Raw genomic sequence first — 60,948 nt, 5'->3', positions numbered from 1 at the left:
GTGGATTTCTTTGTTCTTTCCTCTCAGGTTTAGGCTTTCATTGTAGCATTTCCTTGCCAACTTCTGATCTCCCCTCACCGTTGCTATCCCCGCTGAGGTCGGGAATTTCATGCAGAGGTGGGGCGTCGATACCACCGCTCCGAGTCGATTAAGGGTAGCTCTGCCAATTAAAGCATTATAGGCTGACCCCACGTCGATGACTATGAAGTCTATACTCAGAGTCTTTGATTTTCCCCCTTTCCAAAGGTGGTGTGGAGGGGCAAAAATCCTAGTGGCTTTATTGGCGTGTCGCCTAATCCGTACAAGGTGTCGGGGTAGGCTCTTAACTCTTTCTCATCTAATCCCAGTTTGTCGAAAGCGGGCTTAAAGAGGATGTCCGCTGAACTTCCTTGGTCTACTAGTGTTCTGTGGAGATGGGCATTTGCCAGGATCATGGTAATTACCACTGGGTCATCGTGCCCCGGGATTATTCCTTGCCCATCCTCCTTTGTGAATGAAATGGTAGGGAGGTCGGATGACTCCTCTCCGACCTGGTAAACTCTCTTGAGATGTCTTTTACGAGAAGATTTTGTGAGTCCCCCTCTCGCAAACCCTCCTGAGATCATATGGATATGTCTCTCCGGAGTTTGTGGTGGTGGGTCTCTTCTATCCATATCATCTCGCTTTCTTTTTCCATGAATGTCCGACCTTTCTATGAGATATCTGTCAAGCCGACCTTCTCTGGCCAGCTTTTCTATCACATTTTTAAGGTCGTAACAGTCGTTTGTGGAGTGCCCATATATCTTATGGTACTCACAGTAATCACCGCAGCTCCCCCCTCTTTTATTTTTAATGGGCCTGGGGGGAGGCAGCCTTTCAGTATTGCAAATTTCTCTGTATACATCCACTACAGGAACTTTTAGAGGAGTATAAGAGTGATATTTTCTTGGCCTATCGAGGCCGAGTTCTTCCTTCTTCTTGGCTTCCCTCTCCCTCTCTTTTGTTGAGGGAGAGTGACCAGGTCGCCAACTCAGGTCTCTTAGCTTAGCATTTTCTTCCATATTGATGTACTTTTCAGCTCTTTCCTGTACATAACTTAAAGAGGCGGGGTGTCTTTTTGATATGGACTGTGAGAAGGGACCTTCTCTAAGACCATTGACTAGCCCCATGATGACTGCCTCGGTGGGCAGGTCTTGAATCTCCAAACATGCTTTGTTGAACCTTTCCATATAGGCTCGTAAGGACTCCCCGACCTCCTGTTTTATTCCCAGGAGACTCGGTGCATGTTTTACTTTGTCTTTCTGGATGGAGAACCTCATCAAGAACTTCCTTGAGAGGTCTTCAAAACTAGTAATCGACCTCGGAGGGAGGCTGTCGAACCATTTCATCGCTGCTTTTGACAAGGTTGTCGAAAAAGCTTTGCATCGCGTAGCATCAGAAGCGTCAGCCAGATACATCCGACTTTTAAAGTTGCTCAGATGATGCTTTGGATCAGTGGTTCCGTCGTAGAGGTCCATATCGGGGCTTCTAAAGTTTCTCGGAACTTTTGCCCTCATTATGTCCTCACTAAAAGGATCTTCCCCCCCTAAGGGCGAATCTTCTCTACCGTCGTGGGAGTTCTGACCTTTGAGGGAGGATTCTAACTTTAAGAGTTTTCTTTCTAACTCTTTTCGTCGCTCCATCTCCTCTTTTAGGTTCTTTTCGGTTTCCTTTTGTCGCTCCCGTTCCTGTTCTAGCTGCTCGAGGCGACTGTGGACTAATCCCATGAGCTCAATTGCGTGGGATGGTCCTTCTTTTTCTGATTCGCGCCCCTCCGAAGAATTTACCTTCGGGTTTTTGATTCCGGAGGTGCCTTCCCTGTGTTGATCATTGGCTTCCTGGTGAAGGGTCTGGTCTGCCTCATTGTTTCCAGTGTTCAGATTCTCTTGTTCAGAATCTGTCTCCACATGACCCTCTTCAGGGGATCTATCCGCCATCACTGGTTGATCTCTCGGGTCCCCGGCAACGGCGCCAATGTTACGGTGGGTAACCGGAGATTAATGGGCTGGATGGTGTTGGTTGGCCCAAACGTATGAAGGAGGTGGCTTTCGAGTGGATCTGTTACTCGGTGTTCCTCCGTCCGACTTGTATGTGTGAAAGAATGGGGGGTGGTACCTGCAAAGACACTCCGATGCCTAAGTTAGCAAGAGTGTGAGCAGGTTAGAGAGTATTGGAACTTAGAGATACCTGAATGGTGTCAGTGTATTTATAGTGGTGAACCAATAACCACCGCTGAAGTAGTGCCACCTTTTTAGGTGGATAATCGTTCCCATATCTTAGGGAGGTTAAGATATGGCTCTATGAAGTGGTTAGAGAGTTTCTAGGGGCAGTTACTCATTCGAATGAGTGTTATCTGCCAGCTAACCCTCGTATCCGACTTCTTTGGAGCAGGTCGTGTTCAGTACCGACTTCTTGGGATGAAGGCTGGTACTGGGTGAGGGCCAACCCTTTGGGTTGGGCTTCTTTGCCTGGATCCTGGACCTTTATCATTGGGTCAGGGTATGAACAGATCCGATCTGATCCGGCCCACAAATATGCAGATCGGATATATCCACAAGACACAAAAACACTTTTAAAAGTTTATTTTTATTAAAAAAATATCAATAAAATTTATTTTTCTATTCTTTTAAATATGTTTACTCTTAAAATAATATTAAACATACTTTTTTAAATAATAAATTAAAATAATATAACATATATAATAATTATTAGTTGAAATAAAACATAAAAAGAATATTTACTTATTTATTTCTTTATTTTTGCGGATACGCGGATATGCGAATATCTACAAAAAATCCGTAATCCGATAGTCTTGCGGATCGGATCCATATCCGCAATTTTCAAATCGGATTTGAATAAACACCGCAGATATGCGAATCGGATCCGATCCATGAGCATCGCTAGATCTGACAGATTTTTTATTCGTACAAGCTAAAGTGACCCACAGGTCACACCACCTCCTGGAAAAGAACTAGACAACTGATAGAAATTTTTAGGCGAATGGGTTTGAGCGAAAAGATCCACACTAGTATAAAGTATAAAAAGGGAGAGACCTACCCCTCTCCTAAGGTACATCATTCTTTTATCCTAATTAGCCGCCTCATCATACGGACACTAATTTTAGCATCGAAGTGTCCTTGCAAGTAGCTTATACCGCCGACTTACCGATAATCGTGGCCCCACTCCCCCTCGCCAAGCTCGCATCCAGGTCCTGATTCTCAACATCTCACCGTTGCTCACACTTAACCATACAACCGATCATCGGTCTCAACGAGCAAACGAACATTGGTGCCGTATGTGGGGGACCTGACGCGAGCGGAACATGGATCTTATCCCTCGTCCCGAGAAGGTACGAGAGGAGGGAGGTGCTACCGGGCGTCCAGGGGGCCGCCTTAGGAGTAGAGTGAGCTCGGAAACTTTTCAAAAATGCTGAAAAACTCCCTCTCGCCAAGACGACTCCCATACCTGATCTCCAAAAAAGCGTTCCTTTGGTGGTATCGATAGCGACAACTCTCGAATCATGTAGAAACTCAAATTAGACACAGAGTCCAGAATCTGGAAAAGGAATTGGCGACAAGAAATCGCTACCATCCTGAGTACAGCCAAAATTCTCGCTCACGTTCAGGAGTTCATTCGAGCTTTTCACGTACCCAATTTCCATTAAAGAGATCGGAAGGTACCTCAATGTTTGTACACATTTTGATTGGACATTTTAACTTTGATTAGATATCATTATTATTCTACATAGTAAAAAAGTACCAGCTCATCATTCTATTTACTAAAGTAATGTTAAAGAAAATAAAAAATTACTATAATATCTAAAATTCAATATGAAAAATTATAATATTGTAACTAAAAATTTAAAAATCAAATCGATCTATGTTGTGAATTTTATAGATGAATATATAAAATTTTTAAAATATTATTTATATATAAAAATTAATTATTAATATATTTATATATAAATATATATAATTTAATTTATTTTTAATATATATTTATATTTTAATATGTATTTTATATTAATAAATAAATTTTGTAACTGATTTTAATATATTTGTAAGATAGGTGATAAAATTTAGTCACACAGGTAGTATAGGTAGACAATAAAAATATTAAATAATGTGAATAATAAATATATCGGATATTCATTTCACTAGGTGTGTATAGATTTTTATTTTAACATTAAAATTTAGATAGTTAATTTAGATCTTTAAAAGTGTAATTTATTTTTATTTGATTGGTAGATATTCATATTGTTTAAAATAGTCATTATTTACTAATACTCCTAAAAAATAAAAAATGAAATGATAGAATAATGATTTGAAGACGCCAATATGAAGAAACGAAGATTAAACACACAACACAATAAGGGGAAAAGGGGATTAGGGTTTTAGCAGCCGATAATGGATTTCACAGCGGAGAAGAAGGAATTGGAGAGCAACAACAACAACACTAACTCTGACACTGCTCAGCGAACCCTAGATTCTTCTTCCGAAGTCGAGGAGCGCCATGCTCGTGATCTTAAAGCTGGTCTTCACCCTCTAAAGGTTCATCTCTCCATCCTCTTTCAGAGAAAAAAGAAGGATTTTTCTCCTCCATTTTAGTTTAATTTATCTTGTTTTAGGTGAATCTCAACTTTGAATCCAATCTTTGTACTTTCTGTATTTTCGAACGATTACTTGCGACAATAGCATGGTACAGTTCATTGAAAATTAAATGCTAGTTTCATTTTTCTTCTCTGTTTTCATTCCTAAAGAAGGGGTTCTTCTGGCTTGTTTTCGTTCTAATTAGATTAAGCTCTTATCAGCTTGACATTATGTTCTACTATGTTTGGTGTTTATACGAATTTATCTCCATTTTCGCTTCCATAGAAGCTCTTGGTGTCGGTTGACATTTCAGTTGATTTCTGTTGGGTTATTTCCTTGAGCAGCACAAATTTGTATTTTGGTACACACGGCGAACACCAGGAGTTCGAAATCAAACATCATATGAGGATAACATTAAGAAGATTGTTGATTTCAGTACTGTAAGTAGAATACTATACTGAGGTTTGTTGTTGAATATAAATCCATTGTCATGTATTCTTAATTTGACAATTGTTTGTTTATATAAATAGGTTGAAGGATTTTGGGTTTGCTATTGCCATCTTGCTCGACCTTCTTCTTTGCCTAGTCCAACAGATTTGCATCTTTTTAAGGAAGGAATCCGACCCCTTTGGGAGGTAGGTACTTAAAGACTTGGCTGAAGTTGCATTCTCTTGTTGATTGATAATGTATAAGCTGTAAAACTTCAAATAACACACTATAAGTTTTTTTATTTCCTTTTTGAAAATAGGACTCTGCTAACTGCAATGGTGGTAAATGGATTATACGGTTCAAAAAAGCTGTCTCGGGTCGTTTTTGGGAGAACCTGGTGAGTCAAATATTTTCTCTGAGTCTTCTTTCTTTTTTATTCCCTGATAAATGTCTGCTAATAATTTCTGTACTAGTAATATTAAAGCTTCAAAAGAAGTTTTCCAGTGATTATTTAAATCTATACTACAGAAAAGCGGAAAACTTCTTTTTTTTTGAAAAAAAAAATATTTTACTTATTTTTAGGGATTGTAATGTTATGTATTGATACATGTAGGCTAATCTTGTTGCTATCTGAATATACCCTTACAATTGAAGAATAATTAATAATTGAGTGGCATATGAACTGTATATGTTTCTGCCTTGATTTAAATTACTGAAACTGAAGACAAAAATGAATCTTTAAACATCGTAGTTAATCTCAGCGATCCCAGTGAGGTTCCCATCCCATCTCAGTGACAACCTGGGATGAGATCATATGCGATCTTGGTTTTTGGTCTTAGCCATCCCTGGCAAGATCGCTGCCAGAATCTCGGCCTATTGTGGCAAATCTCACAAAGATCACATGTGGAGCGCCAAATCCCCAAATTTCCCTGCCTGATGGATTTTAGAGTGGGTTATGTGGGTATTTTCCGTCCAATTTCCAGTTTGTTCACTTACTACACCCCGCGTGAGTAACCGCTATACATTCATTAGTAAATATTTATAACTTAATAATTTGACTATAGACACGCTTTACAATAGAATGCAAAAGTGTCGAACAATCCATGTAGCTAGCTAGTAGCTACCCCCCAAGTGGAAGACTTGGTCATTGCTTGAATCTGTGCAATTTGAAAATAAAATTGTTTCAAAAGCAAATTATGAATTTTGAACACCATATAGAACTAGTCCTAGAATAAATTCCTTGACTACAGTTGAATTTGAATTTGTATTTGTAGTTGCAAAACCTCGAGTTCCTCTTTATGATGTAATTAATTAGTGAGGAATCCTATTAAAGAAAATTTGTTTGCTTCGGATAAATTAAAGAGGAAATATTTGCTAGTGACTAATTGAAAAAGTAATCCTATTCATCAGTTTCCTTGCATATGATTTTTGACTGAACTAGTTTCATCATTTTGGAAAAAAATGCAAATGGATTAGCTGATTTTCTTCTGTTTGCAATTCCTATTGGTTTTATTTTTACCGACAATTTTGCATATGGTGACAATTTAATGACTTTTCTAATTATATCGACCTGATTTTGTTGATTAAAGTCTTTCCTATGCTTTTGTCCCCAACCAAATACATATTCCTTCCCCTTCAGAATAAATCTATGATGGCAACAAAATATCTTGTTATCCATGCTGTCAATTACTGTTGTATTTCTATCTTTTATTATTGGACTCGGAAATGGTGAAAGTAGTAATAGCATTACATTGTTGAGTGCAGGTTCTTGCCTTAGTAGGTGACCAATTGGATTATGGAGATCAGATATGTGGTGCAGTACTTAGCATTCGTTTTAATGAAGATATACTTAGCGTCTGGAATCGCAACGCTTCTGACAATCAGGTTGGCATTATTATGGATTCTGGACATATGTGTGTAAATGCATATTCATGCTTGTCTCTAATTATATCTTGCTTCGCTTTCCAGGCTGTAATGGCTCTCAGAGATTCCATTAAGCGCCATTTAAAGCTTCCTCATGGCTATATTATGGAGTACAAGCCCCATGATGCCTCCCTAAAGGACAATTCATCTTACAGGAACACTTGGTTGAGAGGCTAGCCGTACACATTCTTTGTCAACATTGTGAGACAGTTAACATTGTTACTGATTTACCTAGTTTCATTATATTTAGTTAACTCAGCTTTGCAGTCAACATGTTCATGTCCACCCAGTGTTTAGTTGTAAATAATTTTTATCTCTCTTATCCTATCCTTTTTGAAGGAGAAGCATTTTCATTCAGATGATAGATTGATTAACTCTTAACGCTTAATATGAATATTACATTTTATGCAAGCGATGCTGTTAACAACGAAATTTTAACAGTGTGTAACAGAATGTGTTGGCGCATTTGATTCAAGAATTGGGATTATTTGTTTCTTAATTTGTAATGTGCGGATGCACTATCCGGGATGATGTTGAAGACCGTTCTTGCCAAATCAATCTCAAGATCAAGATAACTCCACCTTATATATTGTGAACCAAGATTGTCATGGAGTTGATATGAAACTTTTAACATGTCACACTATAGTTGCTATAAAAGTAGTTACATCATGCTTCTAATCTTATATTGAAACCATAGACCTGCGAATATATCAAGTATCTGCAGCAAACCATCTTAAACAGATGACTGAAGGCCAATGATACCTGATACACAATTAACAATTGTCACTCTTCAACGTATAAGATACCAAAGACCCATTTTCATGAACTAATATTCAAAATATATTCTTTTCAAATTACCACTGTAGCGCAAAAACGTTGGCGTAAATAGTTTCAAAATAGTGACATTTTTGTAAAAGTCCTAGAAAGGATGGCGCTGTGATATTTTAGGTGCATATAAAGCAAGAAGCAGCAGGCTGTACACCTGAACTGAACTGCAGGATATGTGACATTCTTCCTTGCCTATTATGCTGAGCAAACCTAATTTAATGGCTATGATGATGATGTGTAATTGTGTACATGAATAATTAAGTTTTCAAGCATTTAAACCAAAGAAAAGGTAAGAATAAATTACATGAATAATTTAAGGGCTATGATGATGATGTACTATTGTCTAACTTCAGCATATATGAGTGTAATTTACCCAAAACATAATAACTTATCATGATAAGTGTCTAGGGAAGGTTCTTTTGTCCTTACTCAAACATGTTTGACAAGAAAAATACATATGCTGTGGCCATTCAATAACTATGAGCATGTGGTTTTGCAGACTGTTTTCAAATTTCTCATGTTCTGATTCCTAGGAATCTAAAAAATGTTCCACAAACCACACACCCAGAATAGCTCATAGCTTAGTAATGGGGAATCACTATACTAAACAGTAGACAATCTAAAGTTCAGAAGTATTACCGCATCCTACTCTTGCACCTGCATTCCCAGTAGTTTTGCTGAGTTCATGACCACCTGTTTCATGATAAACAAATGCTCAAAAGCTCAAAAATGGTGAATAGGTACAAAGCAGTATCAATTTTATAGATAAATGGTAACACTTTATCGTGGACTATGTCTGAGATATGAATACAAAGACAAGACAAAGAAACATGCAGGCATTTCTATCTCCAGTGTCTCAGAGACAGTATTCAAAGCAACCAAAATGTTAGGTTTTACACTATATGCATCTATAAAGCAAGCAATAAACATAAACCTTTAAACAAACAAATAAGGCACTTCAGCATAAGACTCATACATGGTGCAAAAAATACAAGATATCAATCAGATTGAAAGAGCTGGAGTAAATAATATGAAGCATAATGCTTATTGTCATTAAGCAAGTGAACAAAATCCTTTGTACTTCCCATAATAACAGATTTTATTCGCAGTAAATAACATCCAACCAAGCACCCAGATACAGAATGTGAAGGTGCACTTTCAACAGAACAGAATCAACCAGGACTAAATCATAATTCTCTCTTTCAACATCTCAATATTAAGGAAAAATAATCCAAGAGTAGTAACGGTTATGGAGTAAAAAAAAGAGTAAATCACATTGACATGTTCAACTACTTGGCCTATCTTACCCCTTCCAAGGTCATCAGGATCAGCATGCACAACAACCGCCCTGCCGAGTATAGAATGCACTCCACTTAACGGAATCTACATCGAAAACGGAAAGGCATCAGAAAGAAGAACTAAAGCATTCTAGATCCAATTGAACTACATTTAAAGTTGAAAGAGATAAGTACAAATAAAGGTTCATTTGTCAAATTGAAATGTGAATTATACAACAAAAAAGATGTCAAATTTGAATTCTACAAACACAGCAATAACCAAAGTTTAGTTGTGTAATTTACCTGTGAATCTGTGATAGAAATCTCAGCAACCCCTGAATGAGAAAAGAACAAAATGTGTTGTTAGGAAATCAATTGATAGAAAGAATTGAGAAAATAAAAAGAATTGATAAAAAATCATACCATCAGGGCCTGCAAGAATGTTACCCAAATCACCAGCATGACGGTGATGATCGGCAGGAGCTCCATGGTGTTTGTTAAGAGGATTGAAGTGAGGACCGGTGGAATTGCAGCCATTGGTAGTGTCACCAAGAGCATGGATATGGAAGCCGTGAAGCCCCGGTGAGAGTCCTGTTATCCTTCCTGAAACATGAGTAGTACCTGCAAGCATCCATCGACATACACAGTGAAGTGAAATTGAGAAGAAGAAGAAGAAGAAGAAGAAGAAGAAGAAGAAGAAACCATTGGATTGGTGAAGGAAGTGAATAGAACCCTTGACGTTGTTATCTCCGACGATGAGAGCCACAGCTTTGACGGTTCCCTTTCCAGTTTCCATCTCTCTCTCTCTCTCACTGCCACTGATGTTTTCTTGTTTCAATCTCTGGATATATAAACTCATCCAAATGAAATTAAACAATAACAAAATATAATAGCAACAAGAAAGAAGGATTTATCAAAGAGCTATATAGTTCAAATTGTATAATTTTTTCATCAGCATTTTAGATTTGAGTCTTATTCATAATTTTAGAAAAAAAAGAAATTTATTATTTATGCACCTATTTATTAAGATTCATCCTAAATTTATACCCTTGGTAATAACATGGGTTTAGTTAACATATAAATCTATTCTTGGTAAAAGATTTTAAATTTTTATCTTAATAAATGAGTACAAATTTATTAAAAATTTAAATATTATATTTTTTATATCAATTTTTTAATTAACAATATTCATATATATTCTCAAGACACATAAAATTAGGATAAGTTGTGAATAACTCTCTTTGCACAAATGACAAAATCAATCAACAAAAGTTATTTGAGTGATGTTTCTAACTTTCAAAAGCAACTCACTTTGGCTCTCATTGGTATATTTTGTTCGAACTAATCTCAATAATTTTGATTAATACTTAATCAACAATAATTTACATTTATATTTATAAAAATTTTATATACAAAAAATATATAATTTATATTTATATTTATCAGAATTTTGTATACATAAATTAATATATATATATATATATATATATATATATATATATATAAAATTTGCACACATAAATTTAAAAAATTTGTTTATTAAAAATAATTTAATATTTAATCTGATTAAATAATAACAAAAAATACTAAAAATTATTAAATTCCAAAAATTTTATTTTTTTTCTTATAGAAATATTTTTACAATTGTTATAAGTTTTTCTTATTGAAAATTACCTTTATTTCGATTTATCAAATTTGATGTTTTTTTTGTGACTGATCATAACACAGAAAAAATACCTAAGAAAAAGAGTAGTACTCCTCTCTAATAATAATGTTTAAATTATTAGGAGACAGTAACCACTATAGATACACCTGCTTGTTGAAAACAGCAGTCTTAGCCATTAAATCAGCTGCTCTGTTTGCTGTTCGCTGGATGAGCACTAAAGTAGTTGTCCAATTGCACTGGAGCATCTCTTTGATTTTGTCAAGCAGATCAGAGTCATTCCTAATCATTCTGGTTGCGCCTCGCGAAACAAGAAGAAACACATCAAGATTATCAGTTTCACATATGACCTCTTTACACTCGCAATCCCAAGCCATAACAAGCCCTCTCCAAATAGCATGAAGCTCACAACAGAGAATACTAAAAAGAGGTATACTGACAGAACAACCTTGTATCCAAATTCCCATGCTGTCTCTAATAATACATCCAAAGCCAGCTAATTGCTCATTTTCAAAAACGCTTGCATCGCAGTTCACTTTACAGACATTCATTGGAGGTGATTCCCAGTTATATTTCAAAGAAGAAGGAATAATATGTTTTTGGTTGATAACAAGATTAGAGAAATCTCGAGCAGCATGTTTAACTAAGTGAACAATTTTCTCCTTACTCCATGGATCATCTTGGTGGAAGATGTCATTGTTCCTATCCCTCCAAATCCACCAAAAGGCCGCTGCAAAGAGAAACTCATTTTTGTTGAGATTAGAACGAATCCATGACACAAAATCCAAATTAGAGTCCTCAACGATCAATTTTAGTAAGTTGTTTTCAAAAAATGAAAGTCTTACTAAGTTGTACCTTTGTATTTGGTATTAAAAAATTATATATTTATCTTTTTCATTTTAAAAAATTAGAAATATTTATAAAAATACCTAATAAAAAATTAAATTTATTTTCACTTTTTATGACATTTATATCTATTAAAAGTATTTTAAAATTTAAAAACAATTTTATCGAATATAACTTTTATAACTTCTACAATTACTTTGATGTTAATTTATCAAATACACTTAGTATACTTTTAAAAAGCATAAATCTTACGAAATTCGTCCTAAAAAAAAGACGCATTCTGCTTGAAGTAAAGAAAATCCATCAAATAAACTCAATTAATATTTCAAGCAAAAAAAAAAAAAAAAACTCTTCAATCCCCGTAAATTTGGCAACAAATGACAGCTGCTAGTCAATATTATTAAAAAAAAGAAAAAAGAAAAAACAGAAATTCGTCCATTAACTTAAACATGGAATCAACGGCTAAAACTTAGTTTTTTGGGCTTTCGAGTTTAACGTAATGATTTAGTTTGTGTTAGATGTTAATTGCAAAGTTAGGGAGAAAAGGGATAAAATAAGATTTTCTTCTTCTCCTTCTCCATTTCTTACTTTTTGCATTTTCCTTCTCATTTTGGTTGTATTTCTTCGAAAGTCAATAATTATTGTCATTAGCGTTCTTCGTTCATATAGAAAATAAAAATAAAGAGAAAGAAAGATGAGAGAAATAATAAGCATTCATATTGGACAAGCTGGAATTCAGGTTGGGAATTCATGTTGGGAGCTATATTGCCTTGAACATGGCATTCAACCTGATGGGGTCATGGCCAGGTTTATATTTTCTCATCTTTAACGAAATTATTTAGCTTTTTTTTCCTTTTTCAAAAAATATAATCATATTTGGTTTGTGCTTTCGATTTTTTATTTTCATTGTTGCATTTACTGTAATTCTTAGTTTTATTCATAAGTTCTTTCTGATTGACTTGCTGGAAAATTCTTTGAATGCCAAGGATTTTCTTATTATTTTGGGTGCATTTTTTTTTATCAGTGTTATCAATTTTGGTATTTTGTATGAATTTTTCATTATTGGATCATTATAGCAAATGTGTATCTTTTTACCGAGGAAAAAAAAAAGGAAGAGAAAACCAACAAACATGGGAAAGGTTCATTTAACCAATTTGGAACTTCTGCTACCTTTTTTTTTTCATTTGAAGAAAGTTAATGCCTTTGAAACATTGCATGCATTCTAAGGATTCTTCTTGTTATGGTCGGTTGTAGGCCGTGGATTGAATTGACATTTCAGCTTTGCTAATTTCAATGTTATTTATTGATTATTCATCTTGCTCGATTTAATTATAGTGTATTCAATTATTCTTTGGTTGTGTGATGAAAATTTGTTAAATGATGAATAAACATGCATCTTATTAGAGAAAAATCCAAAACAACCCCGATAATTATGTTAAGACAACGAGACCCTTGACAAAAAAAATCCAACCCGCTCCTGACAATTACTTCGAAAGGACAACGAGGTCAGATTTTTTTGGCAATGGAGCTATTAGGGGTCAGATTTGGTGTTTTTTTTTTACCTCGTTATTCTTTCGAGATAATTGTCAGGGCCGGATAGAGTATTTACTCTTATTATGCTTTAGTAACCAACATCACCAATAAATTTGATAATTCATTTCGGATATTTGAGAATTGAGTAATTGATTTAATAAATTTTGGATATTTGTATTCTAACATGTATTTTATACCGCTGGTTAATTTTGGTAGTGTACACGTAGCATAATTGTAACAAATAATTAACAGAAGAAAAAAAAAGTTTATTCCTATAAAATATAGAATGATAAATACCAATTTGTACCTACTTGTGTATTGTAGTGATTCGGCAGAAGTTTCAGAACACGATGCATTCAGCACATTCTTTAGTGAAAGTGGATCTGGTCACTTTGTTCCAAGGGCTTTATTTGTTGATCTTGAACCCACTGTAGTTGATGAAGTAAGATCTGGTGCTTACAGACAACTCTTTCATCCTGAAAAGTTAATTTCTGGCAAAGAAGATGCTGCTAATAATTTTTCAAGAGGACGTTATACAGGTCAGTCAGTGTTTTCAAGTGAATTTAGTTGAATCGAATATAATAAAATAATATATATGTTGTAGTTGGAAGAGAAGTTGAAGAGGTATGCTTGAACCGTATTCGGAAGTTGGCTGAAAATTGCAGTGGCTTGCAAGGATTCATGTTTTTCAATGCTGCTGCTGGTGGCACTGGTTCTGGTTTAGGCTCATTGCTTTTGGAACGCTTGTCTGCTGAATATGGCAAGAAGTCAAGACTTGGCTTCATCATTTATCCTTCTCCCCAGGTATTAATTAATTAATTACAGTCTAGGAGTGTTCATGGATCGGGTCGATTTTGATTAGGTACAGGTACGGCCCTAAAAAGATATTAGATCTATTTTAATTTGGTGCGAAAGTAACTCGAAATAAACCGAGTTAAACCAGATTGGTTTGATGCAAAATTAATATATATAAATTTGTAAATTTTATATACTAAAATAATAAAATTTTAATTTTAAAAATTAAATTTAATAAATATTACATTATATTTATACTATATTTTAAAACAAAAGTAATATTGTATAATATAAAAAATATAAATTAAAATATAAAAATATAATTTACTCTACTCATTTTATTCTAAAATATATATTTTTACTAGGTTTAATTACTCTGTTGGTTCCTATAGTTTTGCAAAATTTTTAATTAGGTCCCTATACTTTTTTTTCCTTTTAATTGGGTCCCTGCACCAAATTTTTTTTTCAATTAGGTCCCTCTTAACAGTAATTGGTTTAATTATATAGGGACCCAATTAAAAAAAAATTGGTACAGGAACCCAAATAAAAAGAAAAAAAGTATAGGGATCTAATTAAAAATAAAATTTGGTGCAAGGACTCAATTAAAAGGAAAAAAAAGTATATGAACCTAATTGAAAATTTTGTAAAACTATAGGGACCAACAGAATAATTAAACCTTTCTACTATAAAAAAACCAATTCTAGATAAGATGATTCGAAGCAAAATTCGAATCCGGCCCTAAAATGGCACTAAAAAAAAAAAATCTAAACCCAACAAAATATATATTGGGTCTGGAGTTAATTTTGGGCCAAATTATATCTTGAACACTCCTAAATTACACTAAATCATTACAAAATAAGCTAAGATTAGAATAAATTGAATTGAAAGATGTTATTATATCATCTAAGATTGATATATTACTTTATGTGCTTTTAATTTGGATGATACTCTTTTACATTTCTTACCTCCCTGTACTTTTGACTATATTTTTTACAACAAAAGTTATGTACACAAAAAATCAATCACTGAAATATAAAATATTTCAATAAGTGTGTCAATATGTGATGTACTAATGATAAAGGCATGCCTGATGATATCTTATGGTATATATATATATATTCTATGTTTGATCAAATTCATGCTTAAATATTAGTGCTTTATTGAATAATGTTGTTGTTGAAGGTATCTACCGCTGTGGTTGAACCTTACAACACAGTTCTTGCGAACCATGCTCTAATTGAGCACAGCGATGTGGTTGTGCTTTTGGACAACGAAGCAATATACGATATCTGCAGAAGATCATTGGACATTGAAAGACCAACTTACTCCAACTTGAACCGCTTGATATCTCAGTGCATCTCTTCATTAACAACTTCATTGAGATTTCAGGGAGCCATAAACGTTGACATAACAGAGTTCCAAACAAACCTTGTGCCGTATCCAAGAATTCACTTCATGCTCTCCTCCTATGCGCCCCTGATATCGTCCGCCAAGGCGTATCACGAGCAGCTGGCGGTGGCCGAGATCACCAGAGCAGTGTTTGAGCCGGCAAATATGATGGCAAAGTGTGATCCAAGAAATGGAAAGTACATGGCTTGCTGCCTAATGTATCGTGGAGATGTTGTCCCAAAAGATGTTAATGTTGCTGTTTCAAATATTAAGACAAAGCGAACCGTTCAATTTGTTGATTGGTAACTACACTTTTTCCCTCTCTAAATAATCTCCATCTTAAGCCTTTTATAATACACATTATTATTTTTTTTTATGATTAATAGAAATAGATATTATCGCTCTTATTTTTTTTTACCAAAGATAAGAGACTGGAACCCGCAACCTCTTAATTGAGTATGGAGAGACTATGTCATTTGAGTTATAATTCATTGGCTATTATTGCTCTTATTTTAATGATGCTATTTTTTTTTTTAAATTTATGTATACATACAATGTTAAAAAATCATATATAGAGTAACATTATAAATAATAAGAGTGACATTATTATTTTTTAAATAATATGTATTTTGTTTCTTTTGTTAATTAAAAAAAATATTATATATTATATACACACTAAAATTTAATTATTAAATTAATTATTATAATATTGTAGTATAATAAAAAAATATGAGATGTCAAATTTGTATTTTTATTCGCTTGATTGATTGATGGTTTGATTTTTTTTTTTTGTATATCAGTGGATTTTAATATAACTATGTCATGGTAATTGCAGTGATTATGCGAATATTATTAAAATTAAAGTAATTTTTTTTTATATTTTAGTAATATTTTTTTTAAACAATACTTTTTAGAAAGAGTTATTTTAATTTTAACAATATTTTTTAAAATACTATAATTACTCTAACATAATTATATTAGAATAATTGTTATTAAAAAATAATTTAAATATCCAATTAGTTAACAAAAATATTATGTATACATAAAAATAATCAATAACTTCAACTATTATATATTTTTAATATATATTTTATATAAATAATTAATTTTATAACTATTTTTTTGTGTTTATAGCTAGTTTGATCAATTAATAATAATAGTATTTTTATAATTATTAAGAGTGTTTGATGTAGGAATAATATTAGAAGAGTGTTAGGTAAATAATGACTCTCTTGAACAATATGAATAACTATCAATCAAATAAAAATATACTACATTTCTAAATTAACCATCTAAATCTTAATATTAAAATAACCATCCATACAGCTAGTGAAATGAACATCTAATATATTTATTGTTCATATTGTTTAATATTTTTATTGTCTACTGGTACTTTTTCATAATATTACGATGAAATTGCAGGTGTCCAACTGGATTCAAGTGCGGAATCAACTACCAGCCACCAACGGCGGTGCCGGGAGGAGATCTGGCAAAGGTGAAGAGAGCAGTGTGTATGATAAGCAACAACACGGCAGTGGCAGAGGTTTTCTCTCGCATTGACCACAAATTCGATCTCATGTTCGCAAAGAGAGCCTTTGTTCATTGGTATGTCAGTGAAGGCATGGAAGAAGGTGAGTTCTCTGAGGCTCGTGAGGATCTTGCTGCTCTCCAGAAGGACTACGAAGAAGTTGGTGCAGAAGGTGCAGATCAAGAAGTTGAAGAAGATTACTAAACATTTTTCTTTTTTCTTTTTTATCTTCTACCACACATTATTATATTCTATTTGTTTTCTATGCTATATCACATCTTTTCTATAATCAATCATCATTCATCTATAATTTATATAAAACTTTTATTTTTTTTAATACCTTTTTGAATACATATCATTATAGTTATGTTAGCTTTTTTTTTTTTTAAATAAAATTTATTCTTTGCTACACGATGAGTTTGATTTTGACAGGTAATTTCACAGGACTTGCGATTTCTTGCTTCAAATTAAGGTTTAGCCATTGTTAGTATGCAACTATGCATGTAAGATACAGTGCTTGATTCAAGTTTCATGGTCCGAAATCCAAATTTCGAGTGTATTTTTTCAGTTTCTCATTATTTATAAAAAAATTAAAATAAATTTTTATAATTTAAAATTTTTATTCGATCTCTAATCATTTAAATAATTAATTTAAGCATGAAGTCTTTAACACGTCAACAAGTCAATATTTACAGAAATCGTTTAAATTAATTACTTAAATGGTTGAAAATTGGTTGGACTAATTATTTGAATAATTTGAGAAATTATAAAAAAAAAATATTTTTTGGACAAATAATAAAAAAATAGTATTTATTTTTTATATTTTTTCTAGTCAACATTCACTTGTTTAATTACCTTTATTTCTTACTACAAGAAGGGGGTGAAAACTGAAGATGTTGTCTTTGGAATGATAAGCAAGATGTAAGCATATCATCTTTGGATGTCATGAATCATTCACCCACTAAAGTCTGATCTCACATTTTAGATAACTTATATCCACCAATAATTCATTGCTTTCACGGGCCGAGTTAGGTTAAATTTTAGGGAGGGACTAAAAATTAATTTTATAATAAAAAAAAGTAAAATAATTTTTTTAAAAAAGTTAAACTAAAATTTATATATAATTTATAAAATAAATTTAAAGTTTGGAAGGGACCATTATTTCCCTTTTCCTACATGAGGCTCCGTTCCGGATTGTCTTAGCCAGTAATGTGCTTTGCTGTGATTAAATTATGTAAATTAATATCAATATCATTTTGCAATTTAGCATGATGTGGTTGCGGATCTTAATTCAAAGTTTTGAACTCCTAAGTTGAGTCATGTAGATTTGTTTCCATTTTATGGCTAACTGAACATATTCTCGTTATAAAACTCTAGCTTTCGGAAAAAAGACAAGGTATTAAAATTCAAACTACGTACAATTACTTCTAATCTCATCATAATCTTTTAATCTCTGATTTTTTTTTTGCCGCCACAGCTTCACTTGCGCCATTGCAATCCCCTCCTCCTCCTCTCCCGATTGTGCCGACACCGACGTGGACTCCCGACGACACCGCCCAATACAAAATCAGATGGTTATTGTTGGTGCAGATGGTTGTTTTAATGAATAATTGGATGGTTATCTTATTAGATTCGCTTTAAGTATAAACAGTTAACAAATGTGGGATGTTCAATTTTCTAGAAAGTTGAATAGTTATTTTAAGTGTTACGTAGATGGTTGTTTTATGCACAGGAGAAGCAAAATTCATTCACTCAACCAAATGCATTTCATGAACACCCTTTTAAAAATTAAAACCCACTAGTGATGGTGTTTGTGTGCCAACCAGCGACGAATACAAGGAGTCCAACAACAAGTATGAGTGGGTGAGCATCGCGCGGTAATGGTGGATGGTGAGCCAAGCAGCGCGGCAAGGGAGAGTACAGAGCTGACCTTCTTTCTCGCGGTGGTTGAAATCGACGCTGAGGTTGGCTTTCGACAAGGGAAAAAGAGACGCACGGAGCACGACAAACGCGCAACGAGGAGGAGGAGTCCGTCAGCAACGTTAGCTGCCAGCGCGGGAGAGAGAGACGTGCAGGGGAGGGGTGTGATTGACGCAGGTGATGGTGCGATTGACGCCCGTAAAGTGGAATGATTGATGAAGGTGGGGTGGCAGAAAGTTTGAGGAGAATAAGCTGTTTGGATAAATTAGTGTGGTAAATTAAGGTTTGACACGGTTAAATTTTTTGCATAATTGAGTAATTTTTTTATTTAAGTAATTTGGGTAGGGTTGTTTATTTTTTACTTGTATTGGGCCAAATTTTCAGTGGGCCAAGAAATCAGTCCGTTGTTCACATTATTCAGATTTTCTATTGTCTACCTAGCAGAGTTGACAATTCTGCTAGGTAGACAATAGAAAATCTGAATAATGTGAACAACGGACTGATTTCTTGGCCCATTAAAAATTAAAAATAAGGATCAAACTCTTGACTTTTCGGATCTAAATCTCTGATACCATGTCATGATATCACTCATCCCAAAAGCTTACGCTGATGGGAAAAAGTAACACTAATCATTATATCTCTAATACTTCCTAAAACTCCATTGTACACATTGTACAAATATTCCATTAGCTCTATGTACTTCCTCTAAAAATAAAATACCCCAACTCAAGTAACAAAAAAAAAAAAAGTTTATCCCCCCACCAATTTAAAATTTTAACCATATGCTCCCTCTCCCAAAACACTACCAACATGGTCCCTACCCCAAGCAGCCCCCACATCATTGCTCTCTTTTCATCATTGGCCGCTATCGTCACCAGCCCAAGTGCGGCATCGCTTTCTTTCCATACTGAAATCCTCCTCGTCGCTGGGCTCGTGGGCGCGGTCGCTGCTTCGCTAACTATTCCCAACCGGCATCGCTCTCTACCCCGTCCGACACCAACCTCGCGGCCAAGCTTCCTCATCCGTCGCTGGTTTGGCCAGAACTCCCAACGGCGTCGCGTCTCCTCCTCACGGCATTATCATAGGCCCGTCGCCGCCGGATCCTCCTCACCGCCGATGGTTCGTCAACAAGGACCCGATTGGCGTCCCTCTCCTCCAGACCGAAACGAACGGCGCCGACAGACTCCTCCTCGCCTTCGCTGTTTGGCTTGTCCTACACCGTTATTGGGGTCGCTCATCCCCTAGTGAAAATAACCATCCACTAAAGAATAAAAATAATCATTCTAGAGGTGTAGTGGTGCAAGGTGAAGATCGAAGAATGATGACGACCAGTTTTGTGTATCAAAAGTTACGGTAAGATTAGGAATAATTGTACGTAATATGAATACCTTTAAATGCTAATCATAATTTTTAATTTTAATTTTATCTTTTCTTTTAATTTATTATTCACATTACTCCACAATTATCATTGTTTTCTTGTTCTTTCTCTTTTGCAATTTATAAATTAGGGATGAAAACAAGGACAATCAATGCTTAACCTTTCTTCATCACAACGACGACTTCAATTAAAAGATTTTGATTTTGAAGAGTTTCATAGAATTCGAAATCGCAGCGAATCTAATAACTATGGCAATAAAATCCTAGCAAGATTAAACTTATACACACCTAAAAAAAGAAACTGGGAAAAATGATTAAGGGAAAAACGAGCTCATCAAAGGTGGAAGATCCCAGAGAGATTCGTTAGAGTCCTTAACTTGAAAAGCATCCATGAATCCATGAACCCCATGAATTGCATAAGGTGAACCTGAACCTGAACCTGATACTTGTCTTTCAAAACTACTCAAATCTGGTCTATAAGCATTATCATCACATAGTATTGTTGGTGTGCTTTCTGTAACAATTGTCTCACTCGAACCCGAAAGCGATGATGATGATGATGAGTTCTCAATGATCTCATCACTGCTGCTGATTCCCTTTTTGCTGTTCAAAAGATTCCGAATCCGGGAAGCGACAGGAGGATCCAAGGACGACGAGAAATGATGAGTGATGAAGTTGGTCCGAGCACCGGAGCCGCGAAGAAGACGCGCGGCTTCGTCGTAGGCTCTGGCCGCTTCCTCTGCAGTCTGATAAGTGCCAAGCCACATTCTGATGTTGTGCGTTGTGTCTTTAATCTCAGCTACCCATCTCCCTGATGCTCTCTGTCTCACTCCAACAAACTTACTACTCTTCTTGTTTCTTTTTCTTGCTTTTTGCTCGCTGGAATCTTTCACTGAGTACTGCTTTGCTTGCTGGAATTCAATTTCCATTCGCTAAAAGATGGTTGACACAGTCGATAAAAGAATAACAGAACAATCTGAAAGTAATATGGGTTGATGCAGAAAGTCCTGAATTTGAAGGATGCAGAATACACCTAAAGTTTTATATTAATTCCTCAAGTAGTTGCTTGTGACCTGAAAAAAATTATATATATATTTTGGTTTCAGGAAACATCTTCCAACTCATCAGGTGAATGACTAATTCGTCGTAAATCAAAACTTCATTTAAGGGTTTGCTACTGTCAAATGGATTACTACATGAATAAGGCAGGATTCGAATTCCAACACTTGTTTAAACGGATTTGTGAGCTAATCACTAAATTAACCCAACTTAATTGAAAAATTATATATATAATGATGACGAAAGTTGATAAGGTTTTTAAGAAGTACAAGTGGGCTCTTAATGTATTGCACATGAACTAGCATTTTTTTTTAAATTGAAATTTGTCATTTGATAGTATTTTTTTCTTTAATTTGAAGTATTAAAAACTTCAGCATGATATGGACATGTTAACTTACTTTATCTTCAATGTCATAAGAATGGCCGCCGTATGTACCTGTCTCGTTTGTTGGCATTGCATTCAAAGTTCAAACGGCGTTTAGATTTTTTTTTTCTTGATAGATTGCAATTCAAATGATGTGCTTTACTAGAAATTTTTAGTCTTCCCCAATAAATAAATAACAAATTGGTAACACATATAATTTTTAATATCACTAATTCTCGAGACCTGTAGGATAAGACTTAAATTTGGACGTAGGACACCACATAATTAAATTAATGTAATTTTAATTGTAACTACAAATTTTTCTAGAAGGCATAATTGCACTACATACATTTCGTTCTAGCAATTTGGTAAAAGAACCTTATACTATCATTACCTTAAACTGATGTTTAGTTGTTTACATCTGTATGAACCTTATTCTTGGGTACAAAATTTGGGGGTTGTTCTTTTTCATTTTTTTTAAGTTCTTAATACAAAAAAAAAAAAAAAAAAAAAAATCCACACACGTATTATTGATTGATACATAGTTCACAATCTTATTCTATTGTTGTTTAAGTTTTCCACTCTTAAGATACATATATAATTATTTTTCCTACATTTTTGTTTAAAAAAATCACACTGCACGTATTAAATAAGAAATGTTCAATAATTTCAAGTAATAATAATAGTAAAGGGAAAGTATTGAACTGTCTCAGATTATACTTACACCCTACATGTTTGCAAAGTGCAACTGTCGGTATTTTTGTAAATATTTTCTCTTCTGGTGAAAAGACAAAAAGAAAAAAGAAAAAGAATCTAAGGCAAAGATCACAACTTAGTAAGACAAAACCAAAGCAAGAAGCTAGTGTCTGTCCTTCTCCGCAGTTGAAACTTGAAAGGATTATGACAAATGCCTGAATGACTTCCACTTGGAGGCTGCACAATGATCCTTAACATGCATCTATGATCTATCTGTATCTCAGGTACAATTGCTTCTTTTTTTCTTTTTTCTTTTTTTTGGGGGGAGGAGGAGGGGGATTAAAAGTGAGTTTTTTAACTAAAAATATCATTCTTCTCATGTACTTGGATATTTGTAAAAAATTTATAAGAACAATTAATTTTCAACTTTTGTTTTCAATTATATAAAATATTCTTATACACTTATTCTTTTAATAGAAAGTAAACGCACTCTTAACCTTAATAACCTGATTTTTTCACCATTATTATCTACAATAGTAACTTGTAATCGAATTTGTACTGCAATTAATATTACAACTTGTAAATAAATTATGTATAATTTAAAAATTTTTCTTTTGGAAATTATTATAGTTATGTATTTTGTATTTATAATGATTTTTTAAACCTTTTAATCAGTGTAACTATATCATTAAAATATAAAATATGAGCAAACCTGTTTCAACGAATCAACTTTCACTTTAATTATGATCACACTCACTAGCTTTTGTCGGAGATAGTTTAGTAGAAAATTAAATGTACACCAATTATTATTAAGCAATGTGTTTTCTTCAAGTAGAAACTCGTATACACTTTTTGAGCTTTTTTAGCCCAATTTGTCCACCAAAATCAGAAATTAGTACACAACTCAACTGAATTTTCTGTATATTGATGCAGGATTCATTGAAGTCAATTCAACACTGAGAAAGGTATAAAAACAAACAAAAGCTGAACAAGGAAGTGACAAAGGAGAAAGATGGGATACGAATTGGTTCATTTCCTAGGACAAAAGGAACAGAGCACAAAGACATTAGAGTCACAAACACAAAGACAATGGAGATAGGAACAGACACAATAGAAACAGAGACACATATATATACACTGTGTTTGGTTAAATTGATGCTTCAAATTTCACTCGTTAGTTAAATTAATCTCCAAATTTCCACTAAATCGTATTGATCCTCCAAATTAATTAATGTTAATTATGTTTATCCTCCGAATTACTCTAAGCAAAGACAAACATAGCTTATGTTTGATAAATTTGGGAGACTAATTTGACTAATGAGTGAAATTTGAAGAACTAGTTTGACTATTTACTCTAAAATGTGTGCATATTTTAAACGAAAAGAAAAAGGAAAAGAATGAAAGAATATGAAAAAGCAGCGGGACACAGACCAAACACAGGCATATGGATCAAGAATCAGTAATTAAACACCCTGCTTTTTGGCAAGCCATGGTTTGATGACACTGGTAAGGAGGATTATAAGAATGACAAGAAATATTATGAGTGCAATGCACATCCATTTTCTAGATTTCCTTTGAATTTTCTTTGCCTTATGGAGGGCTGTATTGCCCTGTTGCACGTGATCTACTGCATTTAAAACCTGATTCAACAGAAAATACAAACAAACATTCATTGGAAAATATAGAAAATATAGAAATTTTCTGTCTCTAGGAAAGAAAATAGTGTCTCTATTTCTGTCTCCATATTTCTCTTCGGAGACAGAATCCAAACACAATCCAACAGCTTTGTATTATGGAATGATCCAAATACCTGTGTTTCTATGTTGTTAAGCATGTCACCTTGTGCATCGACTAATACTGCCATATCCATAAAAATCTGCCAAGACATGTAAATACATTTCAGAGACAAAAGAAAATAAATTACAATAATTTTCGCAAGGTTTCTAACTGCATCTTTAACTTCCTAGTCCTACAGATGTAGCAATGCAACGTATATCTTATCTTTCTTTTGTATGGATCAGTTTTATTTACACTATTATATAAAAGCTCCATACTAGTTTATTATTTATACACATTAAATATCTTCATTGCACACATTTTTTAACTCCATACTAGTCTGTACTTTGTAATGGTCACTGATGTGCCCTAGTGAAAGAGTGTAGGGTGATGAAGTGTTAAAAATCTGTACCTATATTTAAACAGAATAGATTTAGAAACCAAAAGGTAATTACTACCACAACATCATGGTGAAAAAAGTAACCACTAGTCTATCTTGGGAGGAAAAAAAAGTAACTACTATTAATTCCTCGCCACTGTGTACAGGATATCATCCTTTGATACATGTAGCTAATCTGACCTAGTAGGATACTATCACATTGTAGTTGATGCAGATTATTTGAAACAAATTACCTGTTGTAATTCAACAAGCTTCTTCTCAACGTCTCTAGCTGCTTCATGCCGCTCATGAATTTCTGCTAGTGTGTCCATTATCTACATAGAGAACATAGAAGTTTGAGAGGCACAAACTAAAAGAAGGTAAATTCTTAAGATTCATTGTCCTCAGCCTATTTACCAATGACCAAGAAGCAAGGAACATCAACAATGCTCCTTACTCATTCCAGAAACAGGATTTGAAAAAGTGCATATGATGAAAGTTATGGGAGAGTATAAGATATTCACGTTAGAAAGTTGGCTTAAATAAATTTTTGGACTCTAAAATATGCTCTTTTTGGTTTCTGTCCCCGTGGTTCTAATTCAGTAAAATTTAGAAGTAAAATATTTTTGTACTTGCCATCATAGGACTTCAATAAATGATGACATACAACTTAAATTTTTGGTGAAAACTCAGGTGCAGTGGTCTTTTATGTGAAGTTGATAGTTAAGAATCGTTAACATTTAACGGAGCAAACAAACGGCCAAGACAACAATAGATAACTTTTAAATTTTACTGGACCAAAACCAAAACAAAAATAACATATATCTTACTGAGTTAAAAGACTTAAATTAAGACTTAAAAAAGCTAGAAAATTAAATAGGAAAATGAAGAGGAAGAGATGGAGAAAGTATCAGAATGAGACAAACCTGCCCTCTTCCTTGTTCCTGAATTGCCTTCTGGAAGATTTGCTCACTGTCTCCAGTCTCAATTAATCTGTCAATTGTCTGTACATTGTTAAATGATTAGAAGAAAAACTTCTCAAAGGCATACAGTTTCCTATCAAAAAAAAAAAAAAAAAAAGTTTCAGGGAAAAATGAAAATACCTCCTCATCAGCTCTTGTGCCCGTTACTAACAACCATGAAAAACAGGGAATACCAAAAATTTAACTCCACGGCAAAGAAAATCAATGGAATCAAATTGCATGGATTTATATATAAAAAACTAACCTGTAAACACACGTCTCTCAACAACTTCACGGTATTCTTGATGAATGGCTTCTCTAAGGGTCTGCAAAGATTTAAAAAAATTAGATATAACCCAGATTTCATTATATAGAAAAATAAAATTGAGAAAATAAATTCCATATGTTCAAAAATCATAAAACTTGTGGTTTAACTTCTATAATTCCCTGATAACTTACATAACAATTAAACAAAATCTCACGAAGAATTATGACATAATATTTTCTTATATGTATTTTACATATAGTATACATCTGCACGAGTTAAACACACTATATGAAAGAACTAAACACAACTCTAAAACAAAAGAGACAAGTTTAGACAAACCAACCTGAAATTCAGCCATCTTGTCCTTCAGTTTCTTTTTCAAGTTACTGCAAAAAAATTTAATACAAAAAATCAGGTGCATATAACATTGGTCAAACATCAAGCAAATAACAATTACAATATAATACTTCTGTGTAATCCTTGTTTGTGATCCAATGTTATAGGTAGATTTCACTGTCTGCAAAGAGAAAATCAGGCAAAGAGAAGCAAGGCTTTTCAATTTTTCCTCATTTCTTTTGGGCCCTCAAATATACTGTTACAAATTGGATTTCTGGAATATAATAGCAACAATGTCAACATCCTTGGAGATTGAAGAATATGATATGCAAGGTTCTTTGTAGATTTGTATACTGAGACATTTTTCACCTTTCAGAATCTAAACAAATTCTACTTATGCAGTGGCAGAACTTGTGACTTCAATATTTGAAAACTTGAGAAAGAAAAGAGAAATAATTGCACTATACTATAATTTGAAATTCAAACCAGTAAGGCATTTATATCACACAATAATAATAATAACTAGAGAGTTGGAAAAGCACTAACATAGTTGTTGCTGTTCGTGATCGGTCAACACCTGATCCTTTTCCACATCCAGGTTTCTGCCTATTTGCCAAATTCTGCAACAGAAAATGGACTAAGTGGTGTTAAGGGAGGAGAAAAGGGACTGTATAACAAGAATCTACGTCTTTATTCAAACTTTAGTGGCTACATTTGGATACTGTCACTGAGATAGAAATACAAAGACAGTGGACACAGAAACTCATCAGGCTGCTGTGACAGACAAAAAAATTGTCCCAGAAAGAAAATTCTTGCATTTTCTTTACTTCTTGAAAAATAGGATCAGGAAATATCCATATCTGTCTCTGTATTTTAGTCTTGGAGACAAAATCCAAATGCAACCTGACAAACATGTATTAGAGATCTCACCTCTTTGTCCAGTTCTTCAATTTTTGTCTTTATGTAATATCCAGTTTTTTTAACTTCATCAACATCTTTCTCCATTCTCTCTTTAATAGCTGCAAAGGATGTGTGGATCGAACAGAATTAATTAGTCTAGTACTTGTGAAGTCAATCTTAAACTTCCAAACACCAATATTCAAATGTATCCTCTGGCTGAAGTTAAAGTGGTATCAAACATCTGCAATCATTGCTTCCATAGCACATCATTTTCTCAACTTATCCAACTTTGATCCCACTGCCTTTAGCAGTTTCATTTTTTTCAACACTTTCTTATGCAGTTCCAACTTTGCGACTGTCCCATTCAACATAGTTGTCCCTTTGCAGTTTCAATGAACTTCATATACACATCCCAACAAATCTAATAAAAAGGTGAAAAGACCACCCTCACTTTACATCATTTTTTAACTGTGTTCCAAAGACTTATCAATCAAACACGCCATTTTAGACATTCCACTACAAGATATATAATTAGTTTTGATAATAAAAGAGTTTCATAATTTTAAATGATAACTTTTTATAATTTATTAGTCTCAAACTATAATATAAATAAAAAGAAAAGTGGATTAATAAGCATTAGCATGCTTATTGTTCATTTATTTATTCAGTATGGAATTTACATTTATGATAATGAAACTAAATTCAATCTTTAGCTCAAAAGAAGCACATGAAATAAAACATGCAAAAGAATTGTATAGGAAGAAACTAAGAAAACAGACCGGAATTATACTAACCCTTCATGGCAGGAGCCTTGGTCACAGATCTTGACTCGTCATGGGCTTCCTGTAAGCAAGTTTTGAGCAAAATGATGAAAAAATTGCAAGCAGTTTTTACTAGATAAAGTACAGAAACAAGCAAGCACAAGTGCACAACACTTAATAGAAAATTTTCCTAAACAAGTCATACATACAGAGTGCTCTACTCTTACCAATTTGAAAATTCTGAAGTTGGAGCAAAAGCAAATTATTTATTCCACTTTCTATTTCGTCAATTAACTTGTTAAAAATCTGACTAAATAGAGCAACAATTCAAGGCTTATTTCAACTGCATTCAAGCTAGAATTTTCTCATTCTTTGTCCTTCATAAATGGTTTTCGAATCGCAACATTTCTTTCTCCTATGTTTCTCCCTCACTCTTGACATGCAAGCTGTCTATCAATTGCAAACAAACACTTTTCACTCTCTGACAACGTCCTTACTTGCTAATTTTAGAGAACTAAAAGTACTTATAAGATGAGATATATGAATTTGGGTGGTTTTTTTATCAATTTTCTTATCAGGAACAACTTTCATGAAGAGAATCAGAAAAAAAAAAAATGAACGAAGTACGTAAAGAATATGGTGTCCTTACAAGAAGAAACAGAAATGTGTCATCCCTATGAGATCAACCCACCTAACAAGGCAGGCCAATCTCTATAATATATCTATCAACAAAACACCTCTAATAAGACCATTTACAGAACTGTATACTAAAGCTAAGAAGTTAAAAAAGAGGAAGAAATCCCTTTAAAAATTCTAGTTTTTTTTCCCTCTCAAGCCAAAGACTTTGAATTCTACAAGAGGAAACTGCTTCAGTCCTTAGGATATACGCCATCTCTCTAATGGTTCTTTTGGTGGCCCTTCCAAGTTCTAACTGTGCTAGTGTACGTCAGGAAGGAGAAATTCAAGAAGAAAAGTATTTATATGGTTGTATAACCCTTAATATCGATATTTTACCTGGATTGACCGCTTCTGTATTTATCATATTTATGTTAAGACACTAGTACAAGTATATCTAATATCTTGGTGTTCATCATAAAAACAACAAAACTGATTCATTATCAATGTAAATTTTTTGTTACAGGTGTGTTTAAGGGTGAGACAGCTTACCTGGAGCCTTCTCAAAAGCATATCCAGCTTAGCATATTGTTTATCGAGCTCTTGAATCTACAAGACAAGGGAGAAATTCCATACATTCCATGAGATGACAAGATGATTGAACATGGATTTAAAGTCATTCTGTAATTTTACAAAATTGAGGGGGGAAAAAAGAAAGAAAAGTTGATTAATGGTGTTCAACATAAGTATAAGGATTAAGAACAAACACCTTTTTGAAGAAAAGATTCAAGCCCAGTTCTCCTGAGTTCATTCCATATGCTCCTAACTCAATGTCTACACCACCACGACCTTGGCCACGTGGGATCTCAAATGATTCCTAAAGAAAAAAGGTCAAGTTAATAAATATAGTTTCACCTTAATGTTGCATATGCCATCTACACGTTCTAATTCCTAAGTAAAATATTCACAGACATTACTGCTATTCTATTAGCTCTTGCTCTGCATAGGATTGAAGAATAAGCTGATCTATGATGCATGTAGAATACAAAGTGTGTAAAATAGAACACTCCAAGCTAAAACGTTACAATAGGAAAAATTTTATAATCTACTCCCTATAGTACCAAAACAAAGAAAGGAAAAAACAATTGAAATTCCTAATTTCACCTTTACAAAAACGTCACAATAGATGCAATATTTTATAAGAATCCCGCTAGGGAGCCAATGGATTATTTGTAGAATGCGTACAATGGATTATTTATTTGACCCAATATGAGTTAAAAAATGAACATCCAAAGTAAAATATAACTAATTTTTCAAACACAATACATCATGTTATCCAAAATAACCATCCAGGTATCGGAATAATAAACATCTGATATCCTACTGAATCGAACATTCCTAAACTCCCATTGTACACATTGTACAGATACTCCATTAGCTCCCTATACTTCCTCATTTTATAAATATCAGTTAGACAACAAATACATCCAAAATCTACAATCCTAATACAAAACCCCCAAACAAAACTGGATCTGGATGAACACAAATTAGACAAGAAATATGAATCAACATTATTACGTGAAAGAGGATTAAATACCGTTAGAAGATCGTTCATTGTGGAAGAAATTAAAGTTGAAGAATGTCAATGGCGGAATGGAACGCAAGGAGAGGAAGAATGGGAGCTGGGAAGGACGACCTGGTTAAGAAAAAACCAGGCCATACGCCAAGTGCAAACCCAGAGCCAGAGGCACGGAGATAAGGAAAATGGTTAGGTTTCTGTTACTTTTATTTCCTTCGTTTCTTCGTTGTCATCATACGGAGTAACAATGCATGCTTTGGAAACGGAATCACCAACCAATGCGGACACACACACAACATGCTTCTGCCACAGATCATCAACTTTCAATCGAGCAAAATAATAAAAAAAAAATAAATTTATCAAAATAGAAAGCCCTACGCCTACACCACATCCATGCATCACTATTACTTTTACGTCCTACCAATTTTTTTTTATCTGTTTTTTTTCATTAATTTTGAATAAAAATTATATTTTTATTATTTTGACTATGTTTGATTTTTTTAGCATTAAAAGATGACATTCTTACGAGTAAAATGACCATTAGATTCTTAAAAATTTTGATTTTAGATTAATTAATTATTAAAAAAATTACAAATTGAATTTTCTGCCATAGTAAATATATGTATATAAATTTTGTTATTTATAATGGTTTCTTGCTTAGATGAGTATGAAAAAATATAATTTTAGACAATAAAATATTATTATTTTTTAAATTTTTATGTAATTTTTATTAACATCTTTTTATTTACAATAATATTATTAAAATAGGTGAAGTTTTATTCTAAAAATTATTATTTACATAAGATCTTTCATAAATAAATACGTCATAACTAACTATACATATAAGTATAACAGTTAAATTTTACATAATAAATAAATAAAAACACATAACATAACGTATTTATCGTAATCTTAAAATATCTAATTGTTACTTTACACATTTTTATTTTATATTTCTATCTTTTACTTTAAACCTGAAACAAATATACATCAAAGTAATATATATTTTTATAATTGATTTTGTGATTAATTTTTAGGATAAAGGATAAAATGTTTCTTTTAAAAATTAAATTCGGACGTGATGAAAACGTTAAAAAAAAGAAGATTTCTAATTTCGTGTCAAGTAAGTGAGGTCCGTAATAGTGACTCACCGCAAAATGACAAAACTCCAGAAACTACGAAGCCACCGTTTGTTTCACTTCTATACTCTGCTCTTAACCTACTTTCTCCTCTCTTCAGGTACCGTATTTCTCTCCGTAATCTCTTGATTTTCACAAATCTGCTTTTCTGTATCTTTGATTTGTCTCCATCTCTGCCTGGATTGTATTCAACTCCCTGATCGCTTTTTTTTTTTTAATTTGGAATTGTGATAGTCTGCTAATGTTATGTTTTCGTGACAGCAGAAATTGAATTATTGAAAATATGTTTTATATCGATAATATATATGCAGTATGTTATGTTTGATTTGGTTCGTGTTTTGCATTGATTTTGGATGGACTAGGGTTCTTCATGTAAATGATCGTTGCAGCTGAATTTTATTTTATTTTGTTTTTTATTTCTTTACTGAATAGTTTATTTCATGAATTGGTTTGGTATGGGGTTGGAAACAGCAATAAAATGTTAAAAGATGAGTTTCTATTAATCATAATTCATCAGCTTTTCACCACAATTTCATCCCCTATGTCAAACTGGACCCAAAGAAGTTTCTGCTGGCTGTCCACAAGTTGTGTGAAATTCTGAGGCTTCGGTTTGAATTAGATTAAAGGAATTGATTTCCAAATCCACTTCAGTAGTGTTAAACTAAAAAATCTTTTGGTACGAGTGGAATAAGGCTACAAAGGCTGGGTTTGGATTCTTATCTATACATAGATAGTGAAAATATCCGTGTTTGTTTCTGTATCCCTGTATTTCCATCTCAAAGACAAAATCTAATGTAGCCATATGAATATATGATGACTGAGATAGCATTTCCAATCCTCCTTACTTTTAATTATTGTTGCAATTTTACTTTTAGTAAACAGTCTCTCTGTAGACATGATACATGACAGAGTACAATGGCGTCGTTTGATTCATGTAGCCGATCCCACCTAGTGGGACAAGGCTTTGTTGTTGTTGTTGTTGCAATTTTACCTTTGATGTTTCTAGACAGTTGCAATTTCATTGTAATTTAGAAACAGTTGGGGTAAAATTGAAATAATTCAAAAACATTAAGTGTAAAAAGTGCACTTATCCCTTATTTCTTTTATTGTCTCAAGTATGACCCTTCCCATAGTGGTTGGCATCCTTTGGAACAGATGCTCTATTTTGGTTATTTTATGTAAATAACTTTTTAAAAAATCTATATTTGACATTCTATTTGAGTTTCCAAACTCTGCTCTCAAAGTTTGTTAATCATTAATCACCCGAAATCATCTGGCTATATTATAGTTTCTTTTCCATTGATGCTTCTTAGTTCCCTCTTCCTTGTATGCTGAGCTGCATTTTTAGTTTTAATTAAATTGAATGTATTTGAATCGGATCCATATTGTTGAAATGATGCACTATATTGGTGGTGAAAGACAAAGTAGCAATTTAAGAAGCATACACAATGACAATGAAGCTGAGTAATATAACAAAACTATAATGATAGATAAAACCAATTTTTTTCATTCATATTTGTGTGTTTTTTGGCATGATAATACCTGTTTGCTATGAGGCTTTTCTGTTCTCACATTAGTATAGAGTTGTTTGAATGTTTTAGATAGTAAATATCAGTGAATTCCTTAGGGGAAGGTGAATTTCATACTTCTTACTTCTTTGATTTTTGGATTGTCAGATTCAGTCAAAAAGATTTTTTACATCATCAGTGTTTATAGGTATGGAAGACAAATCTAAAGTGTCCCTGAAAATCAAGATTGACGATAAAAACCCGGGTGATGTGAAGGAGGACAAGACCGAGGTAGAATTGGAGCTGAAGAACAAATCCAAAGAGAAAAAGGACAAGACGAAGGTAGAACTGGAGCTGAAGAACGAATCGAAAGAGAAAAAGAATGAGGAGGAACTGCAAAAGAAGAAGAAGAAGGAAACGAAAGAAAAAGGTGGTAAAAGTGGCGATGAGAAGGTGAAAGGGAAAGAAAATGATGGCGAGGAAGGTGATGATAAGAAGGAAAAGAAGAGCAAGGCAGGCAAAATAGATCTCAAGGAAAAAAATGAAGACATCGAGGACAAGGATGGTAAGGAGAAGAAGAAAAAGGAAGAGAAGAAGAAAAAGGAAAAGAAGGAGAAGGATGTAGAAAATGAAACAAAGGACAAGGAAAAAGGAGACAAAGGAGATGATGGTAAAGAGAAGATGAAAAAGAAGGATGAGAAGAAGAAAAAGGAAAAGAAGGAGGATGATGTAGAAATTGAAGAGAAGAAAAAGGAGGGAGGAGAATATGGTGATGAGAAGAAAGATAAGAAAGACAAGAAGGAGGAGAAGAAAAACGAAAAGAAGGACAAGAGTGAGAAAATCAAGCTAGAGGAGGACAAAGAAAAAACTAAAGAAGTTGTTGTAGAACAGAAGAAGAAAAAGAAGGAAAAAGAAAAGGAGCATCAGGATGATGAGAAAGGTGAGAAGTCAATAAAAAAGAGAGAGATGAAACCAAAAATTGAGGGAGAAGAGGAAGCAGAACAACAGAAAGATGATGTGAACCAAGTGAAGGAGAAAGAGGAAAAAGAAGAGAAGGTTAAAGGGGGAAAGAAGAGAAAGCCTATTGGAAAGGAAAAGTCCAACGATGTCACCAAGTTGAAACAAAAGCTTGGGAAGATTAATGAGAAGATAGAAACACTCCTACAAAAAAAGGCTGACATTGAAAAACAGATAAAAGAAGCCTTGAATGAAAACGAAGGTAATGCAGACATGGAGAAGGCCAAAGTTTTAGTAGAATAGCAGTTATGTGTATCTATATGCACTCTATACATTGTAAACTATGTATCTTTTGAATGATAACCGACGTGGTTAGCAGCATTTAATGCTTCATACACATGACTTCTCCCAAACCACATTCCATAAGATATAATAGAGGCTGTAAATGGATTAATGGAGACAGCAACCTATGCAACTGATATTTCTGAACCATTTTAGGGACAAAGATAATTCAGACGTAATTGTATCAAGCACGCGAATTGGGATGTTGATCGAGGCAGCGGGAACAGGGGTGGAACCGTGGAAGTGTCTCCCTGCGCCTCTTTTTTGAATGACAATTTTTTTTCCATTCACGTTATTATGGCACGTGTCATAATACATATTATTAGATACGGCTCTAAGGTGTCAGTACTTTTTTAACAATCTGGTCAGCATTTAACTATAAAAAAAAGTAAGTAATCTTTTATTATTAGATGTAATTTTATACCATTAAAAATACTATTGATAGTCAATTGATAATTACAAAATACAAAATTTACTGGCTCTTTAGCACTCCTCTAAATTATAATATAATCATATAATATAATTAGTATCATTAATGGTCTATCTCAATAAGTCATGTCAGTATACTGAAATCACAAAGACTAATGTTATGTATTTTTTGTCAATTTCAAAAAGGTGATTGATGTTATTTGAAATAATTTCGATGTACAACACCAAGTTGTGTGCTGTTATATTTCCTTTTCTTTTCTTTGTTTTTTGTTATTTGTTATATGAAGAGAAATATTGAAACCTAAATTTTTATATATACGTTTTGCAGCGTATAAAAAAAGGACACAATTAACTCTTTTTTTTTTCTAATTTACTCATTTATCACCTGGGCCTAGGTATAACTGTATAAGATTTGGTAGGGCCAAATTATACCATTACAATAAGGGAAATTCTATGGTGCTGATAATAAAAACCATCATGTGATGCTGTCATTAGGTGTTGCATTATAAAGATGCCGTGTGTGTAGAAAATGTGCCTGTTTCACGTTGTTTATCACCGCATTGTGACGGATCCAACTATCCCGTTTTGGTTCTTTGGATGCTAATTAATTAAGTATGCTTTGGTTGTTTTGTAATGAAGGAAAATTGGGCACATAAGGGTCTGAGAGTTGGGACTTGGTGTTAGGTGCACTGGGTAGTTTTCACATAATGCTAATTAATTAGGCGTGACGAAGAAAGGCTGAAGTTGACCAAGAGAAAAAAAAAAGAAAATCCATTGTTAAATGGTGTTTTTTTTTTTGTTGACCAAAAAAAAAATATATTTTGCATAAAAGGACATCAATATTGATCGTTAAAATCCTTTTTGATAATAATATAATATAGAGAAAATTCTACTCCCTTCTCTTAAGAAATACTAAAATGACACTCTTCTCCCTTCTATTTATAAAATGTACATTCTCCTTATTTATAACTTTTAAAAAACATCCACTTTAATTTATTTTAAATTTTTTGTGTTAGCTAATATTAACTTTTATCCACTTTTAAAAAAAAAATTATTTTTCACAAAAAATCCTTTAACAACAATTTTATTTTTTTTCCATTAAATTTTACTAAAATATTTTTTAAAAAAATTTAATAATTACATTATTTTTTTAAGATACCCTTCAATAATTTTTTAATTATTAAATTATAATTTTACCAAAATTTTTGTTAACAATTGTAGTTATATTTTACTATTAATTTTTCGATATCAATATATATTTAATTGTTATAAATATTAACAGTGGTAAGATTTTTTTATTTAATGTTAAAATAATATATATTGATATCAAAAAATTAATAGTAAGATATAAAAATAATTGTTAACGAAAATTTTAGTAAATCACAATTTAATAATTAAAAATTATTGAAGGGTATCTTAGAAAAAAATAATTTAATTATTAAATTTTTAAAAAAAATATATTTTAGTAAAAATACAATTTAATCAATAAAAAATAATTTATTAAAGAATATTTTGGTAAGCAAAATTTAATGACAAAAAAATAAAATTTTTTCTAAAGAGTATTTCTGTAAAAAAAATTATTTTTCTTAAAAAATGGATAAAATTAACATTAATTAACACAAAATTTAAAATGGATTAAAGATGAAGTTTTTTAAAAATTATTAGAGAAAAAATGTACATTTTATAAATAAAGAGGACGCGAGTATTATTTTAGCATCTTTTAGAGGAGGAGAGTAAAATTTTATCTATAATATATAATGGTTAGGTATATTTATCATAATTTAAAATATTTAATAATATTTTTAATTTTTACAAGTTTGAAAAAACTTTTCTCAAGGATTTAATAGTTTAGAATACTTTTGATAATTTAGTCTTTTTTATTTAAAAAAAAAATATTATATTTAATTTGTACTTTAGAAGATTAAAAAAATGTTAATATGGGTTATTAATATATTATTTTCAAAATGATCACAAAGAATTACTATACAACATGCTATGGGTTATTAATTTATCACGTCCTTCAGCTTTATTTTTGTTTTATTTATAAATTTTACGGTTAAAATTAATGAATAATTGTAATTATAAATTAGTGATACATTAATCTATCAAAGTTCAACTAGTCCAACCCAAAAAGCATAGTCCAAGCCCAATGACACAATAAAGACTTTATTAATCCTAATTAATAAACATGGCATAAACAAAAAAATGGAACAATCCATCCCTCAATATAGTCGCCCTACAAACACAGTCTCTTTGGTAAGTATACACATGCACGCGTCTCTTTGGTAAGTATACAGATGCACGCGTCACATTCCAACGGCACCATAGACTTACCCTTACAATAATTGGCGTTAATAAATGTTATTAACTGGTTTTTTTTTTTTTTCTAATTTTCTCATTTATCACCTGGGCCTAGGTACAACTGTATAAGATTTGGTAGGGCCAAATTATACCATTACAATAAGGAGAATTATAGTGTACAGATTTTAGTTTACAGATATTCCCATCACATAACTCTTTTTGCAACACGTGTACTATTTTATCTTTATGTTGGGGAAGCAATTTGGCTAGTTTCAGTGACCTAAAAAATTGGTGGCTTGGCTTGCTTAGACACAATAAAAGAGAAGCCATTTATGTTGCATTGGACCTCTTTTTATATATAAGTTGGTCTTTGACTCTCTTAATTTTTTTTTTAATCCTTAATGAGTCTTGCAAAAAAAATAAAAAAAAAATTTTAAATTTTTAATACCAATAATAAAATTAATTTGCTAAGACAAAACAATATTAATTAGCTAAAATATGAATTTAATTTTAATTGATATAATTATTTTTTATAAAAATTATGGCATATGTACTTTTTAATTGATGAAAAAATTGATAATTAATTCTATATAATATATATTAAAGAGAGTTTTTTCTTGTATAATTTAAAAATGAAAAAAGAGTTACATGACTTTCTTTAATTCATTTATAAACTAATATTTTATGAAAAATTTTTGGGAACTAGTAACTTTTAGTAATTTTGGTCATTATTTAGCCAGTATAAATATTAAATTATTTTAACAAATAAATTTTATTAATTTATGTATGCAAATTCTAAAAATATAGGTGCAAACTGTATTGATTTATGTATGTAAAATTCTAGTAAATATAAATACAAATTATATGCTTTTATGTGTTTGATTTAACAGATTAATAGAAAAAATAGTTAAGTAAATATGTAAATAATTGAAAACATAATGCCAATTTTTAAATATACTTCATAATTGACTAAATAAAATATTATTATTATTAGGTTAAATTATACAGTTGGTCCCTATACTTTTGGTGAAATTGTAAATTGGTCATTACACTTTAAAAGTTTGTAATCGGGTCCCTAAAGATAATTAAAATTTGTAATTTAGTCCCCACCGTTCAAAAAGTGTTTGATTTAACAGAATATTCTCAGAATATTCTTTATTTTGAACATGTGACCTACTGCACATGTTTGAGAACAGGGACCAATTTACAATTTTAGTAAAAGTATGGGGACCAACTGTGTAATTTAATCATTTGGAGTGACCAAAAACTCCCTAGGCTATCTGAACCTACCCGTCCCTCCCCAGCTCTCTCACTCTCACTTTCTCACTTTCTAAAACGACATCCGAACCCCACCGCTCTCTATCTCTCACCTCGGTTTACCGTCGCTACACCGGATCCACCGCATTTGTGCTCACGAGTCGGGTCTCGCCTCCTTTCTCTATCTCGCCTCTCTCATCTGACAACTTTTTCTTCTCTTCCAATTCAAATACTGAACACCGACGATAAATGAAAGAGAACAATTCCAATCCCAAGCATGCTCAAAGCGAACAATTTAATGTCTAAGAAAAAAATAGCAACAAATCAACACAAAAATAGCAACTCAATTTATTAGTGAATTCAGCATGGTGACGGAGGCGAGAAGCACGACGATGGTGAGCCGAGGTGAGAGACAGAGAGTGTTGGGGTTGGGGTGCCATTTTGGAAAGTGAGAAAGTGAGAGTGAGAGAGCTGGGGAGGGGTAGGGTGGATTCAGATAGTCTAGGGAGTTTTTGGTCATTTTCAAATGATTAAATTACACGGTTGGTCCTCATATTTTCACTAAAGTTGCAAACTGGTCCCTATTGCAAATATGTGCAGGTCACATGTTCAAAATAGAAAATATTTTGAGAATATTCTGTTAAATCAAACACTTTTTGAACGGCGAGGACTAAATTACAAATTTTAATTATCTTTAGGGACCCGATTACAAACTTTTAAAGTGTAATGACCAATTTACAATTTCACCAAAAGTATAGGGACCAACTGTATAATTTAACCTAATAATAATAATATTTTATTTAGTCAATTATGAAGTATATTTAAAAATTGGCATTATGTTTTCAATTATTTACATATTTACTTAACTATTTTTTCTATTAATCTGTTAAATACTTTTAAATTCTAATAGTATCTAATTTATATACTTAATACATGTATTAAAATGACTAAAAAATAAAAAAAAATTATAAGAAGAGTCTAATTATGCAATGTTTATATATAAATGGTCTTTGAGTTTGATTGTAGTGAAATTGACTTGATTTTTCTTTTTATTTATAATTAAATGAAATAATTACATGACTGAAAAAATTTGAAATAAAAAATTGGAGAGTTATGTATTTATAATGTACATTATTTTTTATTCTTAGACCAAAAAATACAATTTAACTCTCTTATAATATTTTTTAATCGTATATAAATTAATTAATGGTGGAAGATTGTTTCTAACTAAAAATTAAAGACTCGTTTTTAACAAAAACACTATATATTCATTGTCAAGTTGATATAAAATTAGATTTTTTTTTAAGTTAAAATATTTAATGCTAATTGAATGTGTAAAAGTATTAGAACCTCACTTAATTAAATACTAATCAAATTAACTTATAGATAATGTAAAAATAACCCCACATTTAAAAAAGAATCTTTTTTTCTTTTATTCGAATATTAATGTTGTTATTATTGTTATTGTTGTTATTGAAAGATTAAGTTGTAATAGATAATGTTGTTATTATTTTTAATGACCCAATAAAGATTGATGACCGAATTTTCAATTCAATCAACTAAAGAGTGTGTTTGGTAAACACGTTTAAAGGGAAAAAACATGTTAGAATTTCTTGAAAGCTTCAACTTTTTGTTTGGCTAGTTTTCTTCTCTACAAATGCAGAAGTGATTTTGTTCATAAAACCAAACTTAAATCAAATTTGGTATAGAGTTGCCAAACATAAATCATGTTAACACAAACTTACTTCTACCCAAAATCAATTCTATAAAATCACTTTTATTCAAACTCTAATTTGACAAATTACAATCCAAATACACGCTAAGTCAAACTGGATTTACCAATTCAACTAAAAAGATTATGACCGAATTTTCAATTCAATCAACTAAGCTAAACTGGATTTACCAATTCGACTAACAAAATTAAACTGAGTTTAATAACTATGCTAAAAATAACTTTTACTAATTTTCAGTTTGTTTTAAAACCGTCCTTCGGACCAAAATGCCCATTCTCCTTCTTTCCCAAAATCATGCAGAAGCACCAGCAGAAGCACAAGCAGAAACAGAACAAGAAGTAACAACAACAATTAATCAAACAGAAATAGAACAACAACAACAACAATAACAATAAAACAATATAATCAATCAGAAGCAGAAGTAACCAGAAACAACAATAATAAAGGTAGAAGAAGAAGAAGAAGAAGAAGAAGAAGAAGAAGAAGAAGAAGAAGAAGAAGAAGAAGAAGAAGAAGAAGAAGAAGAAGAAGAAGAAGAAGAAGAAGAAGAAGAAGAAGAAGAAGAAGAAGAAGAAGAAGAAGAAGAAGAAGAAGAAGAAGAAGAAGAAGAAGAAGAAGAAGAAGAAGAAGAAGAAGAAGAAGAAGAAGAAGAAGAAGAAGAAGAAGAAGAAGAAGAAGAAGAAGAAGAAGAAGAGCCACCCAAAACCGCATCAAAGCACCGCAACCCTTTTCTTCTTCTCTCTTGCGCTACCTAGTGCCACCATCACAGCGCGACCTCTTCTCTTCCCTCATCTCACCACCGAAGTCTTCCCCTGTTCTTGCCTCAAACTATAATCCACCGCCATCGAGCACCTCTGCCAAGCCCAGAGGAGCAGCAGCGAGATCCAACCACCGAACGACGACGAGCAATGGCAGCCCTGACATTTGAAAGCGAAACTGCGACTGATTCTGGTGCTGTTGAACGGCGGCGGCGGCAAAGAGCAGCGGCAGCGATGGCGACAGCGAGGACCCTTCCCCCTCTTCTTCCTGAACCCCTCTCCCCCCAACCCTTCCCCCCTTCGCGTAACCCCTTCCCCCTTTCCCCTTTACTTTACGCGTTTTCCTTTTTTATTTTTTTATTAAGGGTAATTTGGTAATAAAAGCAAAAAATTTGAAAAAAAGGACGATTTTAAAACAAACTGAAAACCTTGGGGACCATTTTGTGGCGAAAAAAGGCCAGAGACGAAATAAATTTTTGGCCTCTACGTTAGGAACCGAAATCATACTTAACCCTTAACCCTTTAAAACAAACTTTCAATCTGAAACTGTTTGAATTCAGCAGCAGAAAATTTATGGGACAATTTCATTTTGTCTCATGAATATCAGAAAACAGAACAGAGCAGGGAAGAAAGAAGCTGACACCATCATGTATCCTGGTTCGGTTGCTTTGTGCTATGCAACCTACATCCAGTCTCCACCACAACAGTGGTAGAATTTCCACTATAGTTAAAGAATTACATACACAAATTCCACAGGATTGACACAATCCTTTCACACTCAAGTTCTAACCTAACTTGACTTAGTTATGCTAATACCTAACTCTTCACTCTTAGTGCTCACCCAACTAAGAAAGGGGTACCTCACATGTACAAGATACAAGACATTGGACCAACCTAAAGAAATCTGAAATCACTCTAGGCTTTTCACTCAAGTGTTTCTCTCTGCCTTTTTTCACTCTTAGGCTCTTTCAATAAACTCTCTCATTCAGCCTTTTACCTCAAGAAATTAAAAAAAAGATAAACATTGAAAAAAAATACAATCTATAAAACATGAAAGAGATTAATGCTTCAACAGCCTCTTTGCTATGTGATTAACCAGATTTGCTTGCCTCTGATTTAGTTCCTCATTCTGGCGGAATGCTCCTTTGACTAGGAAGCACTGTCCAAGTTGATGAACTTCTTTAGAGAACTCTTCTCAGAACATAAACTTCAAAATACTGGTTATCTCTCCTTACTTTCTGAAGGATGAAAAATCTTCTTTTGTATCTCCTTGCATGTTACTAAGTTGCTCTCTCCTAGGTCAACCCTCGAGCTGTGTGCTTCACCAACTCAGCCGTTCACTTTCTTCCATTAATCCTCAATTTAGGAACTTTGGTTCTGACCTTCTTTGTTGACCAAAAGCCACATGACAACAAAAATAAATATTTTCAATGGTAAACTCAGATCTTAGCCATTGACACACTACTTGGTCACCAAGACACAAATTTGACCGTAGATATGCAGCAGTGTTGATCAGAGTCCATCTTTCCCATGTATCCCAATTTGGACTGGCAGAGAGTTGGGGAAGAGTAGAGGAAAGCACGATGCATGTAAGAGGAAATAAATTACCTTTAACTTCTGCCTTAGCTTGATTTGGTTTGATTTGGGTGATTAGACCTCTGCCTTTCTTACTTAATCCTTCTCTTTCTTTTTTCTTTGGTGAACAGTTTAAAGGCTAAGCTTTTTCTCTCTTTCTCTGTGTTCTTTCCGAAGTGACACAAGGTGAACGTTGCTTTTGGTGAAAGCAAATTAGAGGGATTTGCTTGAGAGAAGCCAAACCGGGCTTGGATCAGTTCTATTCAAGTTCAGCCCGTTTGATTTCTTTGCCTTGTTTCCTTTGGGCTTCCTTTAGATTGTTAGCCCACCAACAGATTCAGTTTGTTCCTTAATGAGCTGCAGCTTTGTATATTTATTTTGGCCTGCATCACTCAACCAAAATAATCAAAACTAATTAGGTAATTAGTCCAATAATCTATTGTTTGTCATAATCATTTATGTTAGTTAATTTTTTAACTCAACAATTTTATTTAAATTGTAAGAAGAATGATAAATAAATATATTGATGCATTTACGGTTGATTTTGTGACTCTGGAGCTTGTACTTGTTCTCCATGTTATCAATCTTATTCTTATACTGCTATTATGTAGTACATTCCGTTTATTATTTAACTTTGACCTCACAGTAGGATTATATTAAAGCTAAATGAAATTTTTTTGAATTCAAGTAAGACACTTTAAACCTTAAAGACCCAAATAAAATTACACCAAAAAATAGAAAACCAATTTAGTACTTTAATCTTTTTGAATTATATAAGAGAAAGCTCTCTTTGATTATAATATATGAAATTAGTTACTAATTTTTTTCATCAATTAAAAAGCATATATGTCATAATTTTTTAAAAAAATAATTATATCAATTAAAATTTAATCCATATTTTAGCTAATTAATATTTTGTTTTGTCTTAGCTAATTAATATTGTTATTGGTATTAAAACTCTTTCTCTATTTTTGTTGTAGGACTCGTTAAGAAAAAAAAAAAGTTTCAAGGAGTCAAGAACCAATCCATATACAAAGATGGGTCCAACATGAATAATTTCTCTTTCCTTATATCTAACAAGCCGCCAACTTTCTAAACTACCGAAGTTTGCCAAGCTGCTTTCCCAACATAAAAACAAAATACACGTGTTGAAAGAAAAGCAAATATCTGTAAATTTAAATCTGTACCGTAGCGTGACCCTTACAATAATTGGCGTTAATAAATGTTATTTTCACGATGATAACGTTTTTTTATATACTCAGGGACGAATGTGTATATATATATAATTGTGGGGGTAATTGCTCCCACTACAATTTAAAATTTTTTTGAGTAATATATGATAATAATATTTATTTGTCTCCATTAAATTATTGAATTTGATCTTATAATAATTTTTTATTCAATTTTTTGATACTTCATAGTCAATTTAAAAAATTCATATTAGATGTCATTAGAATGATCAATTCTCAATTTAAATTAAATTTGTGTTTTTTTTCTTAGAAATCGACTCGAAAGAGTATTTTTTATCTTTTTTTATATTAGCTTTAATTTTTTTTCATAACAATTGCATTAATTGAGAGAACTTTCTCAACTATGAATCTCAATAAGAATTGGCTTCTAATTGTATGAGAAGTAAATTTTTAAATAAGTATTTACTTATATATATATATATATATATATGAATAATACTACACATCCAAATCTTTTTATGAACTAAGTCTAATCAAGTTAAACAATAATACTTGAAATAATGTTAGTGATAACTGATTTTTGTTATCTTAGACTAATTTAGGTGGACTTGGTTAATAAAAGAACATGAATATGTAGCATTATCCTATATAAAAAGACAGATATTTTGATTGTATTGTTAAGAAAAAGATTACTTAATTTTTTTAAAATACGAAACCTAAATAATAAAATTCTAAATTATATGTTATTATTTAAATTATTATTTTAGTGTTTTAATTTATAAATTAGATATTTTAAAAACTAATCATATTATATGTACATAAAAAATAACCACATGTATATATATATTGAAATAAAAAATTTATATTAAAAATAAATTAAACAATACATATATTTATATACAAATACATAACGATTAATGAATAATTTGATAATTGATTGTTATGTATACATATTATTTTTATTATAAAAAATATTTTATATATATATTGCCCCCGTTATCAAAATTTTTTGGATTCGTCACTGTATATACTAGTGTTAAATTCGTGCAATGCACGAACTTACATTTTAATTTGATATAGTTGGTAAAATAATATTTTATAATAATACATTTTTCGAATTTAATATAACATTATCATCGTCATTATATAACAAACGTACTGAATATGCTGTTTTATCTTTATTCTAAGTATAATGCAAATGGAACGGTTTGAAGTCCATAATATTTTTGAGCCATAAGAAAAGTGGTCTATAAAAATAGGAACATATATAATTGTATTAGTAACATGTCAATTTTACACTAAACTTTATATCTAAAGGCTAATGAAAATTTATCGACAACCTAATATTTTACTAACCTCATTAGAAATACAATTGGCATATGATGTGTTGCTTCCTGTTACACATTTCATCTCAAGTTTGAAAGCAGAGTTATAGATAAATTAGTTATATCTACAATAAATATTTGTATAAAAGTGTAAATCATAATACGTTATTAAAATAAAAATACTATTTTTCTTACTTAAATATTATTAAAAACTTCTTTGAACACAACATTTGTTGTTGATGACTTTTGATTGTCGTCTTCGTCCAGAATTAGAAAATTGAGGCCACTGCAATTTTTAACTCTTGACAAAGCAACATAAAATTATTCATGGGTGAACACTGATTTTGGCAAGTAAAGTGCTACATGTGATAATGATTGACCCTAACTTTTGTTGATGGTCATTGCAAAACACACTGTTAATGAAAATTGTCTCCGTTGAAATTTAAATGACAATCCTAAATCTGAAGGGAACAAGTTTATTCTTAAAATGTACACTTTATCATCAATATTTCTACCAGTCACTACCGTTGCTCCAATTACGTTATATATATAAAAAAAAAAACATATACGTTATACACATATAGCAGTTTTGTGTATCTATATATGCACTCAATACATTGTAAACTATGTATCTTTTGAATGATAACCGACGTAGTTAGTAGCATTTACGCCCAGTTTGGTAAACAACTTAATTAAGTTATTTTTAAAGAAATAGCTTAATATCGAAAATATTTGGTAATCAGAGAAAATCAGTTAAAAACAGTCATAACTTGTCTTATTTAGCATTCATTAATTGTTGCGATAATTAATTAATGCTAAATAAGGTAAGTAGATCCGAAATCCGACACGATCTAGTGGTTTACAAAAAATAGAATTCAATCAAATTTGAATTAGTGCGATTTTAATCGATTTTCGATTTAGATTATATTGGATAAGCAGTTTAACTTAAAGGAAAAGTTTAGGGGCCAGCAATTTTGTTAAATTCTAGCCAGCATGTAATTAGCAAAGAAAAGTGAACCATTTGATGAAATTTCACATCAATCTTGCACCATTAAAACCATTATTGATGGCTATTTGATGGCTATAAATCACAAAAATTGCTGACTCCCTAATATTCTTCTAATTTAAATTGATTTAGATTTAAAAACTCCTAAATAAAACTGTGGAAGTGTCTTCCTGCTTTTTCTTTTTTAACTACAATTTTTTTTCATTCACATTATTATGTCACGTGTCATAATTCATGTGTTCATAACACGCAGCGAAAGAAAAGAAAGCAATCCTTAAAGATCTATTTTTGTATTTAAACTTTATTCCAATAATATACAATATAATAGATCAGATCTAAATACCTGTGTACGCTAGTAAAAATCACTTTCTCCTTCGATGGTACGAAGGCGCTATGCGTATCCACACCGAGACCAACCTTTGCTGTCAACTCCTTGACCAATGGACATCTGATCTAAATTGAGAAACCTCTTGCAACTCTTTGCACGCCATAAAATTCTTCTCCAAGAATCAGACTCACATTCGTTTATGTGTGTAGAGGTAAAAGAATAAAACCCTTGTATTTTATTCTCATCTATCTCTTTCCTCTACTCTTGGCATACATATATATAGTATGAAATTTGTTACTGATTTTAAATTTGATTCTCAATTCAAATTTAAATCATATCTTTAAATTTTAAATCTGAATCCTTCAAATTTATGAATCATATCATAACTCAATTTGAAACAAAATTAGTTAGGATCCCATCCAAATTTAGAAATAGAATAACTAATTATTCTCAAATCTCTTTTAATATTCTCAATTATCATACTATTATTATATTCTTAGTGCTAGCAAAAAATATAATAATATTCCATTTAAATTAATATAATTATTTATTTGATCAAATCAAATTAATAATTAAATAATTCTACAGCAAAGATTAAAACATTCGTTAGTGTGTGACCCCATAGGTTCAATACTAAGCGGGTAGTAAATTAGTCATACTAAATTTACTAATCAAGGTTGGCGTCTAGCAACACTCCTCAACGACCCGATAGTATGAAGTAATATATTTTTACTAAGAACCTCAGAAGAATAAAGTATAATTCCTTCCATCTTTCCAACTCTTGGTTATTATGTTTTAATTGTCAAACTCTAACTTGTTACCATTATTATAATGAACTGTGAATGACCTAAGAAACTCATTTCTTCATTCATTCAATCCCCTTGGCCAAGGTTTTATTTATTTCAGTCATTATAATCATAGAGCTCAAACTCTTTACCGAGAGTTGACGGATTCCTTATTGACTAATCATTAATTCTACAAGTATTTAAATCATACCCAATATCCATTCAACTAGCACCCTAAGGTATTAGGTGTCCGGAATCAAAGTATAATAAATACATTGTTAATTACTATGACAGTCGCAGGTCAAAGGAAACTCTATTACTATGTTCATCTTGAGAATATCCTATTGACAAATATACGGTAATTATAACCATTAGGAATTCTCAAAGTGAGTCAGTTCAATGGTCATATCTCTATATGCACCATCTATATATATAATTTAATAAATGAGATCTATTAATCTTCATCCAATAAAGACCATTATATATATATTAGTCTTTCTGGATTATTAATGTCCTTTTTAATAATCCTATGACCAAGAACAATTTAGATTAAATTATAAAAAATTTATCTCTCAATATTATGATCTCTATCACAATGATAAATCTCTAAATTTAATCAAGAACGTTATTATATTAACATTTTAATATAATAATAATAACAAATTATTTGACACATAATTAATTGAATTGTGGTCAAACTTTTTATTCCCAACAATACGCATTATTAGATATGACTAAATTATAATATAATACGGATTATCTCAATAAGTCATGTCAGAATACCGAAATCACAAAGACTAATGTTATGTACAGGTAATTGATGTTATTTGAATCTCAAATAATTTCGATGTACAACACCACTACAAAAAAAAATTAGTTTTAGCGACAAACTTTTAGTGGCAATAATATAATAGTTATTATTTTGTTTATTTAAGTTATGTTTTAGTGCAATTATATATTTGTCATTAATATTATATATTTTAGTGGCCATAATACTATTCCCGCTATTATTCTTAATAACATTAACTAAAAAAGCCTTGTGTCAATATTCATTAAACTAAAACTCTCCTAAAACGCCAAAACGGCAAAACCCAACCAAATAGAGGAAGAGTGAGATCAGAGGAGTGGCGAGTGTCAGAAAAAGAGAGATTCAAAGAGAAGAGAGAGTTCGTCGCCGAAACCCTAAGCTCGCCGTAGCCGTCGCCGCCGCTATCGTAGTTCATTTGCTTTTCACTACTGTCGTAAAGCTTATGGGATCGAGCTCCGCTAATGCATCATCTCCAGATTTGTAGCAACGCGGAATCCCCTGATATCGAGAGAAAGAGCCTCTCCCGTTAACACATCTCATTTGCGAACGACGCTGTTGCATTCTCTGTCAGCATTCTATTGCAGGATAGGAAGCAATTGCATGTCACTCTTCTCAATTTGATTAGTTTAATGCATATTTTTGCGTTCCGAAAATTTTTCTCTTGATTTTTTAATCCTTAATTTACAAACTTAGTATAATGTGAATAGCTTGTGTATATGAATTTGAAGTAAATTCTAAGAAAATTGATAAATTCGCAAGGTAGATTATTGTACAGGTAGAGTGAGGAGGAGATGAACCCTAACCGTAATCCGCAATCAAGCAATGGAGGAGGCATGATGCGATGCTACACTCACTGAGTTTCTCACTTCGTTAATGCATTATACTCCTATGGTTCGTTCTGTTTTCTTCTATTTAGGTAATATCTATGTTTTAGCTCCTTCATTAGAATTGTTTCCTAAATTTGATTGAACATTGGACCAACTCTTTCTTCTTCTCAGTTACCTGATGAATTGGTGAAGCATTACTTAGCCAAGAGCGGGTTTTCAGTCTCTCGATCTTCGATTATTAGTGCCTTTTTCCTTTACAGATTTGTTCCTTTTTTATTGATGTGTGAGTTTAACTTTGATGTTTTGACATTGTCAACTAATTAGAGGTAGGAATTGCCATATTAGAGTTGATTATAGAGAATAATAGTTCAATTTAATATTTGGTTATAGGCTCAAATTAGGATAGTGAATCAGAGGTAGGATTGTCCTATAGCTAGAGGCAGAGGTAGACCCAAGAACAAATGCTTCCAAGACACAACAGAGGTAGCAATAGACCATCAGCTTAACAAGACAAAAGTCCTTCAAGGACCACCTATTTCTTGCTCTGCAATGCAGTCCTTCAAGAATCCCTTCTCTGCTCTCTTGGCTGTGTTGTTCGACGACGACGCTCCTCTTAGGAGAGTTTGCAGCACCGGTGATCTTCATGTATGCACCATATATTAGCTTTCTTTCGTTCGTTCATTCCTTCATTTTCTTACCCTTGGCATCCAACGTTTGTTTTCTTGGTACAGGGGACTCATGGCAGCATCATGCATAACAATAATGAAGTATGTTTCTTAAATTAATAAATTGGCAGTAAGGTTTGCTTAATATTTATATTTGTGTTATGCTTAATATTTTTTTGAGTATTATATGTTTAGTCATCAATTTGGTTTGTGGACACTCAGCTTTCAGTGTTCAAATTTGGTACTGGTCAAGTCTTGCTGAGATTCTTAATTCCCTTCAGTGAAATTGCGGAGTTTTCTTAGATCAAAGATCTATGATTTTCTGCATTCACGAGTCCTTTAGTGATGTTGGTACTTGGAATCATCTGTTTGATTTATTTTTTGTTCTTTCCCTTTACTCATGAACTTGGGGATGAGTATGGAATGATATTAAGGTTGGAATGGATAAGAGAGTGCTACATTTTTTATTCTTATTTTTTGGTTCTTTGTTACTATTTCTGATTTTGTCATTGCTTTGATGGAAAATTCTCCAACTCTTTATGTCATTATCCAAGTCAATTCCAGATGATGTCTCAACTATGTTGATGGCAAAATCCGAGAGAACATGCCATTGTTAGAGCTGGCATAGTATGCTTCATGGTTGTAAATTTTGACTCGTTTGAAGCCTTTTCATATTCAATAAGTTTCTCATGGATAATTATAACAGTTGTAATGGTAATTAAATATAAAATCATTTATATGCTTCTTCTTACAAGTTAGCTTTTTTACTTCCCCTTTTCAGCTTAGTTTCATAATTTCTTCCTGTCTTCCTTTTAAGATAGTATAGTTATGCAAGCTGATGCGTGATCTTAATACTAGTTATTTTTAGATGTTTCTAGTTGAATACCTTACTGATTCTTTACTCAAATTTTTTTTAATTCTTTGTATTCATATTTTCAATTTTCAATATATGTGTTATTGACTATCAATCAATACTTTGAATTGAACTTCAATCTGATCTGCTGCTCAGAACTTCAATTCATGCTTGGGGTTCTCTACTTTGTTGTCTTGGTATGTTTTTTCTCTGCTGCTTGGAACTTCAATTCAGAACTTCTCTTTACTGTTATCTTTTTTCCCACACCACCAAGTTTTGCGGGTATGATTTCTTAGTTTTGTTTTTGCTGTGTTTCACCACTAGCTGCATTGTTTGTGTTCATTCTCACAATTTCTTTTTTGTCTATGCCATCTTGTGCCATGTCAATATTATAACCCTATTAGTTCATTTAGCAAGAAATAATTTTAAATTTAAATCTTAAATCTTATTAGTAATGATATTGATATATTGATGTTGAACTATTTCGTTGCTTCTTTTTGGATAAATAAATTCTTAATTGGTTAAATCATTTTGAACCTCACAAGGTGCTACATAAATATTTGTAAAAACAACATATATTATAAACAATTATTTAAAATTGAATGTGAGATTCCTCAATCTAATAATTGATTTTAACTTTCAATTTTAACTATTTAATATGAAGTAAATTAAAAAAAGAAAAGAAAAGAGAAAGACCAGACTAAAAATTATGGCAAAGTGGAAGTTATTAATTGACTATCCACACAAGTAATACGGTCTCTCCATGATAAGACTGATCTTATTTCAAATTAGCTTTCCAATGCACAATAAAATGTTGGAACATTATCTTTACTGATTTTGTCAGAAGTGAGACTTCAAAACCACATTTGAGATGCTTAAGTGACATTTCATAACTTGCAGAGATAACAAAGCATTTTGCAGCTTTAACTGTGGATCCGAGGAAGAAGTGGAGCTCTCCTGGCTCAAGTTACCATGATCTCTTCTTCAAGGGTCTGCTTTGTTGGTTGTCATGATCCAATTTTCATGGTTTTATGATAGCTTTGGTAGAGTTCTATTCCTTCTTAATCTTGGTAACTTCTAGAAAGATAAATGCATTATAATGTTTCACTAGATGAGACAGAAAGAGGCCACTGGCTCTCACTCATCAATGCACGCAGCATATTGGCCATTGAGATTTTGAATATTTCATTGAAACTATTCTTATTCTAGAATGAATATGGTTAAATTTCAAATGGATAAACATTATATCAGTTCACTACTTTATAGTTATGGAAATTTTGAAATGGAACCTATTTATTATTTGAGGCCTAATTATGTGAAGAGAAGAAAGCTTACATTTAGATTAAATTACATAAGCCGTTTATCTCACAACAATATGCGCCAAAAATTGATGTCAATGTCTATTTTTTAGCAAACTTTATACTTTTTAAGACGAAGTATTTGTGCTTGTTTCAGTTGTTTGGGTGCCATGTCTCATGGCATTCTCCCAAGAAATATGCTATCATTGAAAACAAGGTGTCATCATTAACCGTTTTGAATTGACATGATAGCAACACCAACTACCAACACGAGGAGACTGGAAAGACAAAGGCATAGCTGCACTACAAAACAGGGTAGCAGAGAAGGAGACTCAAAAACTCTCCGAGAGAACAACTGTCCCTTGCTATAATGTGACCATGTTAGTTAAGTGTCAGGCCATTGACGAGTTTCTTAAGATTCATATAATTGAGCAATTGGGAACTTTGCTTCATTCTCTCTGCTGTATTATTGTATTGCATCTGTGTTAGGTTATATTTGTTTTCTTTTAATCATTAACTATGTGTTAATCATTGATGTAACATAGATTCGTAGTATTTGTGTTGTTTAAATTTGTATTATGCTTTATTACTTTTCAAGAGAACTTTTTGTATAAATATTTAATTAAATTTAATGAAATATTTTATTTTGTAGTAATTAATTTTAGTATATTTATATTATGTATAATAATAATAATAATTAATGATAAAAATAATTTGAAATTTTAGAAAAATGATAGGTGGTTATTTCTAAAAGAGTCAGTATAATTAAAAAAAAATTTAAGATTTTAGCGGCAATAGTAATGGCAACTAAAAGTGAATAATATTACAATTTTAGAATTATTTTTAGTGGCCATATTTATTACCGGTAAAATGGGTTTTGGCGGCAATAGTAATAGCCACTAAAAGTGAATAATATTGCAATATTAGAATTACTTTTGGTGGCCATATAAATTGCCAAAACAATGGCCGCTAAAAATTATATACTTTTTGTGGCCATTAGAAAGGTCTTTATCGGCAAATGTTATAATTGTCACTAAAACCTTTTAATGACAAAGCATAAGACGACTAATGTCTAATTGCCGGTAAATATATTAGCGGCTATTTTTATTGCCGCTAAAAACAAAATAAATGGCCGCTAAAAGTGGTGTTTTTTGTAGTGCACCAAATTGTGTGGTTGTTATATTTCCTTTTCTTTTCTTTTATTTTTTGTTATTTGTTATATTAAGAGAAATATTGAAACCTAAATTTTTATATATACATTTTGCCGTGTATAAAAAAAGGACACAATTAACTTTTTTTTTTTTTAATTTATTCATTTATTACCTGGGTTAGGTATAACTGTCTAAGATTTGGTAGGGCCAAATTTATACCATTACAATAATTGGCGTTAATAAATGTTATTTTTATACGTGTGTGAGCTAAACACTTTTTTAACTAAATTTTAATATTTTAAATCAATCTCTAAAAATTGTTAGTTAGATAATTTAATCTTCAATCAATTTTAATCACCATAGGCCACGCTTGATTTTTTTTTTTGAATGAGAAGTTCAACACAACAAATGGAGCAACGAGTGTAGTAAAGAAGAAGCAAAGCAAAAGTAAAAAAACCAGAATAAAAACAAATATAAAAATCTTTTTGTTATCTCCGACATTGCCATCAACAACAGAAGGGGTTCGGCACCTAACCACTTCTTGTAGTTCAGAAAAGACAAATTGATAATCTCTTCAACCTCTTTTTCTTTGTTCTGAAAAATTCTCCGATTGCATTCCAACCATATATTCCAAATGATCGCACAAAAGTACACCATCCATCTCTTGTACTCTTGTTTTGTTTTTGAGTTCTCAATCCAATTTTAAAAGTGCTCCTTTACTGTACCTGGACATACCCATTACATTTCAACGTATGATAATCAAACACACCATACCTACCAAAAAAAACTGCAACCAAAAAATAAATATATAATGACTATATTCAACACCATTGATATATAAAACACATAAAGTCTGGATTGTTGTCTGTACTTTTTCCTTTTTTTGGGACAGGAATTGTTGTCTGTACTATATGCCACGCTTGATTTCATTATATATAGTCCATGCGATTCACATTTGCCAATGCAAAACGGATTGTCTAATAAAATAAATAAAAATATAAAGAAACAATGAGTTTAACGAAAAATACAGTTACACATACACGAACCTTACTTCTTTACTTATGATTTCTTCTTATGATTTTTATAGGGATATAATATATTTTTATTTTATTAGACTAATTTTAAAATTTATTATTCATATTATTTATAAAAATTATGATCTATCTATCAAAACTGAATAAATAATTGATTGTGGCTCGCAATGTTCAATATATTGTGGGGATTGGACCACCTCACTCGTACAATAATTCAAAAGAAATATTACCCATACCAATTTTTAATACACATTGCATTAGTGTATACTTTTTTATATATCTATTTAAAATAATAAGATAATTAATTTTTTGAAAAGAATAATTTTGTAATGAGTTTATAGATTATTAAATAAAATAAATATCACGTGAATTTTGAAAAAACAAATTTAAGTCTTTATTAAAAAATATATTGAATATTTTTTTAAAAAATTATACAAAAGTTTATAAATTCTGACAAAAAAGTAAATCATATTAGACATTGTAATTTTTCAAAGACTTGTAAATTTAATATTTTAATTCTTCATATAATTATTTAATTTTTTTTACCCATAATTTTTTAGCAGAATATTTTCAAATAAGAAATTTCATAAGGCCCTAAGCAGAAAGGAATATGTAAGTTATTAAAAAATTATATATCTGAAAACATATACTGTTAATAAAAATAACGTAACAATAAATAAATATCTAAAACTATGACAAAATAATAAAAAATTATATTTTTAGAAGTGAAAAATGACTCTTGTATTTAACAAATAATTTGTACATTTGATCCAAATTTTAAATTTGTAAAAATATTTAGATAACTATATATATAAGGTAGCGTTTGGTGGAGAGACAAAGACAGAAAGACTGAGACTGAGAGACAGAGATTGAAATAAATTTCAATATTCTGTTTGATGTAACATGTGAGACAGAAATTGAAACAAGAATGAAACTCTAATTTAATTTGCACAAAGAGTAAAATTGGAATTAATTAATTGAAATTAGGGTATTTTAGGTATAAAATGTTATTAAAGTTTCAGTCTCCACTTTTTGAAAGTACTGAAATACTGAAATTTTAGAGACAAAGACAAAAATTTTAGTACCAGAACCAATAAATATAATACTGAATATCAGAACAAAATTTGATTTCTAGACTTTTTTGTTCATTCTTTAAATTTTTAATTTGACAAACTTAAGTGAATTTATACAAGCTAAGAACATAATTTTTAATTTAACAAAAAAAAAAAAAAACTTTACCATCGTGTTTGAGTAAATGCATGCTAAACTTGCAAATCCAAAAACCGGTAAGCATATCAAATCTTTCCACATGGTCATTCCTAGAAAAGAAAAAGTGTACATGAAATATAAAAATAAAAGTAGTATATATAATGAGTAATATAAAAATAAGGTGAACTCTATCCAATTCTTCTAAAATAATATTGTAAGTTATTTTTTATGATATGTCGTATTTTAATTGGTCATATTATCTTATTATTTAAGATGGGTAATGATATAATTTTTAAAATATCAAAACTCAATTTTTCTTCAATACGTTGCTTCGATTCGCCGTCGTCACAAGAAGTACCAGTAGTCATCTACTGTCCTCTCACGCAATTTCTTTTTTTCAGTGCATTATTTCTTAACGACGTCGTTGAATTTCTGTCGTCCGTAATTTTGCGGTCCTTCCCAATATAGCCAGTGCCGACGACATCACTATCCCCTGTCCTCTCACTCGATCCCTCTTTTTGCCGTGGATTACTGATCTTTACCAATATAATTAATGGTTAGTTGGGTTATTAAATTTTTTTATTAAAAAAACATATCTTTATTTAATTATATGATAGAACATATATTCATATGTAAAATATAACATAATATAATAAGAGAAAGTACAGGGAGCTAATGGAGTATCTATAGGGATGTTTGATTCAATAGGATATCAGATATTTATTGGTATCCGGATGGTTATTTAGTTATTCTGGATAGTATGAGTGTATTGTGTTTGAGAAATTAGTAGTAGTAGTATTCTACCTGGATGTTTATTTTTTAACTCATATTGGGCCAAATAAATAGCCCATTGTACACATTATACAAATACTCCATTAGCTCCCTAGCGGGACTCATAAAATAAATCTATTCAGAGTATTTAAAAATATAATTAAAATTAGAAATATACAAATATAATAATAAAATTTGTACTCTAAACAAGTAAACATATCTTTTAGCATACATAAATTATTTAAAAAAAATAAATAAATTGTTAAAATTAATAACACAAATTTAAAATTTAACTTTCTTACTAGTATTTTTTTATAGTATTTTTATTCTTTTAATTTTTAATTTATTAATATTTTATTATTTAATTAATGATTAAACAAATTATTTTCATGAGAAATTATTTTTTGTATTATTTTAAAGAAAAGACCAATATAACAGTTTAAAAAAATAATGTAAAAATAATATTTTAAATAAAAAATAGTTAATATTAAAATTTTTTAAATACAAAAATAAATTGTATAGATATTTAAGATATAAATATGAAATACATGTCTAAAATAAATAAAACAGATAAAAATAATTTTTTATTTCTCATAAGTACTTCTATTTTATCTGATTTATTTATTTTAGACATATATTTTATATTTAAAATATTATTTTTACGTTATTTTTTAAATTGTTATATTGGTCTCTTCTTTAAGATAATACAAAAAATAATTTTTCATAAAAATAATTAAATAATAAATTACTAATAAATTAAAAATTAAAAGAATAAAAATGCTATAAAAATGATTAAGAAATGCTGCAATAGAATTTCTGATATTGTATATAAGGAGTATCACATTTTGAACTTACATACACATACACATACTAATATTGAACATACAAAGCCAAAAATGGTTAGAATCAAATGTATCCACACTGTAATTCCTACCGAAGCTACCCCAAATGGCACTTTGTTGCTCTCTGAGAGTGAGCAAATCAATGCTCATACTCATGCACTCACAATTTACATTTACCGTGCAAATCACGATCACAACCACTACAATATCATTGACACAATCAAACACTCCCTTGGCAACATCTTGATTCTTTACTACCCTCTCGCCGGCCGCCTTCGCATGATTGAAGGCGGAAGAATGGAAATTGACTGTAACGGGGAGGGTGTAATGCTGTTCGAAGCGGAGTCCCTGAAAACATTGCAAGACTACGGTGATTTCGTGCCCAGGGCCGCCTTGAGGCCGCTTCTGCCGACGGTTGATTACCGTGAGCCTGTGGAAAACATTCCTCTTGTTCTGGTGCAGGTGACGAGATTCGCGTGTGGTGGCCTGTGTGTTGGGTTTGGAGTTTCCAATGTCGTTGTGGATGGAATCTCTGGCACTGTCTTCGTTGACGCTTGGGCTAAGCTTGCTCGAGGTGGCACTTTGGGAGAAGATGAGAAGCCAATTCTTGATAAAATGGTGATTCTAAAATCTGAGTTTATCGGACCGCGTTTTGTGCACCGTGAATTCAAGCCACTTCCGCTGATAATTGGTAGCTCTGACGTCAGTGAGGAGAGCAAGAAGGAAACAGATCTTGCAATTCTGAAGCTCACAAGGGAGATGGTAGAAAAGCTGAGGAAGAAAGCCAATGACGACGGATGCTTGGAATTTGGTTACGAGGAGCCAGTTACGCCGCAGAATCACCATCGACCCTACAGCAGGTACGTTTACGTACTCACAAAATGTAGTTGGCGAGGTTGAAAACAAAAATGTTATTCCTCCAACAAAATTATCCACTAAAATAAATTATTAATATATTTATCTATATTATATATATCATTTAATTTATTTTTAATATATATTTATATTTTAACATATATTTAATATTGATTAATTTTGATAGGAATATTTATAGATCATATCCAATCTGCATATCCACAGTATTTATTCTAATCCTATCCAAAAATTACGGATATAGATCGGATACAATAATAAAATTGCATTCGGATATCCGCGTATCCAATGCGTATATCCACGTATCCATCCACGTATCCGTAAAAATAAAAAAATAAAAAAATAAATATTTTTTGGTATTTTATTTCGACTAATAATTATTATATATATTATATTATTTTAATTTATTATTTAAAAAAATATATTTAATATTATTTTAAAAGTAAACATAGTTAAAAGAATAGAAAAAATAATTTTATTGATATTTTTTTAATAAAAACAAGTTTTAAAAATATTTTGTGTTTTGCGGATATATTCGATATCCGATCTGATTTGAAACAAGTTTTAAAAATATTTTGTGTTTTGCGGATATATTCGATATCCGATCTGATTTGTAAATGTAACAGTGCAGTTGAAAACAGTGATGACTTGACTTTTGGTGTAATAGTGCAGTTGAAAACAGTGATGACTTGACTTTTTTTTTTACCAAAGATAGGAGACTCGAACCCGCAACCTCTTAATTGAGAATGGGGAGACTATGCCATTTGAGCTATTACTCATTGGCCAGTGATGACTTGACTTATTAGTTGTTATTCATTTATTATTAATCGATTATGTTACGTGTACACTAAAATAATTAGCTATCAGTATAAATTATAAAATATATGTTAAAATATAAATACACATTTAAAATAAATTAAATTACACATGTATTTATATAATTATACATAAACTAGTATTTTTATCTGTAATAACATTACAAAAATATAAATCTTGTAAAATTACGCTAATTTATCCTGATATTATAGATTATGGCAAGAATTCAAAGATTTATAGAATTAAATTACTTTTATAAAAAGGTCGTAGGGGACAAAAGTTCTCGTCAACTAAGAAGACCAGGATGCTTGTGGATAAAAAAAATCAAATAATAAGATATTTAATTATTATTTTCATGTGAAATAGTGTAATTTTTTTACTAATAATTAATTTTAGCATTCGTTATCTAAAATTTAAAATAATTTAATGTTTATACTTTACATTTGATTAGATGTTACTATTACATAAATATAAATAATTAATTTTATGCATTTTTTTTAAATAATATTTTTTTCTCAATGGGTATAAAAATATAATTAGATATTAGTATAAAAAAATTTATATTGATAATTATAAAATTAATTCAATTTTTTTTAAACAATTGAATTTTGATTCTAACTTTTAATTACAATATTAGTATTTTTTTCAAATTATATGTAATAAATATTCGAAGGAAAAGAAAAAAAAATATAAATTAAAAAGATAAGCGGTAAAAATTTAAAATTAAACAAAAAAAATGTATATAATAATATTTTTTATTTGAATTATGTTATTTTATTAATTTTTTTTTTTGTAGAATTAAAAGGCAGAGAAAAATAGAGAATGAGAGAAAAGAGAGAGAAAGATAAAGAAAAAGAATAAGAGAAGGAGTTTGTTAATTTTGAAAGAAAAATTTTTATTTTAATTGTAATGAAAAATATTTTGTGATACATTTTGATTTGTGAAATTACTATAAAATATAAATTATATAAAGTGGAAAGGATATAAAGAAATAGAAAGAGAGAGAGAGGCAAATAAGAGAATGTAGAAGAGAATTTATTAATTTTGGAAGAAAATATTTTTTGTCAATTTTAATAAAAGAGCGTTATATGACACATTTTGATTATTAAATTAGTTAGTAATATATAATATAGCTATATTTTAATTTTAACTTTAATTTAATTTTAATGTGATTAGAGAATGTCATATTATATATTTTAATTCAAAAATAAATAATTTTAATTATAATAAAAGAGTGACATATAATTATTTTAGTTATAAAATTAATAATATATAATAAATATATTAGTAATTAATTTGAGTCACTGATTTTATTGTAAGTATTTTTTATTATGAATGAAAAAAAAAAAGAAATTTAATTGATTCAAAGAAGAAATATTAAGCTTGGTGTATTTGGAATCGGAGCAGGTATGAAAGCATTGCCGCTCATATCTGGAGGTGTGCATGCAAGGCACGCCACGTGGATCACAACCAACCCACGGTGGTCCTCACTGTCGCCGGCGTCCGAAACAGGCTAAAGCCACCTCTCCCTCTAAACTATTTCGGGAACGCGACGCACCCAACTGTGACCCCCACATGCCTCAGCGGGGAAATTGCTTCAAAGCCACTAAGATATGGTGCGCAAAAGATAAGAGAAGCGATCGAGTTGCTAACAGATGAGTACCTGAGATCAGCCTTTGAGTTCATTGGGAGGCAGGACCATGTAGGGTGGCTGAGGCCAAAGCTTAACAGTGAACCACCATTTCTTGGGAATCCAAACCTCAACATTTGGAGTTGGATGAGTAACATGCCTACCTATGGACCTGATTTTGGATGGGGAAGGCCGCTGTATATGGGACCCTGTGAGGTCGTCGGAGACGGCAGGGCGTTTATCATGCCAGCTCCCACCGGAGATGGGACTCTTTCCGTTGTCATTCGCTTGCAGACTCCTCATCTTCAACCATTTGAGAAGTTCTTCTACGAGGACATATAGACAGACGCATGTGGCTATTCCGGTGAAAATATTTTTATGTGAAGATATATAATTAAAGATCGTAAAATATATTAAATTATTTAACGATTTTTATTTATAATTTTCATATAAAAATTTTAATTCGAGTGATCATCATAAATATGAGTTACTTTGGTGTTTGTAAATTTTAATGAGTTAAGATATTTTAACTCGTTAAAAACTTTAGTTATATATATATGGAGTGCCTTGCCTTGTTTCAACTTCGATGTTGAAGCTGTGGGCCTGTGGTAGGTACTTTGCCAAATTTGGGCATGAGTATTTAAGTTTTGAGAAAAGGGTAAATAGGTGTCTGACTTTTTTTTTGTGGATATTTTTCTCTCTAACCATTGAAAAATATTTTTAAGTTTTTGACCTTCATAAAACTTGGATGGATCAATCTTTCCATCCAAATGCCTCCGTCAGAGACTGATCCGTCCAAATTTTATGAAGATTAGAAACTTAAAAATATTTTTCAATAGTTAAAAACAAAAATATTCGCAAAGCAAAAAGTCATGACCTATTTGCCCAATAATGTGAGGTGACGCATCTGCTATTCTGTGGCAATAAAAGGTAGTAAGGTACTACTCATATTTCATTTCATACGTACATCATTGTTGGCACACTAGTTTTCTTTGTCTCATTTCTAGAAAAATTGAAGACTTTTTTAATAAAATCAAATTAAAGGAAAATATGAAGACCTGCTAGAAGTAATAAGTAATTTAATTTATAATAATCTTATTTACACACATAAATCAATGCTTTATTTTTAAACATCTTTATAACTATTTGATTAGATTTCCGTCCCTACTCATCAGCCAATAAAATTTTAGGGAGGAAAATGTTAGAAAGTAAATTTCCCATTTACCGGAGTAAATATTATTAATAAAATTCTTTTTCATCTTGTTTAGTATTTTTCTGAATATACATTATACAATGGTTGAACTCATAAAATTTATACAGCATATAAAAAAGTATATGAATATTAATTTAACAGGCAATACAATAAAGGCAAGTTAGCAATTTATAAAATATAAAATGCTTTAAACAAATATAAATAGCTCGAACAAAAATAACTTATTAAGGATAAAAGGTAGTTAAATTAAAATCTAATAAAACTTTTTAATTTGAAGAAACTTGAAAAAGACTAGGACGATTTCGTAATCAATTATTGAGATGAATTTGGCAATGTTAGCTCACAAATTCAAGAAGGAAGGGAAAATGATATGGGAATTAATTCAAATTTTACATTTCAATATTTTTAAAGTAGTGGTGTATGTTATTATTTACTTGATTTTAATGATTAGTAGTTTTGCAAATTGCAATTTAACCATATCGGTTTGAATTTACTTCAAAATTTAGTTCTAAAAT

General features: G+C 31.4%; 7 protein-coding genes across 10 annotated transcripts; 4 read left to right on the top strand and 3 right to left on the bottom strand.

Moving 5' to 3' along the window:
• The first annotated feature begins 4,314 nt into the window (after window positions 1–4,314).
• LOC112782972 (eukaryotic translation initiation factor NCBP) lies at window positions 4,315–7,391 on the top strand. Its single transcript, XM_025825675.2, has 6 exons — window positions 4,315–4,568; window positions 4,952–5,047; window positions 5,138–5,242; window positions 5,356–5,433; window positions 6,801–6,920; window positions 7,005–7,391. Exons 1-6 carry the CDS (start codon window positions 4,425–4,427, stop codon window positions 7,134–7,136), a joined length of 675 nt encoding a protein of 224 aa, XP_025681460.1. The 5' UTR covers window positions 4,315–4,424; the 3' UTR covers window positions 7,137–7,391.
• Window positions 7,392–7,519: 128 nt separating this feature from the next.
• Window positions 7,520–13,557, bottom strand: LOC112782971 (superoxide dismutase [Cu-Zn] 2). 3 transcript variants are annotated; one of them, XM_072229387.1, is made up of 8 exons: window positions 13,418–13,557; window positions 10,877–11,457; window positions 9,767–9,905; window positions 9,488–9,685; window positions 9,368–9,399; window positions 9,095–9,170; window positions 8,427–8,480; window positions 7,520–7,721 (listed from the first exon to the last, which is right to left on the bottom strand). In XM_072229387.1, the coding sequence occupies exons 2-8, from the start codon at window positions 11,276–11,278 to the stop codon at window positions 7,693–7,695; spliced, it is 930 nt and encodes a 309-aa protein (XP_072085488.1). In that variant the 5' UTR covers window positions 11,279–11,457; window positions 13,418–13,557; the 3' UTR covers window positions 7,520–7,692. The 3 variants fall into 3 exon arrangements, with proteins under 3 accessions (XP_072085488.1, XP_072085489.1, XP_029152107.2); XM_072229388.1 differs by having other exon boundaries at window positions 9,797–9,905; XM_029296274.2 differs by lacking the exon at window positions 10,877–11,457 and having other exon boundaries at window positions 13,418–13,555.
• LOC112782970 (tubulin alpha-5 chain) lies at window positions 12,117–17,155 on the top strand. Its single transcript, XM_025825673.3, has 5 exons — window positions 12,117–12,380; window positions 13,431–13,645; window positions 13,711–13,910; window positions 15,084–15,592; window positions 16,713–17,155. Exons 1-5 carry the CDS (start codon window positions 12,268–12,270, stop codon window positions 17,020–17,022), a joined length of 1,347 nt encoding a protein of 448 aa, XP_025681458.1. The 5' UTR covers window positions 12,117–12,267; the 3' UTR covers window positions 17,023–17,155.
• Window positions 17,156–20,251: 3,096 nt separating this feature from the next.
• On the bottom strand, window positions 20,252–21,180 carry LOC112783848 (ethylene-responsive transcription factor ERN1). Its single transcript, XM_025826919.3, has one exon. It carries the CDS (start codon window positions 21,042–21,044, stop codon window positions 20,430–20,432), a length of 615 nt encoding a protein of 204 aa, XP_025682704.1. The 5' UTR covers window positions 21,045–21,180; the 3' UTR covers window positions 20,252–20,429.
• Window positions 21,181–23,010: 1,830 nt separating this feature from the next.
• On the bottom strand, window positions 23,011–30,155 carry LOC112786857 (syntaxin-132-like). The gene is made up of 13 exons (XM_025830230.3): window positions 29,829–30,155; window positions 29,001–29,108; window positions 28,784–28,840; window positions 27,650–27,698; window positions 26,886–26,974; window positions 26,502–26,575; window positions 25,963–26,005; window positions 25,617–25,677; window positions 25,493–25,518; window positions 25,316–25,393; window positions 24,644–24,724; window positions 24,045–24,110; window positions 23,011–23,874 (listed from the first exon to the last, which is right to left on the bottom strand). Exons 1-13 carry the CDS (start codon window positions 29,844–29,846, stop codon window positions 23,698–23,700), a joined length of 927 nt encoding a protein of 308 aa, XP_025686015.1. The 5' UTR covers window positions 29,847–30,155; the 3' UTR covers window positions 23,011–23,697.
• Window positions 30,156–30,891: 736 nt separating this feature from the next.
• On the top strand, window positions 30,892–33,811 carry LOC112782996 (uncharacterized). Of its 2 annotated transcripts, none has more exons than XM_025825712.2 (2): window positions 30,892–31,049; window positions 32,626–33,811. In XM_025825712.2, the coding sequence occupies exon 2, from the start codon at window positions 32,668–32,670 to the stop codon at window positions 33,715–33,717; it is 1,050 nt and encodes a 349-aa protein (XP_025681497.1). In that variant the 5' UTR covers window positions 30,892–31,049; window positions 32,626–32,667; the 3' UTR covers window positions 33,718–33,811. The 2 variants fall into 2 exon arrangements, with proteins under 2 accessions (XP_025681497.1, XP_025681496.1); XM_025825711.3 differs by having other exon boundaries at window positions 30,898–31,049; window positions 32,666–33,811.
• Window positions 33,812–55,938: 22,127 nt separating this feature from the next.
• LOC112783187 (hydroxycinnamoyl-CoA:piscidic acid hydroxycinnamoyltransferase) lies at window positions 55,939–59,707 on the top strand. The gene is made up of 2 exons (XM_025825994.3): window positions 55,939–56,761; window positions 58,998–59,707. The coding sequence occupies exons 1-2, from the start codon at window positions 55,956–55,958 to the stop codon at window positions 59,560–59,562; spliced, it is 1,371 nt and encodes a 456-aa protein (XP_025681779.1). The 5' UTR covers window positions 55,939–55,955; the 3' UTR covers window positions 59,563–59,707.
• The last annotated feature ends 1,241 nt before the right edge of the window (window positions 59,708–60,948 follow it).

Source organism: Arachis hypogaea, chromosome 20 (genome assembly GCF_003086295.3).
Source record: "Arachis hypogaea cultivar Tifrunner chromosome 20, arahy.Tifrunner.gnm2.J5K5, whole genome shotgun sequence".
Lineage (NCBI taxonomy): Eukaryota > Viridiplantae > Streptophyta > Magnoliopsida > Fabales > Fabaceae > Arachis > Arachis hypogaea.
This window is presented reverse-complemented; position numbering and strand designations above follow the sequence as displayed.

Coding starts and splice junctions, on each gene's coding strand:
- LOC112782972 (XM_025825675.2), top strand. CDS start 4,425: ATGGATTTCACAGCGGAGAAGAAGGAATTGGAGAGCAACAACAACAAC. Junction 5,434..6,800: donor GTCGTTTTTGGGAGAACCTG/GTGAGTCAAATA, acceptor TGTTGAGTGCAG/GTTCTTGCCTTAGTAGGTGA. Junction 6,921..7,004: donor GCAACGCTTCTGACAATCAG/GTTGGCATTATT, acceptor TTCGCTTTCCAG/GCTGTAATGGCTCTCAGAGA.
- LOC112782971 (XM_072229387.1), bottom strand. CDS start 11,278: ATGAATGTCTGTAAAGTGAACTGCGATGCAAGCGTTTTTGAAAATGAG. Junction 8,481..9,094: donor TCCTGATGACCTTGGAAGGG/GTAAGATAGGCC, acceptor ATCATGAAACAG/GTGGTCATGAACTCAGCAAA. Junction 7,722..8,426: donor AGGTGCAAGAGTAGGATGCG/GTAATACTTCTG, acceptor ATTGTGTATCAG/GTATCATTGGCCTTCAGTCA.
- LOC112782970 (XM_025825673.3), top strand. CDS start 12,268: ATGAGAGAAATAATAAGCATTCATATTGGACAAGCTGGAATTCAGGTT. Junction 13,911..15,083: donor TCATTTATCCTTCTCCCCAG/GTATTAATTAAT, acceptor TTGTTGTTGAAG/GTATCTACCGCTGTGGTTGA. Junction 15,593..16,712: donor ACCGTTCAATTTGTTGATTG/GTAACTACACTT, acceptor ATGAAATTGCAG/GTGTCCAACTGGATTCAAGT.
- LOC112783848 (XM_025826919.3), bottom strand. CDS start 21,044: ATGGAAATTGAATTCCAGCAAGCAAAGCAGTACTCAGTGAAAGATTCC.
- LOC112786857 (XM_025830230.3), bottom strand. Junction 26,576..26,885: donor TTGAAGAACTGGACAAAGAG/GTGAGATCTCTA, acceptor TTTCTGTTGCAG/AATTTGGCAAATAGGCAGAA. Junction 25,519..25,616: donor TGAGAGACGTGTGTTTACAG/GTTAGTTTTTTA, acceptor CATGGTTGTTAG/TAACGGGCACAAGAGCTGAT.
- LOC112782996 (XM_025825711.3), top strand. CDS start 30,968: ATGACAAAACTCCAGAAACTACGAAGCCACCGTTTGTTTCACTTCTAT. Junction 31,050..32,665: donor CTACTTTCTCCTCTCTTCAG/GTACCGTATTTC, acceptor CAGTGTTTATAG/GTATGGAAGACAAATCTAAA.
- LOC112783187 (XM_025825994.3), top strand. CDS start 55,956: ATGGTTAGAATCAAATGTATCCACACTGTAATTCCTACCGAAGCTACC. Junction 56,762..58,997: donor CACCATCGACCCTACAGCAG/GTACGTTTACGT, acceptor GAATCGGAGCAG/GTATGAAAGCATTGCCGCTC.